Consider the following 72089-nt stretch of genomic DNA (forward strand, 5'->3'; position numbering starts at 1 on the left):
AAAACACAAAGGCTTATTTTTTAAAAAGCACGGTCTAATCAATGCAAAAAAACCCAATCAGAAGTTTTGACTAAAAGTCCACAATGGATCCAGTGTCTAAAAAAGAAAAATTACATAATTTATGCACATTTGTACATACCCTATATATGTATATAGCTAAATACACACACACTGTTTTCCATCACTGGTACAGAGGTCAAGATGGACACTCACTGCAGGCTAATGAACATGGCAGAACAGACGTGTGCTGAGTGTGGTCATCACTTAGGAGGCATGATGAATGTGCTGTGAGCAAAATCATGAAGTTCTATAGATAACAAAGTTCCGGTGAACCAGGTGTCAACAGAACAAGGCCACGGACATCTGTACAAGATTTCATTAACCACAATGTTTTAGAGTGACAGTCTACACCCTAACACAGAAGGACTGACTCAAAGCAACCAAGAGTTAAAGGTCAGAACCCAGGTAGGTGGCTTTGAACCCCGGTCAACGGGAGTGTCACCCACCATTCGTTTTGCTTGGTCTATAAAGGAGGTGACGTGCGGGACATCTTGTTCGAAGCTCTACCACGCTTTCCAACCAACAAGCCCACCAGGGACCAGATGTCAGTGCTTCGCCCTCGCGCTGGCCATGCTGGGGGCTGCACAGCCTCCTGTCTGCCTTGACCTTCCTTTCATCATTAGTGTTCCCACTTCCAGCCATAGCTCCCCACCACTTCACATGTGAATAATCTCCCCTGGACTGCATGGCTGCCACAGTGACAAACAGGACTAACGACCCAATTACACTGCCATCTGTTCAACAAAACGTGCCCTTCGAAGAGAATATCCGCAGTCTTACTGGGTTTAGTACACAGTCACGAAATTAAATGACATGCGGGAATCAATACAAAATATTTATTTTTTTCAAACCACAGAATCCACCCCAGAGCCACACTATAAATTTCCCAGAATTGAAAGCCGTTAACATTTCCCTAAAGAATCCAGTCCAACCAGAAATGAAGATCATTCCCAACCAGCAGGGGTACAGGGTCTTAATGTGCCTCTGATCAGCATTGTCTGTAATTCTCCCACAGCCACATCAACATAAGCAGAAATAGTGTATGCACTTATGCCACTCGATTGTGGAAAGAGATTCAAAACAGGGGCTTGGCCAGTGGAGGAGGGAACATGTCAATGACTTAGTTCATAAACAGTAGAGACAGATGAGGAATCATTTTCCTTAGAAAATAATAGGGGTTCTTTCACAAACAGGGTGGGGCAAAAGCAAGTTTACAGTTGTGAGTATGCAAAACAGAATTTATTTATAATGAATTATTTTAGTATTTACTAATTATTGTAGTACTTTCCAAACAACGGTAAACCTACTTTTGTCCCACCCTATATTCTGGTGGCCAGAAACTGAGGCAAATGTCAACAATGTAATAAAAATAATAAGAAATCCATTTCTCCATGAACTACTATGTTTAACTTCCAATAAACATAAACTTCATCTTATGCGATTATATTGAAAACAGTAACACAACGAAAAAGGTCCTATAAACCTCTTACAGGTGTCAGTCACGGAATTCACATTCTGACCTTCAACTTCAAAGTCCCCTTAAGAGGCCTAGACTTGGAGTAAAGTAAACATATACTCTGAAGCTCAATGAGACACCATGAAAAACCAACTGAAAACATCCTAAGTGACTGGATAGCTAATGTGGGTTATCTTGTGTTGGTTTTTTTAGTTGTAAAGTTTTTAATATCTCAGATTAGTGTATACTCCTAAAACAATGTTCAGTTATTTTTACAATAGCTGCTTACCAAACAATTGACTTTTGGCTTAAGGGCAATAAATCTTGCATGATAATCATGAAAATAATTGTGATAAAACAGAATACAGAAGAAATTACAGCCAGTCTCCATAAGATGACGACCAACTTGGAAGGTTACCCCGGGAGAGTAAAGGGTTTATTAAAGACTATGATACAAGTGCTCCTGCTCACTTCATACCTGTAGAAACCATCGTGTCCCTGGGTTACCATACCTCTGGCTAGCGCGTGTGCACCGATCGCCACTCCCAAGTTCTCTTTGTGCTGAAGGACGTTTGAATCCCTGTGCAGTCAGTACAGAATATTGCAAGGTGATGTATGTGCAAACTCTTCCTGAGGAATTCTGTGTGTGTGCAAATCTGCTACCTGACGAGAAGCATGGAGCAAGGGCACCGGCAGCGTGAGGGGCTGCAGTGCTGGGGACGCACGTGCAGTGGTCACCGCCGTGGGCGTCCATTCTTCTGCAATCTCTCTTACTCACGAATAGGTTTTCATCCCGTACCCCAAAGAAATGGAGGGGAGCTGCCTCAAACTTGTAAGAGGAACAGGAAAAATGTAAAATGTAGTAACGCACGACTCCTGCATCCAGGTTGGTGTTTCTTCTCACAGATTCTACGTAAGAACTATATATGTCAGGGTTTGCTTTCTGCCCCACAAAAAACAAAGTAGTTGCTGGGCTAGGTAGGGTACAGCTGTGACAACAGAGGGCATCGGATGACATGTTACTGAAGATTCAAGCCAACTTTAAAATAAGTACCGTCTCTCAAAACCATTATCATCTGCTCATACTTTTTCATGCCATGACTTCAATGTGATTGGACCGGCTTTCTTGTGGATGGTTTAGATTTAGGCTGCACACACACACTAGTCAATTTAGCCAAATCAACTTGTTGACCATCGACCTGCATGTACAATTTTCTGACTTGGGCCCCACAAAAGTCAACTGGTGGAGAAACGATATACTATCCTGGCAAGAATACAGGTAAACATGAGAAAATACTTTCTGGCCAACAATGCTTCGTCAAAACAAAAATGGAGGACAAATCTTATTTCTTCTCATGTTGCAAACTAAGAATTTAGCTAAGAATTCCAATTAAGTAAGCAAGGTCAACTCTGGCTTGAAATAAGGAAATGGGTTCTTCATACTGCAATGTGCCTCGGGGGTGAGAATGAGAAACCACTGGTCACGTGCACCAGGAGAGCGTGTAGTTCCTCCCACAGTGCCTTCCCTCCGGCTTTGCAGGACCAAGCCCTGATCCGGGGCTGGCTACAATCACTGCCCAAAACTTTAGAGAAACTACGTTTCACAGACTTTGCCCACTTTTTGTTTACACATATATTATAATAAAAAGAAGACAATATAAAATATTTCTCCATTAACTTAATAATGCAAAAACATCCAACGGTTTTAATGCCAATTCACATCATAATACAATGCTTTTATAGGGAAAGTTCTGTTGTTGGCCAAACAATAGTCTCTCCCAGAAAAGCATTTGGGTATATTATTAAATTACTGAAGAACCTATCAACATTTTTCTTAAAAATCCAATTTTATTCCTGCAGAAATATTATTAAAACCACTCAGGAGAAACTTTAGTTGCAAGTGTTATTTATAAGCCTGCAGCAAGCAGTCCATTGAGAAAGTAAAATTTGGCCTTCATGGTAAAATGGAATTTTTCCTTGATACTAGAATGTTACTGGTGCAGCAAATCAAACTATTCAGGGCATAGGGGGAGCCCATATATATTCTTACAGTAATTCAGTGTTCAGCAATACAATCCAAAATACTCACAGAATGAATGAGCCTAACTCAAGTCCTCCACAAAATCTATCAACTCTGGCTGACAAGTACTTAGAAAAATAAAATCTGACCACCTTTACTTTTACTTCTCTGAGTAATAATTTCACAAACAGAGGACTTCTATTAGATGACTTACTTGCTCCTAAGATCACACTTCTAACTCTCCCACCCCCTAAAAAGAAACAAACTGAATCGGCAGAGGCAACTCTTAAAAAATCCTGCAAATCAGAAGTGTGACAGTATCCCTAATGTCTTCTTTTTCTGCTCCAAGTTCTCTGAAGAGGTGACCGTTAGTCTGACATAGCCTAATAGACTCAAGCATAATGCTCAATTTAGAATCAAACAGAATTGAGAAAAAAAAATTTTCCCGTTTGCCACATCTTTCTATTTTCCTTTGCCTTTCAAGAACAGCTAGAAAAAGCTTCAGAGTCTAAACTAAATAGCACTGTGGGTGTAGAAAAACAAAACAGCTTGGCCACAGCTGGAAGGGGGCCTCAAAACCGCAGCAGTGCTACTTCTTTTCAGACTTAGATACAATGTTTACAAGATGCAGACTACAGACTTTTTTAGAAAGTATCTATCCTACCCATTTAAGATGAAATGGATCAGGAATCCCACACCACTGATTATATTGGGATTTAATAACCATATCCGTTTCCTAGAGCATCACCGGAGCCAGCTTTTACTGTTGGATGATTCTCAGCATTGAAAGGGGAGCATTATTGCTGAAGTGCTGGCCACGCCTGGACTAGGGTACAGCTGGTGAAATCATGTTAAGTGGTAGAGGGAATGGAAAAGTTCTATAAGAGTTGGTCCCTGACATTAACATGAATATGCCATGGTGAGGCAGGGGGCAATCTGACCAACAGGTGCCGTTTCATTTTCCCACTCACTCAGCATCCTGCTAGGAAGCCACTCCTGGCATCTTGGAGGGTTACTCCATGATACCATAAGCTTTTTCAGGAAGCATCTGTGAGTTTGACAACATGGTCACAGAGTTGCAAAGTGCACAAAGCTCAAGGCACAGAGTAGAAAAAAGTTGTGAACTAATGGGGAAGAAGGTATAGCAAAAGCAGAACTAGCATTTTCCTTTCACAAGACTTCCTAATCTAAACAAAGACCAACTCTTTTCAAGGAGTTCGTTTTGGTTAGGGGCGAAAAATACTGTATTGTAATGATCCGCTTGGTTTTAAAGCTGAAGGTATCCTGATGTGTGAAACCAGTATGCCGAGCGCCGAGCCCACAAACGAGTAGAACAGCGCTGTAAGAGATTCTTCTGCTCTTGTATTTGTGGAGGAAGCTGCTGATTCCGGCTGTCGGATTTCACTTAGCAACGGTCACTTTTCAAGATGCCTGTTCCTCATGGATTAATAGATTTCATTAAAAGATTGTCCCATTTCAAAAATCCCCAAGTCTAGCAGCAACTGAAAGTTATTTTGTTAGTTAAAATTTTGTTTTGTTTTTTAAAATTACAAATCAAAGTAAGAAGTCCGACATCCTCTTCTGAGAGCAGCCGTGTGAGAGCGCCTGAGTGCAGGACCCGCTGTGCTCGGAAAAGTCTCTGCAGCTCCAGTGTGTCCTTGTGGCAGGAAGGAAAGTACATTCAACACAGTCACTATCTGTACCCTCTGGAACTCGCACATGCTGAGGAGCTGTCTGCAAAAAATCATCGGAACAGGAAAAAGTATGAATAGCAGAGAGCACTTAATAATGGTAGGAACCTGCCTATACACATATTCCTCACCCCTCTCCCAATCGCCCAAAAGGAGGTTTTTAAAAAAGTGACTGTGAGTGGAGTGAAAGGGGGGCTAGATCACCAGGCGCTGAAGCTGGGTCACTCCAGGCCTCAACAGAATCTGGCCGCCCCTTGACAAATGCCTGAGAACCACCACCACCAGCTGGACCTCATCTGGGCACAGCTTGCAGAATAGTTGGTCCTCGGTCACATTCAGAGCCTAATGAGCCCCCTATGGGTATCATTATTCTCACTGCATGGCCACTGCCAGTGGCTATCTACATCACAAAACATCCAAGATGGTAAGGAACACACTACTTACTATAAGCCAGCTCATCCCCAGCTCTCTTCCTGGACTGGTCACCTCTGGGGTTAAAAAAGGAAGAGTGAGTCAGCAGAGCTGAATGACATCTTCACATACCGACAGGAGAAATGGATTGACATAATTGATAATGGAAGTACAGCAGACATTGCAATTCTAAACCAACCACCTATTTTAACACATATCAAACGTACACAGTAACTGAGTCATTTATAAACTGAATATTCTTAGCTAAAGGCTGCTGTCTTTTAAATATAGAAGGCTATTAAATGAGGGAGAGATTATCTACAAAGATGGTTTATACTGGGTTCTAGAAAGTTCAGAGTAAAATGTCTTTGAAGACTAAATGGGTTTATCAACATCCCTCGTAACCTTATACTAGGGCAAATTTCAAATATGAAATACAGAGGATAATTCAAAATCTTACCCTAAAAAGCTCTATTATGAAACTGAAAACTGCTGAAAGCTTTTGAAAAATCTCAGAATCTCATTAATAATGAATAAGAATACCCTTCTAGCAATAGAAGAACATGAACCTTTACACACATTAACCAGTTCATCTTCAAACGCCGAAGAAATTCTAGTTCCACTTTAGAGATTAAAAAACAGAGATTCTCATCAGGTCCTATGCTACCCATTAATGCTATTTTCGTCTCTCTAGTTTCTCAGACAATAATTCAGACAAATGACTAAAATATCAAAGCAATGAGTAATAACGACCAATTCACCAGCTTTTAGCTCTGGCCAATTCTCTGTCCTTGGCCACTTTTCTTTTCCTTGTATATTCTCCTTAGTCTAGAACAGTGGTTAGTCTAATGCCGCGACCCTTTAATACAGTCCCTCATGTTGTGGTGACCCCCAATCTCATTGTTACAAATTGAACATAATGAAAACATTGTGATTAATCACAAAAACAATATGTAATTATATATGTGTTTTCCGATGGTCTTAGGCAACCCCTGTGAAAGGGTTGTTCGACTCCCAAAGGGGTCGCGACCCACAGGTTGAGAACCACTGGTCTAGAACAATCATCATACAGGTGCTGTGACTTGAAATACTATCTATACCCAATGGGTCCCAGATTTCTATCTCCAGGCCTCATCATCACTAATAATTTAGACATACTGCCAATGTACATGGCCAAAACGAACGCTGCTGACTCCACTCCTTCCTCAGTCTTCCTCAATAAATGAACCCAATTCCTCAGGCCAGAGTCCAGCTCATCCTTGATTCCCCTCTTTCCCTTACTTTGGAAACATAATCCAAAACAAACCAACCCTCATCTACTCCACAGCGACAACCCCAATCCAAGACACTATCATCTCTCCCCTACACAACCACAAGTCTTTCTATTAGTCCAGACAAGAGCCAGAGTGATCTTATGTAAAAGCATACATAAAATTATTTCATGCCTCTGATTAAAGCCCTTCAGTAGGTTTCCATTACCATTAAAAATCAATTCACATTCCTTCCCCAGTCCTGTGAGATCTGGCTGCTACCTCTCCATCCTCCTTACCGAGCTCTGGTCACTTGAGCCGCTCTGGTTCTCTTTCTGCCCCATAGACACGTTAGCACTGTTGTACTTACTATTTTCTCTGCCTGCAATACTCTCCCCTAGTCAGCCAATGGCTAGTTCCTGATCACCTCTTCCCTAGCGGGAATGTCTCCTCCCTGGAAGGCATGACATCGCCAGGTTAGCTGGAATGCCCCTCACACATGCCCCGGTCACTCATTCTCTATCCCACACTGTTTCATTTTCTTCATAACACTTATTATTATTTGAAATAAACTGTTTCCATGTTTATTATTTATCTCTTACATTGAAGCACAAACTCTGTAGGAACAGGAACTTTGTTGCCTTGTTCGCCAGTACCCAGAACAATGTCTAGCACACAGCAGAAAATAAGTATCTGCTGAACAAGCTAGTAAATAATTCATAAACAGCCTCTACAGATTATTAAAATGCCAGCTCAAGTTAATTATTTTCTGCTTCTGAACAATCTTAGTCCAGACAAGAGCCAGAGTGATCTTTTGTAAAAGCAAAAATAATTTCCCATTTTCTTTCTCTGGTTTTTGCTCAAGACTAGGAAAAGAAGACCTCCTGCAGGGCTGGGCGAGGAGCCTTCATGGCGGGCAGGAGAGCCATGAAGCCCCCTTGTTCTTCTCCGGGCTGAGCACTGCGAGAAAAATGTGCATACGTTTAGCATGAACTAGCCTCAGGCAGCTTAGGGAACTCTGCATGTTAGAACATGAAAACAGATATTTTAATGCCACTTTCCAAAGATCTCTGTTGTGAACACTATACAAACCAGCTGAGTGTCTTACATCATTACTATTTACACTGGTATTGTCACAGCAGCATTCACCAAATATTCTTGAAACAAACAGTTAATGCTGATCAAAAGGAAAATGTAAAATTTGGATCCGGAACCTCACATTCCCAGCCCCCAAACGCCAAATGAAAACTGAACCTGCAGAAAATAACAGAAGAGAAACACAGATGTGAGAATGACAGGGGAAAAAAGGCAGCGGAAAGGCTGCCAAAGACACCTAATGCGGCAGCAGGGAAAGCTGTAAGCTGCGCTCCAAACCAGACCCTTCTACTGAAGGGAAAAGCTCCATCTAGAGTCACCTCTCAGCTAAGAGACCAGTACCCCTACCTGCCAGGCTCTATTTGGTTTCAGAAATCCAGGTACCAATTACTCAGAAAGAACATTTTATTTGCCCTTAAAAGCTATCGAGTAGCCACTTTGAGGAGGACCACAGGCTGGTTTGAATGAGATACTCCATCTCGGGGCATGCACGTTAGATGTTCCCAAGTGAGCTTATCTTCTATAATGCAATATGACAACAGCAGATACCAATCGGTCTTCCCTGACAATCATCAATGCAATTATGCAGGTAACAGATAAAAAGAAAATGTTGCTATTAGTTTATTTGTTCATTCTAGCTTTGAAATAAGTCCACATTGTATTTCCATGCACCTGAATATTTCACATAACTCCAGCTCAAATGAGAATCTGCCCATCAAATGCAAAAGAGGATATATTTACAACACTCACACATTATTTCGAAATATTTCAAAGACTTACTCTGTGCCATCCACATTAAAGCTGTGTACTGCCTATTCAGGACTCCATACATCATGTAAGTGGAACATAATCTTAAATGAAAAAATAGTTTGCAAAGCTGAACAGGAATTGTGGTTGATAACGCATCCTATCCTATATTATAAAGAGCGAATATGCTAATTAGACCAGAAGGCAGAATGACCTTCCGGAAGGACCAGCGGGTGAGGCAGCCAGGGCTGCGATGGGCCGAGCCCCTTGCACAAATTTTGTGTATCAGGCCTCTAATAAACCATAAAGTGACTGCTCATATCAGAATAGCCAGTAACAGAATTCTTAAGATAGCCTGTACTATATTCTTTGTTTTTTGTTATTGTTTTTTTTGCATTGGTGGGTGCAATTTCTTCTAAAACAATTCTAGCCAAATACTGATCAAGGAAGGCATCACAGCTGGCAAGGCAAAACGTGGAGCAAGAGCTGGAAGTGCAGGCAGACTCCCTCCCAGTGGCTACATGTAGGGTGCTGCACATCCTTTCTGCCAGGCTGGGCCAGCTCAGCAGTGGGGCGGAGTGAGTCCAAGAAGGTCAGCTTGGGCAGGGCCTACTCTGTGCTAGGCGCTCCTCACAATACTTTTTGAGGCAAACCTTAATTCTCACAGTAAATGTGTAACGAGTTGCTAACTTAATTCTAGAAATGGCCCAATTCAGTCTGTGAAATAAAGCATTTTAATTTTGTCACCTCTGGAAAACTAACATTTAAAAATTTCAGGCAGAAGGTATATGAAAGAATTCTACTAAGAGAAACAAAAAATCCAAACTCAACTCCAAGGCACTTCCCTGAATATGATCAACTTGGCCTTGGCAAATAGTGCCATGTTAGTCCATGTACAAGAGCAATGTTCCATGAAGCTGTTTATGGAGTCAGTTACTCATCCCCAGCAAATTTTATAGTCCCGCAACCTATTGTCTTATACCAGTTCCAAAATTAGGGTTAGGAAATGTCTCTGGATGTGTTTAAATAGTTGCCCACACTGCTCGGAAAGGTAAATTCAAGGTGCTCAGAGAAGTCCACGAGAGCTTACTTCCTAAACTGCTTCATAGAGATAAAAGTTTTCAGAAGGCTATTTGTTAAAGACACCAATACGTTCATCTCTAAAATTAAAAGCAAACACTCACAGAAAACATGAATGTAAGCATAAAAGACTTCAAATTTATGGTGATTTCCCCCCACATATTATGGAGGGAGAAGGGGGGACATAAAAGGTATACTCAGATTATTCTGCATTTATTTTTAAATATGTAAGGAAAACTTTAAACTAGAATTCAAAACACATGAGCCAGAAAAAGACAAAACCTGACAAAGTTAGTTACACAAAAATAAATAAAAACTTCTACATAACTTAAAATTTAAAAAAAAAACACCCAACATAAGTAAATCAAAAGACAAACAAAAAAATAAAGTCTTATCTCATGCAAAGAATCAATCTTTTCACTATAGAAAGAGCTTCTAGAAACAAAGAAAAAAACAACTAATCATCAAATAGAAAAATGAAAAAAGGATATGAACAGGCAGTTTACAGAAAAGGAAATACAAACATGAAACTATGCTCAGCCTCACCCTTAACAAGAAATGCAAATTAAACCAACCCTGTGAGGTTGGCAAAAATCCCAAAGTTTAACAACATACTTCACATGCAAGGCCATGAAGAACAAGCACTTTCAAACTCAGCTGGTACATATGCAAAACAGACAATCCCCTATGGAGGGCAATTTGGCAATATTAATCAAAATTACAACTGCTTTTACTCTTGACCCAGCAATCCCACTTATGGAAATTTACTCTCCAGATATACCTGCAACAGGTATAGAATTATACATGGACAAGGCTATTCATTGCAGCATTCTCTGTAATAGCAAAAGGCTGGAAATAATTCAAGTGGCCATCTACTGGGGACTAGTTAAATAAGTTGGAGTACAGTTACATAATCGAACATGTAAGAAATGAATAAAAATCAAAACTATTTTATATTTTTTGTACATTAAGAAAAACACTGGAAGGAATCAAAAGAAATTTTAAAAAATGACTACCTAATGGGATGGGAGTAGATAGGGAGACAGGTGGGGACAAACCGCTCAGTGTGTATTTTTTGTTCTCATTTTGATTTTTGAACCACACAAATATATTAGCTCTTTGAAAATGAATAAGTAAAACTACTATGGCATTAAATGGCCTCATTCTGTGTATGAAAATAATACTGCTGTTAGAAATGCTACAGTCAATGTCAGGAAACCCATAACCACTGAGCATCAGAGAGAGAAAATAGCTGTTTACGTTCTACTAGTATTTCCCACTGGCCTTTCCTTCCCTAACTTGCTCTAAGAAAGTGGTGTTTAGAGGCCTATCTAGCCATACAACTTCACTGAGTCTTTCCAGTGAGAACTGACAGTGGTTACTCAGTGCCCCCACTACCATATGGACATAGATGCCACCAAGACAAAATGGGGGAAAATGCCAATCCCTGGGTCAACAAATTATCTGCTTTATTTCCTAACCTGTGCTGAAACCACAGACTTGGTAACAGTGGTCTTGGTCAAGACCAATATTCTGAGATTTAATTTGGCCTCAATGATCAACTTACTACTACGTGTGGTCACCACTATGCCTAATGAGGGAACCAGCTGTCTTCCTTCCCACAACTTTCTTCCTTTAATGCCATGGATCCAAATAAAAGAAGATAAATAAAAATGTAAGTAAAGAATAAGGATATTGAAAATACAAGGTATTATGCACCCTTCAGTGATGTGGTGACATATAGGGTATTTTCCCATAGGGAATCACAAAGTTTTTATATAATTTATTTTAGTTGAAAAGATGTACTTTGCAAGATTTCCTGGGTTAAAGTCATGATACGGAATTGTAAATTTTAGAGAAATTAGCGAAGTGTATATGTTAAAACCAAGGAAGGCAAACATCCGGCAACATTAAAGAGATACCTTCTTTTTTAAGAAGGAACAACTAGAATTTAGGGCAAAAATGAAAATAAGAAAAAGAGAATCTAAAGCCTCTTTACACTAGTTTAGTCATAAAAGTACCTATAACTGATCATAAAATTTCTATAATGCTTTTCCAAATGTTCAGAACTAATATGAGGAGCAAAGTTTGAAGAGCTCTTGGAGGCTGCCCAGCTAACTGCCCACCCAGTGAGAAATTGCTTCTTCAAAATCCATTTAGTGAAGAGCAGCTTCCATAAAATCAAAACGCAGCCTAAACATTCCACAGACGTAGGTAGCCTACCTCTCCCGGGAACAGCTTGACTCTTAGACAGTTATTTCCATCTAAGAACCTTGGCATCCCTCCCCTGCCAAGCCAAACTGGCCTAAGGAAACTGATGTTATTTTGTCACCAAGGGGAAAAAACTTGCCTCATAAAACCATTCTGCATAAGTTCTCTTTGAAGTTTCTGATCTTGAGCAGCATATTCAGAAAGTTCAGATTCCACCGCCGGAGGGAGAATATTTGGAATAAATTTAGAAAATAGAGTTGGAGCCATCTGAACCCACTCTGTGAGGGAAGGAAACAACAATTCATTAAGAAAATCATAGAGGCAAATTAAGTTAAATATATATTAAACCAAACTTAGGTGCAATCCCATTCTGATAAAGAACATATAAGAGGTTAAATTTCCTTTCTAAAAAGAATTTACAGTGTAAAAAAAGCAGATGTTTTAACACTTTGCCACTATAACAAAATTTAATGAAAATCTCTAGAGAATTTTAAATGATCCTTATCAAAACTTACAACGTGAGGGGAAACATGAACGAGATAACTGAAGAATTCTGAGTGGGGGGCAATTGGAGGGAAGAGAGTTGGTGGGAATTAGCCCTATAAAGCATTTGTTAAGATGGCACACTGGACCAAGAAGAGAATTGTGCGGATAGTAATAAATAGACATAAAAAAGAAGCCCACAAAAATGGATGGGAAATCAACATTTAACAAGTGGGCTGGAGATAACTAGTAAGTACTTTGAAGAAAGACCTACTTGACCCATGCTAAATACAGCAAATTAAATATATGTAAACAGTAAAAGAAAATAATTCTATTGTTATTTAATTATTTAAAAAGATAAATGATCAAGAGAACAATCTAAAGAAAAACATTCAGAATAAATAGACATAGAGAAGTTTAAGGAAATATCTGCATTGATGATTAATTCATATTTTTATTTTTTTTGTTCTTGTTTTTTTTTTTAATTGCTTAAATTATTACAAAGGGTATTACATATGTGTCTTTCTCCCCCCCCCCCCCCCGCCCTTGACTATCCCCTGGCCTCCCCCACCCCCCAGCATCCCATGTCCATTGGTTATGCATATATGCATGCATACAAGTCCTTCGGTTGCTCTCTTATACCCCTCCCTCCTGCCCCCCAACTTTCCCCGGTCATATTTTTATTAAGGAGCATTTTTACAAATCAGTTAAGACCAGATAAATGAAAGACAGGAATGAAAATAATTTACAATAAAAAGAATAGAATAAAAGCCTTGTTAATATTCACAAAAACTCAAGTAAAATAAACACAATCTCTTCCCACTGCTCACTGAACTCTAACTGTAAATAATGAGCACCTGTAGCAGGTGTGATGAAACCAGCGCTCCTTGCTGGTGGCCCTACTGAGCATTGTTACCCTTTTGGGTTCTTTTAATCTGGCCTCTTCAAATGTTCCCTCTTGGAAAACATCTTAGCTGTGTACCTCAAGAACCATAAAATGTCAAAGCTCTATTTATTCCAGTGAGTTCAATTTAAAAATAATAATTTGAGTAAATGTAATTCTAAATTTGAAAAAAAATTACACTAATACTGTGCAATGCTGAGTCACTGATAAGTAAAAAATGCAACAGAAAAACCAAGTTAGAGATGGTAAAAAAACAAAACAAAACAAAAACACACCAAATAAATAAGGACCACAAATTACATGGGTCAATCCACTCATCCCTTGTTCAAACTCATGGCAAAATGTTCTCAATCATTTCCTTCCATCTAGCTCATCTCAAACATGGTTTAGAAAGTCTCAATACAGAGTGCTCAAGGGAACACTAACCAATCAGGGTGAGCTGGCAGGAATCAAACAGACCTGCCCTTTTATGAAACTCCATGTAGTCATTAAAATATATATGAACAACAACAAAAGTGTGTGTATAAATGAAGAAGGGCAGGATGGAACGGCTACAACTATTTTCAAGCTGAGCTTCTAAAGACCAAATGAAAACACACCTAAAATGATAATAGTCATCAGAATCTCCAAGGATTAGGGCCCAGGAATCTAGAGTTTAGAAAACCTTCTTGGTCGATCCAGATACATTCACTATACAAAGATCAGCATGTGAGAACCGCCTTAGTAAAAGAAACTTTTACATTTAAAATTCAACTTTTACTGACAATTCTCAGAGGGAAGGGGAAGAGGGCAGGAAGAGATTAACCAAAGAACTTATATGCATACTAGAGGCCCAGTGCACAAATTCGTGCACCAGTGGGCTCCCTAGGTTTGGCCTGTGGGATCAGGCCGAAACCAGCTCTCTGACATCCCCCAACGGGTCCCAGATTGCAAGAGAGCACAGGCCAGGCCGAAAGACCCCCACCAGTGCATGATCGGGGCTGGGGAGGGACACAGGAGGGCTCCAGGGCATGTATGGCCAGTTTCACTCAGTCCCAATTGGCCGTATCCCAGCAACAAGCTAACCTGCCAGTTGGAGCATCTACCCCCTGGTGGTCAGTGCACGTCATAGTGAGCGGTTGAGCAGCCTTAGCATATCATTAGCATATTAGGCTTTTATTATATAGGATATGCATAACCCATGGGCACAGACAATAGTGCGGTGAGGACCTGGGAAGGGGGTCAATGGGGGCAGGGAACATCTGTAATACTTTAAAAAATAAAGATAAATTAAAAACTCAAAAATGAATAAATAAATAGATAAAATTCCACTTTTAAAATATTTTAACCTTAATCCATCAGGTGAATAAAACTGCTTTAATAAACCAGGAACAAATATTTTCAATAAAGAATTATTTTTTTTAAAATATATTTTATTGATTTTTTACAGAGAGGAAGGGAGAGAGAGTTAGAAACATCGATGAGAGAGAAACATCGATCAGCTGCCTCCTGCACATCTCCCACTGGGGATGTGCCTGCAACCAAGGTACATGCCCTTGACCGGAATCGAACCTGGGACCCTTCAGTCCGCAGGCCGACGCTCTATCCACTGAGCCAAACCGGTTTTGGCAATAAAGAATTATTTTTTAAAAATAATAAAATAAACCATGAACACAATAGGCAAGACATGTAAATGTCAAAATATGTTTAATTGTATCTCAGAAAATGCCTAGGGTTACAAAAGGCTAGTCTGTGATACAATTCACCTTTTGAAAAGGACAATTCTCAAATACAGAATTCTCCTCATAAATAGTATGAATCCTGTAAGAGCTCAAACTTAGATAAAATAGCATTTAGATGAACATGTAGCTATGAGTCTTTCTACCCATAGTGATTACTTTCATTCTGCAACTTGTTACTCATGCTAAAAGCCAGAGCGTTTATGATAAAGCTACCTACTTAAGAAGTAGAATTTAGAAATTTGTCAAACTGCACTTGGATGCCTTCCAAACTAAAATAAAATAAATCATTCATAACCTAGTGCTAAAGGACAAATCCATGAGCCATTTCATCACATTTAGTAAAATGAAATTCAAAATCCTGAGGAACTACAAAAAGAAAAATATCAGTTTCTTGGACACATGAAATAATATATTTTTCCTACTTTATATAAGTACTTTATACACATAATTTGTTTAAAAATTATGGAGAATGGAGCAAGACCTGGTCAAAGTTAAGTAACATTAAATTTGAATACTGTAGAAGTCACTGTTTAAACTAGAAAGAAGTATTTGACATCATACTCTACCTCAAATATAATTTTCACCAAGTTTCCATTTTTAGCAAGCTAAATTCTGACATATCTTTTAAATTAAGCAAACAATCAAACCACCAATTAAAACAACGACTGAATCCAACTGAAAAGTAATAACAGTTCATGTTAGTATGCTTATTATATTATCACGTACTGTGTTAAGCAATTTAGATCAGGTCTTACTTCATTGAATCTTCAAACGATAAAAGAATTTCACAAAAAGATAATTAAAGTAGTCCCTCTTTCCGCAGGGGAATACTTTCTAAAACCCCCAACTGACTGCTTGCAAGTTATATAAGAGGCCAAAGAAGATGGAGTTATGAATTTATATGTCTATGCATAGTATCTGTAGTGTGGGACAGAAGTGAAGGAGACACTCCCTAACAAAAAAGACAAAGATGAATGCCAGACATGAGAGTCAATTTTATCTAAAGTGTCTCCTACAAATATTTCTTGTACTTCCGTTGGCTTTCACTAGAATAGAGATAACTGCAACTGAGTCCTGAGTTTACATTTCACAATGATGAGTATCTACTCAATATTTTTTGCCATAACAATCCAAATACCATTAGGCCTCAGAAAACACAGGGAGAAACAACACTGTCCATGGGCAGGCATGGAGCTACCACAAACAAGTCCAACCCCAAAAGAAATGCTGCAGGAGTTTACCTGGTCGGAGAGTGTACAGGCCTTTCACAATATTTGCCATAGTTGAAGGTGTGACCTGAAATGGTGTTGACTGGGCTTCTAAAAGTAAAGCTGAAATAAAAAGATAAAATGGGACATAAAAATGATGTAACACTTCTTGTCAAGGTTTCTCTTTCTATTACTATTTCTCCCAAAGATGGAAGAGTAAACAAGTGCAAGAAAAGAACAGCCCAAGAGGACAAACCGAGAGTTTATACATTAAAGATTGTTTTTAAATCCAATGCAACAGAGCTCGAACAAGTAAATATGTACAGGTCTGTTGAAATACTAATGGAAATTACTCAACTCATGGAGGTTCTGAAACAAGTAAACCTTTCTAAAAGCACTGGTATTCATGGTACCAAGTGAGTAAGCTGAAAGTGCTTCCTATTATGTTCCTGATTCAAAAAATTTACACTTGGGGGATGAAGTGTTCTGTAATTCTCTCAATCATTTCTCTTTCCCCCAAATTACCATAGTTGAGGCTCTTGGAATTTTCCTGAAAGACATATTATTGGTAATTTCAGTAACTCCAATCACAGAGTCAGACTGACTCTCTGAGTCAGACTGACTTCCCCAAATGCTACAGCTGTATGTACTTTTTTTTTTTTTTTTAACTAAAGGTAACGGCAAGAGAGATCACGCTTGCTCATCCTTCTCACTTCTATAACTCCAGTAACCATGCAACCCTGACTGAACATGACAACAGAATCAGTGTCCTTTCAGGTTATCCACTGCAGGACAAAGATTTTATTAGAACATTTTTAAATGGATAGAAATAATTCTTCTAGGTAACATCATTAACAGACACAAACGAATTCCATTATTTAGTGGATACAAAAGATACTCCTGACACAGAACAGTTCATTTTTAATTTGTCTAAGACCTGCAATTTACTAACCAAAATACTCCATAAAACATGGCATAATTTTACTGTATGCCAGGGTTGTAAAATTGGACAAGCTGTTTCCTTCTGTCTTGCCTTTTTTTAAATGGAAAAGCCATCTCACTTGGCCAACAACGACCTCACAATTTCAAACAGATGTGAGTTACACTGAATTTATAGGAAGGCCAAAGGTGCATTGTTGAAGTTTATCGTTCGAATTTTATCATCAGTAGACAGTTATAATTTTGAACGGCAGAGATAAATTTTAAAGAGACAAATGTTAATTTAAGCACTATAGGAAATGTTTTCAAAATATAATGTTTAAAACTGAAATTCTAGCCTGGCCAGAATGGCTCAGTGGTTGAGCATTGACCTATGAACCAGGAAGTCACGGTTCAATTCCCAGTCAGGGCACATGCCTGGGTTGTGGGCTTGATCCCCAGCTGGGGATGTGCAGGAGTCAGCCAATCAATGATTCTCTCTCATCATTCATGTATCTCTCTCTCTCTCTCTCTCTCTCTCTCTCTCTCTCTCTCTCATCATTCATGTATGTATCTCTCTCTCTCTCTCTCTCTCTCTCTCTCTCTCTCTCTCTCTCTTTTCATCTCTAAAATCAATAAAAATACATATTTTTTAAAAAAAATTACAAAAAATGACAGAGCCAGATGAGGGAAGGGTTTTTGCACTAGAGAGTAAAAATCAGGGAGGATTCTATGCTACACCTCAAAGATATCACACCGAGCTCCTTCTAGAATTACCAGTAACAAAGTCAGGGCTGAACCCCTTGATAATATTTACTCCATTGTCAGAAGGGGGAGAGGTAGCAAGTGTCAGGCCAGATATGAAGGCACTGTCCAGTAACGGGGTCAAGCAGCTCCCAGCTCACTGGGTGATCTTCAACTCACATTTTCAATTCCTCATGCCTCTCTCTAGAGAACTGGGCTTCAACACCTTCTGCTGTGCCAGTGCTCTCTGATCAAAAATTATGTGTATCATTGCTAATGTTATCTCACCCCTATAAGCTAAAGTACTTACGCATTAGGCTGTAAATGTGCTTTTCTGCAACATGTTCCGTAAACAGCTTTATAAGGTCATCTTTTAAGTCTCTGTTAAGTTTTGTTTCGATGTAAAACTTATTCTGAAAGGGAAAATAAATTACTTTTCAGTGCATCATTAGGGGAAATGATCAGTCTAAAACTGAAACACTAAAAATAAATTATTTTAGAAAACAATTCATAAAAGCATCAAGCAAAACATAAAAATGCAACATCAAACAACAGATACAAAGCCCTGCCCTATTTATGTGTCTTTCTGGCATGGGGGTAAAAGCACATAAAGATGAAATGCAATGAACCATACACCTCCAAAAGAACATGGGCGATACCTGACACGACCTAGACAGAGATGAGGTACAGACACATGGAACCACTGTGCGACAAGCACTTAGTGTGCCTTCTGAAAGGTCCCCATTTATTAGTGACCGACGCTGAAAGCAGGTATTGAAGCGTGCACTGTTGACTCCCCAACATACGCTCCATTCAATGCGTAGCCATTCAGCTTATGGCATTCCTTAGAGATGGTCTCTGGTTCAATGATAGACCCATGACCCAAGATAGCCCAATAACTGAGAGAAACCCAGGCTCGAGTGAACAGTATCTTACAGTCATCTTACCACCATGAGGAGAACATGGTGTGTTCCAAGATGTTGTGTACAAAAGAAAGAAAAAAGAACCCGAGTCCTTGGTGACACTTAAACCACAGATTCAGCCAACCCTGGAGACTGCCTTATATCCGGATATCATTACAAAAGCTAATTCTTTCCCTTATTTAAATCACTTTGAATCAGGCCTTCTATTTCTGGCAGCCAGAAGCATCCTGATTAGAATGACTGACAAGTCACAAAAGATTGAATTTGTTCATGTGTAAATGTTAACTCAATGTCTAGGAATGGAAAATGCAAAGAGGAACACTAACAACGTGCTGATGCTCTCATTTCTTAACACAAGTTTTATTTTTCTCTTTAAAAAATTATAAAAATAATATGCACATGGTTAAAAATTAAAACCATGCAAAAGGTTACACAAGAAAAACAACTGTCCCACAGCCAGACCCTCTGTCCCCTTCCCAAAGGTCCCGTCCTACAGTAGGGACGACACTTCGTATAATCTTTCTAAATACGGCTTACGTAATATGGGGATATACTTTTTTCCCTAATAAAGAAGAAAACACTTGCTAATGGAGAAATATTACACACTGCTTTGTATCTTGCTTTGTCACCTAATGTCTCTTAGGGAAGATTTTTCTCTAAAATAAGATGGACATGTCGTTGTTTTTTTTTTTAATGTATTTTATTGATTTTTCACAGAGAGGAAGGGAGAGGGATAGTTAGAAACATCGATGAGAGAGAAACATCAATCAGCTGCCTCCTGCACATTCCCTACTGGGGATGTGCCCGCAACCAAGGTACATGCCCTTCACCGGAATCGAACCTGGGACCCTTGAGTCCGCAGGCTGATGCTCTATCCACTGAGCCAAATCAGTTAGGGCGACATGTCGTTATTTTTAACTGCAGATTTTTCAAATGTAATTATCTTCAATAAATTACTTAAATAATAGTCCCTGCTGATCATAGAAACTCCTCCCACTGTTCTGTTTTGGGGTTTTTTCTAGTTGTTAATTTGTGGTGTTTTGTTTTTGTTTTTGTTCTTTTCAGTAAAGTATATCTTATGGAGAGTAAATAATAATTTTGAAGACTGGTATAAAATATGCAATCTCTATGCTATAGAAAATAAGACCAACCTAAACATCCCATTCCTTAAATCTAATAAACAAAGAGGAAATGGGAAAATGATTTTACTCATTGAGATAAGGAGCCCCTCCATTCAATAGGAACACTAACATTAAGATTCTACAACTTTAAATATTTAAAGAGGGGAAGGACTAATCAACAGAGTCAACAGACTACAAATTATACTCAAGGCATAATTTTCCAAATGAAAGAGATCATCAGAATGGAAGCAAATTTTATTGTTCTATTTTTTTATAGAATGACTTACTTGGCATTCATGATTTTAGATACATGTCTTAATTCTCTTTTTTCTGAGGATAAAAAATCTTTCTTATACATATTTATTTTCCAAGCACAATATCTTCCATTAAGGCAGAAATAAAATAAATGCTAATTGGGTGGTTACTGATATTAATGCCTAATTATCTACATAGCAATGTTTTTTATGTAATTTTAAAACGGAAAATTCTTCTATGCCAACACTATCGAACATTCCTAAAATAGATTATTTTCCATTTCTACCATAATATATAGTAAAAGAAAAATAGAACATGCTTCGCTCTCGATACTCAGACCAGTAAACCAAGCTCTCACTTACCATGTATATGAAAAGAGGCACAATGCTCTGCAGTGCTCCCATATACTGCCCAAGAGCTATGTTAAATCTTTCAATATAGACATCTGGAGGGCTGGCCTGTGAGAAAGAACAGAATGTGACCATCCTGGGGAACAGGTTTACAGACCTTCCGTCACCATCTAAAATGCGAAGGGCTCTTCTTACAAGCTTAGAATATATATAGGGCTCTCTCCTTCTAATTCAGCTTCCATTATGGACTACTTAAACGTCTGGTGCACACTAGTGCTTTTTTAACATTTTCTTTGTCTTCCTGTCTGCAAATTGAATGTTATTTCCACTTTACATATGAAGCAACTGGGGCTCAAAATATTTAGTCCCTTGACTATGGTCCCACAGCTAAGAAGCCCAAGAGCTAAGTCTCAAACTTTGGTCAATCTAAGTCCTTCCATCTACTTACATTCATTCCTACAACCTTTAGAAAAAAGTTCACATTTCCAATTTAGGGCACCCTGTTTACCTCCTTCTGTTCATATTCTGCTCTTCCTCTTGCACAGCCCAGCACAGCAAACATATGGAACTGCTAGCAGTTACCAAGTATCAGTGTGCTGTCAGGCTTCCTTGAGTATTTTCTACTTGAACAAAGTCTTTAACACACCCCCTCAACAGATTCACCTGGCTACTTCTAGTTATCCTTCAAGATTTATCAGTTCCTCATAAATATCTGGGATACATGGCCTCTCAACAAGGCACCATCACACTTATTCACTTCTCCCACTGTCCCTAAACTTCCAAGTCCTAGGAGGGCAGGATTTATGTCTTATCTTTCTATCTTCAGTGCTGACCACAGAGCCTGGAACATAGTAGGTATACATAAAGGCATGTCTTGCAAGAACAGAGCTTTACTTAAATCTAAGTAAAGTTTTACTTAAGTTGTTGAAATCTGACCTAGCCTTTTTAAAATCTAAATTATTTTAGTTTGTAACAAGGCTGTATGACATTACACAATACATTTAGTACTCTGAATTTCAATTTCCATATATATAAAATTAAAAAATACTAATTATGCTACTTCTAAGATGTGCTTAGATTTAAAAAAAATACTGTGTAAATATTACAAGCATATGCTATATTTGCATGTGCAAATATTATATATGCATATGCAACTAATAAGTAAACTTAATGAATTAACTACCCATTTGTCAAGTACTTCATAATAACCCATTAACATTATTAAAAGCATTCCTTATTAACTAAAGAAACTGGGGAAACGGTCCTACATTATGGGAAAACTTTTAACTATAACTAATGAACAGAAACACATGCGGTATCTTTCTCTAAAGTGCTTCAAAGAACTCTAGAAATGGTATTTCAGTATTCGAAGATATAAATTTTAGAAGTATTATTTGAAAAAAATCTGAAGAGTTTTTGCATTAAAATAATTTTCCCTTTCCATGAAAGGACACTATTTCAAAGTTAAAAGCATGAACATTGATCAAAAGCCATACTTAACAGCAGACAGAATAAAGAAAATTGAATTCCTTAGCTATTCTTTTCAAGAATCCCCAAAGGTTATGAGTAATAAAAAGCACTTTTTGTACTGAATCAAATGTCAGAACATTTACTTAGCTTCCACATTTCATGCAGCACTTATTCAAAACCTTTTAAATGACAGGACTATAAATTATAACAATCTCCTAAAATAAATTTAATCTCTTTACTAGGAACCTAGAAAAAAAAACTATTTTTAAAAACTAATCAAATGGTTCGTCCTTAAAACTTAAATTCAGTATACTTTGGGCCCCACTGGGAAAATTGCTACCTATTTGATTTACGTTATTTCAACATGAATATATTTGGCTTGGACATAAAATGAAATTTTTTACCCTTGAAACAAGCAAGCTTCATTTTCTTCTCAAACAAGAAAAAAGCAAGCTGCCAGAAAAATAACTGCTTCTCCAAACTTGCTCCAACTTTTCCTAACAGACCTAGATTCCCAGAAATGTATAACATGGCTGGTAGGAGGGGTGTTTTAAAATTTGTTTTAAGGATTAATATAGTCATCTGGTTTAAAATTCAAATGAGTTCAAAAAGGTTTAGAGAACGTACCTTTCACGCCTTCCTCACTGAGCCAACACTTAATTCCTTTATATCCTTCCAGAAGAATTTTATGTATATACAAAAAAACAAGTATCCCATTTATACCCCTTTTGACACAAATGCTAACATACAATCACACTGACCAGCAATTGTTCTAAAAACGTACCTTGGAAACTGTTTTATCCTAGTGGTTCTCACATATTTTGGGCTCAGGACTCTTACACTCTGAATTGTTACATATGGCTAGAGGCCACCAAATTGGACACCACAAATGTAAAATGCAAATAAGTTCCACAATTTCTTATTTATATCCCTCCTCTACCTACACCCCATCCCCATCCCACCAAAATGAAACAGAAAAAATAAGACTATGTGCTTTTATGTTCACAAAAACATTCTTGTTTTCTTTAAATAATGACTTTTCCATGTTAAAATGAGATAGGGAAGAAAAAGGGTGGGAAGGATCTAACAAACACTACAAGGGCACTAACATCTATCTTTACAGAAGTAATGCACATTCACTAAAATTTTTAAAAGTTAAAAATGCAGTTATAGGAAAATAACCACTACTAACATTGGGTAGATAATTACCATTAACATGTTCTTCTATTCTTGTGTCAGTGCGTGTAACCAATATGGAACTCCATTATTTTGTAATCTGCTTTTATCACTCAGCTACATATCATCATTTACCAGGTCAAGTATATTTCTATAACATAATTTCAGTAACTGTCTGGACACACCATTGTCTATTTCATCAGTCCCTCTTCATTAGATTCTTAAACTGTGATTTGCTGTTTGTGTTGCCCAGGTCTGCCTGGATACCTCTAGCCCAGAACACTTAAGGGGTGCATATATGAGTAGTAGCTTCAGCAACAACACAGTCTTATACTTAAACATAAGATGGCACCACTCCGAGCTTAAGAGCAGACCAGCTTCGGGATCAATGGTTCTTCGATAGCCCAGTGACTCTCAAAGACTGCAGCTCTTAGCTCTCCAAATCGTCTGAAGAACTTGTAAATGACAGATTCCTTTGCCACACTCCAAAGCCCTGACTCAGAAACTTTCCAGAAGGTGTATTTTTAATGAGAACTTCAGGGGATTCTTTAAACAGCTGCTCTGGCAGCTGTTCAGCATTTAGAAGTGTCCACTTCAAAGGAAAGAGGAGCTCTAAGGGAAGGAAGTCTAGAGAATTCAAGAAAAGGTTGAGCAGTAATTACCATGCAACACAAGGCACTGACTGCATGATAATAGTGACAATTTAGCTGCCAATTATACTGAAATCAGTAAAAATACGATACATTAACATTTCAACATTAGTATTAAGACTATAGGTGAATTTTTTCTGTAAATTTAACAATTTCTTGACTTATCAAATTCAGTGATTATAAAGTTATTAAAATAGAACAGTGAAGTGCCTCCTCCACTTAGAATGGGAAAATTCATGAGAGAACATCAGTCCCACACTTCTGATTCTACTAGAGACTCGGTGCAAGAAATCTGGCCTGCACCCTCTCCAATCCAGGACCCCTCAGACATCCCTCTCGCAATCCGGGACCACTGGCTCCTAACTGCTTGCCTGCCTGCCAGCCTGATCGCCCCTAACCGCCTCTGCCTGCCGACCTGATGCCCCTAACTGCTCCCCTACCGGCCTGATCGCCCCTAACCACCTCTGCCTTGGCCCCCGCCACCGTAGCTTTGTCAGGAAGGACGTCCGGAAGATGTCCAGTCTAACTAGCATATTACCCTCTTATTAGTGTAGATTTTTTTTTAAAAAAGTCTTGTTAACCTTCTACAGAATCTATTTTTTGACCTGAAGTCTCTATATTTTCCACACGCCCAACCAAGTGAAATGAATTCTAAAGAGTAACAAGTTCCTCTAAGGAAAGAAAAAATACCCGAACTGATTCTCCTTTGGTGATGGCAGCCATAAAAGCTGGCAAGAAAACCATAGGAGTTGAATGAATCATTAAAGGCCAAGTGTGAGCTAACAGCACAGAATCCCCCAGAGCCTCACACAAGGGCAGTCCCCACCTAGTCGCCAGCTCTTTTCCATGGGTTTCCACTGGGTCTTTGGGAGATGAGTGAAGGCAGTGAAAGAGATGTGAGAGCCACTCTCTGTGGCACAGAGGTGCCAAGGTTTGAGGACGGGGCAGAAGTACCTGAAGAAGCCCATGCCTGCTCTGCACCCTACTGGAGTTGAAAAAGTGGTGATTAGCTGCCAATGGAAGACATAAACAAAAGCTGCAAGTACCCTGGACCCTATTCAGATACAAAGCAAAAGTCATTTGCTGAAGGGAAGAGGTGACCCACCTACACCTGATGACCCGTCTCTGATCTAAGGCAAAAACTGTCTACTGCTAGAGATCCTCCTGCCCTCCTGTCACCAGCAAAGGTCAGTTACCAAAAATTAAAAAACACCAAAAAATCGCCCTAGCCAGTTTGGCTCAATGGATAGAGCGTCAGTCTACAAACTGAAGGGTCCTGGGTTTGATTCAGGTCAAGGGCACATGCCCGGGTTGTGGGTTCAATCCCCAGTAGGGGACATGCAGGAGGCAGCCGATCCATGATTCTCTCTCATCATGGATGCTTCTACCTCTCTCTCTCCTTTCCTCTCTCTGAAATCAATAAAATTATATTTAAAAAAAGAAAAGAAACAACAAAAAAATCAAGAAACTATAACCCAATGTCAAGAATTAAAGTGTCAACAAAGCCCAGATGCAGAGGCCTACATCTGTCTTTAAATTAACTCTGATTAATATACGTAATGACCTGGCAGAAAAGGTGTACAACATGCACAAAAAGGTGGGGAATTTCAGCAAATTGAAGGGTGTTTTTTTTTTTAAGTCAAATGGAAATGCTAAAAATTCTCAAATTTTATTTTAAATCTTTTAACATTAATTCCTATATTACCAAATATAACTTTGGCATTTTGGACACACAAATGAACCTGACTGCTCTCTCAAGGATCCTTAATATTATTTTCTGAGTTAAACTAGAAATTCCTTTTTTAAAAACCTGCCTCTACATGACTAACTTTAGCAAAACAATGTATAATACGCTTTCAGTCTAACTGGCTTATTCCATGACTTTCCAGAACAAGAGCATTCTGCCAATGGACAGATGTGTCAAGGCTCCAGAAGCAACATAAATCACACCTGAGGCTGACAAAGACGCTACATAAAAATGGAATGCCCTCCCAGATACATCTGACATTCCATTCTCATTCCTGCTGCTAAGATAGTGTTTCCATAGCAGACGATCCAAAAAATGGTAAATTCTATACAAGGTAAGTGAGCCACAGGAGCCTTAAGCTATAACATACATATGAGATGCTCCTCAGATAAGTTGTAAGAATGTGTTTCTAATTAAAGGTAACAATAAAGAAGTCAAAGGGCGTCCAGAAGGCACTTCTCTCTTAACTCTCAAAGTTAACTGCTCCTATTGTTACTACTAGTATGATATGGACATTTCTTCCTCATTTATTTCTAAAATACGACTTTCCACAGTTTCCAAATAGCTTAAACAAACTGAATTAAAGTCTAGCCTCTGTAATCCAGTATTCCTTCAGCTTATCCATATAACAATGACATAAATCTAGGTTCTAATCCTAGTTTTTAAACTGACTGGCTAGATGACATAGAGTGGTTACAAAAGGCCCAAGAATTACTTAATACAGAAAATATCCAAAGAAGTCGGGTGGACGAGGATAACTTCTCACTTTCCTATATACTTCACCTCTTAACACTTGGCAAAATCTACCACCTTAACCCTATTTGCTTATTTTTTAAAGAAAACTTTTTCCTTGTATCTTTTCCAATTTAGGAATATAACTGTCTCAAAACAAAAAGTTTTAGAAAGAGCACAACTCATAATTGTATTGTGATCACTGTGACAATAAACAACAGCAAATAACTGTTCTTTAAATGATCTGACTCTCTTGCTCATCCCAAATTTCATTTTCTGAGTTCAGGATGCTGTTTGAACTAACCAAGTAGATGGTTCTAGTAATCTCAGCTGTAAAGCTAACAAATGCCATATATCAATTAGTAAGTACTTTTATAGATTTCTCCTTGGGATCTGGCATTATGTTAAGCCTATGAGGAGAAAACACCGCCCCTTCCTTCAAAAGATAGTAAACTTTATAAGGTGCCTCACTGGCAAATTTTGAGACAAGAATAACTTTGCTGTAACAACTGCTTTTTTTTTAAAATATATTTTATTGATTTTTTACAGAGAGGAAGGGAGAGAGATAGAGAGTTAGAAACATCGATGAGAGAGAAACATCGATCAGCTGCCTCCTGCACATCTCCTACTGGGGATGTGCCCGCAACCCAGGTACATGCCCTTGACCGGAATCGAACCTGGGACCTTTCAGTCCGCAGGCCGACGCTCTATCCACTGAGCCAAACCGGTTTCGGCTAACAACTGCTTTTAATCAAAGGCTAGTTTTGATTAATAAATAGATCTCCAAATAACTTAGAAAAAAATTTCAGCAGAACATGCCTGTGAAGAGTTGGCAACAATGTTTATTTTACTAGAAATCTATGTAAAAAGGGTAACAGGCAACTTTCTTATCTAAAATCTCCCTCACTCTAGCAAGGCATAAATACCGTATGTGGGGGAATGAGCGTTTTTAAAACTACTCTTTAGTTCAACAAGTATAAATATTATAGCCTTTAAAAAATATACAAGTTGCGTTATGCTGCCACCCACCGGACAAAACACAAATAGCAAAGCAACCCTTGCTCTGATTTTAAACACCTAGAGAATCTGGCTCAGTTTGTTGGCAATTTGGAGGTGTCTCTGAAGAGTGAATCAAAGTTAACTAATACTGACTGCTTGTGGTTTATTTTCTATTAATTTCCATTAATATAATAAATAATAAACTGGTTTGAGAGTCAAATTACATTTAATTAAATCAAGATATATTTATCTTTAAACACATAAAAATACTCCTTTTTTATTAAGTGAAAGGTTAACATGTAATTAGTTAACTTCTTTTTCATTAAAATAGTTGACAAATACTCATTTAAACTATTCTAAATTCAGCCCTATTTGAGAATAAATTTGCAACATTTTCCTTTTCCACCTATAATTGTGGTCTATCCCCCTCAGGATCCTGAACTCAGGTTAGTCCTACTGGTGCTATTCCTAACACTTTAATATCCCGACCCGGGAACCAAATCTCTGAACACTGTTTATTGGGGATAAACTATTGACAAAGAAACTGTTGCTAGTGGATTCCTAACTATAAAGCTACTGGATCAAAACATCAGAATATTTTCATTTGGTAAAAGTAAAAATATAGTCTCAATTCAATAAAATGCAGTAACATACACCAGATTTATCAACATTATATGGGGAGAGTATGTCTCACAACTTCTCTAGTGACTTCCAAATTCAGATGTATGCAAAAATAATAAAAATGTGGAACTGTCATTTAAGATAGTTTTAAGAGTGCAGGATGTTATTTATATTCATCAAATTCAATTACCCAAATGGTAGTTGGGTAAAGCAAGATATTCTAAATATTGTAAATTCTAATATTTATTATGTCAATCAAAAACAACCCCCAAAATCTCAGTGACTTAAAATAACATAGCCTGGATAAACAAGATGTAGTATTTATAATAATAAAAGCATAATATGCTAATTAGACCAGACATCCTTCTGGACAACCTTCCGGAACCCGCAGCGGGCGTGGTTGAGGCAGATGGGGCCACCGCAGGGGCAGGGGCTAGGCCCCCTTGCACAAATTTCGTGCATCGGGCCTCTAGTAACTATATAATGGAATGCTATTCAGCCATAAAAAGAAATGAAGTATTAATCTGCCATAAACATGAATGAACCTTGAAAAGTTAATTAAGCCAGACACAAAAAGCTACATATTATCTAATTCCTTTTCTATGAAATGTCCAGAATAGGCAAATCCACAGAGACAGAAAGAAGATTAGTGGTTGTCAGTGGCTATGAGGAGGAAAGAATAGGGAGTGACTGCTAATGAGTACTGGCTGTTAGTCTGGGGTGAAATTAGTGGTGATGGTTGCACAACTTTGTGACCATATTAAAAACTAATACTGATTGATTGTACACTTTAAAAAGGTGAATGTGTCCTGGCTGATGTGGCTCAGCTGGGTGAGTCGTCCCATGCACCAAGAGGCTGAGGTTCAATTCTCAATCAAGGCCTATGCCCAAATTGCAGGCTTGATCCCTGGTAGAGGGTGTGCAGGAGGCAGCCGATCAGTGTTTCTCTCTCATATGAATGTTACTCTCGCTTTCCCTCTCCCTTTCTCTCTCTCTAAAATCAATAAAAACTTACTTTACAAAACAAAAAAGGTGAATGTCAGGACATGTGAATTATACCTCAATTAAAATAAAAATTTTAAATGAACTAAAAATTAAGAGAAAATGTATAGCAAATCTTTTTTTCCCACTCATGTTACATGTCCATCTTGAGGGTCTGCTCCATGTCAGACTTATTACTCAGAGATTCAGGTTAAGGGAGACTCTACCAACTAGAACACTTGGGAGGTTAAGGAAACATGGAAAATTGCACAGCCGAACTCAAAGGCTTCAGATTTTGGGATATATACTTCCCTTTCACTCACAATTCATAGACAAAGTAAGTCACTTGGCCAAGTTTAAATTCAATGGGATAGAGAAGTACTCTTGTCATGTATCCAGAAGGAAGAGAATTAGAAGCATTTGATCAATAGTATTATGACTAGTACATTTATCAGTGAGTTCTTAACTTGGCTCAAAACTACAACAGACCAAGGGAAAACTATAGAGTAAGTCAGGATTCTTACCCTCGAGAAGCTCAGTGTGGCAAAGGTGACATCCTGCTTGATAACTAAATATATGCCAAAGTGCTAAAACTAAGGACTATAGTAGCAATACAAATAAATACAGAAGGAAAAAGGAGAAGGTGATTAATTAAGCCTATCAGGAATAGTGAAGTTAAAAGTTGGGCAAACCCTAACAGACAAGTAGAATGTCCCCTCTTCGGAGAGGGAAGGGAGGAAAAGTAGAGGCAAAAGAAACCACTGTTTCCAATGGCTATTCCATGCAAACAGCCTGTCTTGGCACATGCTTCAGACTTTCCTAAAATTTCTCAAACAAGCAGCACCTGGCCTCAGCAAGCCAAATACCTCTTGTAAATGGGCCCAGTCCCGGCACTAGTGGCAGTTGGCCTCCGTTTGCAGCTTGATCTCTCCTTAGCACCTCAGAGCCAAGCACAAGCAGCAGCCATCTGGAGATCACTTTGTAGCTCATGCCAGGTGGGTCCTACAGATGACCTTGGCCTGAACCTACCAGGAAGCCCCAGAACCAGCACAACTGATGGATAGCTTCAGACCACCTTCCAACCTCCTCCACAAGGGACACACTCAAAGGGTGGACGCAACAGGAAACAGAGCCCCAGTGAAGCTCCATGGGTTTGACCCCTGCACAGCTAATCCTCCATGGTGGTTATAGTCAGTCCTGGTAGCCAATCTAGCCCAAGGGAAAAGCCCTCCCTCTGAGATGCCAACAGCAATCAAGGCTTAACTTCAACAGGACAGTATACATAGCGTACAGGGGGACAGGGGAGGTAGGGGACTTGGAGTGCCCAGCTCAGGTGACTGGGAGGCTGTGCTACTTACTAGACCCTATAGGACAACTACTATATAAAGCCACACTACCAAGCACAGGAGACATAGCAAGTCTACCTAATACATAGAAACAAACCCAGGGAGTCAGCCAAAGTAAGGAAACAAAGCAACATGCTCCAAATGAAAAAATAAAACAAAACTCCAGGGGGGAAAACTAAACAAAATGTAAACAAGCAATCTACTAGATGCAAAGTTCAAAAACACTGGTTATAAGGATGATCAAAGAACTTCGTAAGAACTGCAATAAAGATAAGAAACATAAAAACGGAAATAGAACACATAAGGAACCAGTCAGAAATAAAGAATACACTAACTGAAATAAAAAATACATTACAGAGAATCAACAGTGGATCAAATCAGAGATTTGGAAGGAAACAGAAAACACCCAATAAGGATTAACAAAAAGAAAAAAATAATCCAAAAAAGTAGACAGTATAAGGAGCCTCTGGGACAACTTCAAGCATACCAATATTTGCATAATGGGGATGCAGGAAGGAAAAGAGAGCAAGACACTGAAAACTTATGTGAAAAAATCATGATGAAAAACTCCCCTAACCTGGTGGAGGAAATACACATACAAGTACAGGAAGCACAGAGAATCCCAAACAAGATAAACCAAAGAGGCCCACACCAAGAGACATCATAATTATAATGCCAAAAGTTAACAACAAAGAGAGAATCTTAAAAGCAGCAAGAGAAAAGCAGTTATCTACAAGAGAGCTCCCATAAGACTGACAGCTGATATCTAAACAGAAACTTTGCAGGACAGAAAGGATTGGCACAAAATATTCCAATGGATGAAAAGCAAAGACCTACAACCAAGATTACCCAGCAAAGCTATCCTTTAAAATCGAAGGACGGATAAAGAGCTTCCCAGACAAGAAAAAACTAAAGGAGTTCATCACCACCAAACCAGTATTACAAGAAATTTTAAAGGGTCTTCTTTAAGAAGATGAAGAAAGAATATAAAAAATATGAATAATAAAATGGCAATAAATACATATATATCAACAATTACTTTAAATGCAAATAGGCTAAATGCTCCAATCAAAAAAACCTATGGAGGCTGAATGGATAACAAACAAGACTTTTACATATGCTGTCTACAAGAGACTCACTTCAAAAGAGATGGGAAAAGATATTTCATGAAAATGGAAACAAAAAAAGCTAGGTAGCAATACTTAGGCCAAAATAGATCTAAAAAACAAATTAAATGAACAAGCATAACAGAAACAGAGTCACAGTGAGAGAACATTTTGACAGTTGCCAGAGAGGAGGGGGTTGGGGATGATGGGTGAAAAGGGTGAAGGCATTAAGAAGTACAAATTGGTAATTACAGAATAGTTATGAGGATGTAAAGCACAGCACGGGGAATATAGTCAATAATCTTAAGAGGTAATATGCAAATAGACCATTACGCCCTCACAAGATGGCTGCCTACAACCAGGCCGGCAGGGGGGTTAGTGAGGGACGACCTAACGACTGAACAAGCAGGCTGCGTGGGGCGACCAGGCCAGCAGGGGGGTTAGTGAGGGGGCAACCAGGCCAGCAGGGGGGGGGGGGGCAGTAAGGGGTGACCAGGCCAGCTGGGGGGGGGGGCACTATCAGGCAGGCACACAGAGGCAGTGAGGGGCAATCAGGCCAGCGGGGGGGTGGGGGGGGCAGTTAGGGGCGATCAGGTCGGCATGCAGAGGCAGTGAGGGGCAATCAGACCAGCTGGGGGAGAGGGGGCAGTTAGGGGTGACCAGGCAGGCAGGCAGGCAGGCGAGCGATTAGGAGCCAGCGATCCAGGATTGTGAGAGGAATGTCCGATTGCCGGTTTAAGCCCGATCCCTGGGATCCGGCTTAAACCAGCAGTCGGACATCCCCCAAGGGGTCCAGGATTGGAGAGAGTGAAGGCTGGGCTGAGGGAAACCCCCCTTCCCGTGCACAAATTTCATGCACCGGGCCTCTAGTATTGTAATAACTATGTATGGTGTCAGATCAGTACTAGATTTATAAGGGTGATCACTTCTTAAGTTATATAATGTCTATTCTCTAGGTTGTATGCCTGAAACTAATATAATAGTACTAGGGGCCCGGTGCACGAAATTCGTGCACTGGGGGTGTGTGTGGGGGAGTGTCCCTCAGCCCAGCCCGTCCCCCCTCACATACTGGGAGCCCTCAGGCGTTGACCCCCATCACCCTCCAATCGCAGGATCGGCCCCTTGCCCAGGCCTGAGGCCTCTGGCTGAGGAGTTCGGCCCGGGCAGCGGGGACCCGCAGCTGCAGCGGCCCCACAATCGTGGGCTTCGCTTTAGGCTCAGGCAAGGGACCCCTAGCTCCTGGGACTGCCAGCTTCGACCGTGCCCAGCTCCCATCGCTGGCTCCCCCCCTACTTCCTGCTATCACTGGCCAGGGCGGAAAAGGCGCCTGATTCTCTGATCATGGCTGGGGGGCAGGGCAAAGGCGGCCCCCCAGCTCTTAGCTCCCCCCTGGGTTTCTGATCACTGTCAGTGGCAGGGGGCTTCTTCCTGCTTTCCCTTTCGCCTCCCTGCATTGTGCCTACACATGCAAATTAACCGCCATCTTGTTGGCAGTTAATTTGCATATAGCCCTGATTAGCCAATGAAAAGGGTAGCTCGTACGCCAATTACCATTTTTCTCCTTTATTAGTGTTGATATGTCAACTGTAACTGAAAAATATAAAATTATTTAAAGTAAAAAAAGAATTACAGTGGGGCCTTGACTTACGAGTATCCCAACTAACAAGTTTTTTGAAATACCAGCTGTCTCTCGGCCGATTTTTTGCATTGAGTTGACAGAGTAATTTGAGTTAACGAACTCCTTAACGAGCTCGGTCTCGAAACAAATTAAACTCGTAAGTCAAGGCCCCATTGTAGTAGGTAAACCTTTCAAAGCTATAATGTACAGATCAGGGGTTTCATTTGCAATTTATATACAACTAGGGGCCCGGTGCATGAAATTCGTGCACTGGGTGTGTGTGGGGAGGAGTGTCCCTCAGCCCAGCCTGCCCCCTCTCACATACTGGGAGCCCTCAGGCGTTGACCCCCATCACCCTCCAATCGCCTGATCGGCCCCTTGCCCAGGCCTGACGCCTCCGCCAGAGGTGTCAGGCTTGGACAGGGGACCCCCATTTCCCCCCGATCACTGGCTCTGGCCCCCACCCAGGCCTGAGGCCTCTGGCCCAGGAATCATGCCTGGGCAGGGGACCCCCATCTCCCTCTGATCGCTTGCTCCACCCCCTGCCCAAGCCTGACGCCTCTGACCCAGGCTTCAGGCCTGGGCAAGGGGACCATCATATCCCCCCAATCCCCGGCTCAGCCCCCCGCCCAGACCTGATGCCTCGGCCAGAGGAGTTGACCCTCATCACCCTCCGATCACCAATCACCGGATCGGCCCCTTGACCAGGCCTGAGGCCTCCAGCAGAGGTGTCAGGCCTGGGCAGGGGACCCCCAGCTCCCCGCGGTTGCAGGCTCCGCCCCTGCCCAGGCCTGAGGCCTCTGGCTGAGGCATCCGGCTCGGGCAGCGGGGACCCGCAGCTGCAGCGGCCCCGCGATTGTGGGCTCCACTTTAGGCCCAGGCAAGGGACCCCTAGCTCCCAGGACTGCCAGCTTCGACCGTGTCCAGCTCCCATCGCTGGCTCCACCCCTACTTCCTGCTATCACTGGCCAGGGCGGCAAAGGCGCCTGATTCTCCGATCATGGCTGGGGGGCAGGGCAAAGGCGGCCCTCTCCAGCTCTTAGCTCCCCCCTGGGTTTCCGATCACTGTCAGTGGCAGGGGGCTTCTTCCTGCTTTCCCTTTCGCCTCCCTGCATTGTGCCTACATATGCAAATTAACCGCCATCTTGTTGGCAGTTAACTGCCAGTCTTAGTTGGCAGTTAATTTGCATATAGCCCTGATTAGCCAATGAAAAGGGTATCGTCGTACGCCAATTACCATTTTTCTCTTTTATTAGTTTAGATACCTAGGTACTAAATATATTTGTTAAATGAATAAAGATCTTGTATTTAGTGGCAAAAAGATGAAGAAAACACTTTACACTAACAACAGGAAAAGTATACATTTGGCTATGATAAACAATGCTCTGGCTATAATTTAAAAAAAAGAAAAAAAGAAAGCTACTTAGTATAACAGTTTGGGCTAAATAAGACTAAGATAATTCAGCACACAGGTAAGTAAAGAATAATATCTAAGCCCAGAGCACAGCCCAGCACTTTCTAGAAACTGTGGCTATTTCAGAATTGCTGGAGTACTTCCCAACTGTGGTGTAGACCCATAATTTATTGCTGAGTGACTTTCCTATACATCATGTTACTTCTACTCCAGAACTAAAATGTGATCTGGCCCTGGCATAAAAATAGTACTTGACCTTCAAGCACTGGAAACCTTACTGAGGCAGAGAGGGATGTTGGGGGATCAAGAAGCCAAGTGTTTTCTTAAGCAGAGTATTTTCTACAACTTGCCCCAGATTTTACAGCCAGGATGATGTTTGTCTAAAGAGGGTTTATCAACAAAATTCTGACTTCAGTTGTTCATAATTAGCAAATTTTAGAAACTGGTAGGCAAATCACTCTTCAAAGATAATTTTTTGAAAGTTTCAGAAAAAAATTAACATATACACATTTATATTATAAGTGCCACCAAATACCAAAGTGCACCGGAAAAAAAATAAGGTTTTAAATAAATATTCACATGGTAATAAATGAATCAGTTAAAGTCTGAAATATATTCAATCTAAAAAATTTCCACAATTTATGTCAAAATTTTTAAATAATAATCTATTACAAAATTAGCTGCTTTGGTCAATATCCACCTAGAAAGTGTTTATAAATTTATCTAATACTCAAATTAACAAGCCTCCGGAGGTATATTATACAGGCTAATTGCAACCAGTCAGAAAATCCCAAGGAAGCAGAAAGCAATACAATCAGTTCTTTACCTGCAGCTCCTTTGAGACTCTCTCTAAGTGATTAGTTATCTTCTTAATCAGATCACTATACATCTGTTCTGAGTGCTGCTGGCATACACATTTATACACACAACTGTGGGGGGAAAAAAACAGAAAAACCAGGTTAATGATGAAGCATATAATTCAGCCTAAGGTTAAAGCATACTCTGTATATACAGCCACTGGTCAAATAACCAATTCAGGCCTAAAAACAGTGACCAATCACAACTTTTAAATAAAAAATTTACCCTGCTCCAATCAGTATTCAGATGGGAGAGGTATTACCACCAGCAACAAATAAATCTTTTATGAGTACTCTACTACACATTTTATCAATACTAGATAATCTAATACTTGGTGAGAATCTGAGAGTCTGACTATGGTAACTACTTATAGACCAGCTTCTCTCTCATTTTAATGAATGTCAAAATAAGGAAGAGAGAGTGATAATGGGTAGAAAGTTTCTAACTCACAAAAACATGTGCAATGTAACCTCTTTGTGCCTCACTTGTGTGGAACAACCCAGTTGTCACTTCCTCCTCTTGTGACTGAGTTGATCTCATACCCACCCCAGTTCCTCACTAATTTGCTGCTTCCATTTACCAGGAGCTGGGAAACAAAATAACCAGAGAGTTAGAACTGTGTGTCAATAAACATGGACAGATTAAGCTAAAGTCTCCCTGTGAGACTATACATATATATTTTTGCTGACCTCCATCATTTCTGCATTGTATATGGCACAGATGGCAGGCTGAGATGGAGTTAACTCTATCTTGATTTGAAAACCAAGTCTGAAGCAAAAAGTATAAATCAAACCTTCAATCCACATGTGTGTAACATATAAATAACTTAGAGCCTCATCTTGTATATTATATATATTATATGCATACATACTATCATAATCAAGTTGCCATGAACCTCAATACACCCTCTCAAACCCAGGCGAATTAAATCCCGACTTACCTATATATCTGCTCATAGGATATGGGGATATAGTCACCAGGACTCTGGGTTAAAAGCTGATCTATGGCACCATCCAATTTTGGCCAGTATGTGCTCTTATAATCTTCAATAGTTATAACATTCATTACTAAAAATAAAAAGTAAAATAAATATTACTATTACCACATGTAAAGTAAACAGGAACTATAGCAATTTTGTATCCTCAAATTCCTTTTAGATTTCACACTGACACTTTATCACCTAAATACAACTCAATTACTATCCCATTTCAAAAAAACAAAACAAAACAAAAAACACCAAAACAGCCTGGTCAGGGATTCTAAGCAACCATTAATGATGATTTTAAGAGGAATTACTATGAATTTGTCCATCTTTAAAAATAAAAACAAAACAAGCAAATATCACTGGTTTCCCTTCCTGGTTTCTGTAAGCTTCCGTTATCAGTGGAGCCACTCAAACTTGCACTGACCTTCAAATACCCATTTGTCAATGATGTAAAAAGATATCCTATCCGTGAACCACAATAAGGTTATGGAACACCCCTGGGAAAATCTACCTAAGCATGACTATGAAAATTAAAGTCCAAATTTTACAGTAATGCCCGATCAGCTTGGCTCAGTGGTTGAGTTTTGACCTATGAACCAGGAGGTCCTGGTTCAATTCCCAGTCAGGGTATATGCCTGGGTTGTAAACTCGATCCCCAATGGGGGGCGTGCAGGAGGCAGCTGATGATCAATGATTCTTTCTCATCACTGATGTTCTATCTCTCTCCCTCTCCCTTCCTCTCTGAAATCAATAAAATCATCTTTTAAAATGCTATAGTAACAGAAGCAGTTACTGAAAACCTGCAGAGACTTACTAGTGCCTCCTAGACATTGCTATAACTCTGGTGGGCTCTTGCTACCTTACACTCTGGATAAGCCCCACAGAAAAAAGCATCGATGAACTAGAGCCTTACACTGAGGCTTACCTCATTCCCAATGGCTAGCTTACTCCTTCACTCCACGTTTAATAAAGCATTTATCACAGTGTCCTAACAACTTTGATATCCATGGTGACAGCTATTTCACAACAATGAAATGAAGCTAGTGTTAAAAAGAACTACCCAAAGCCCCTAAGACAGCGGTTCTCAACCTGTGAGTCGTGACCCCTTTGGGGTAGAACGACCCTTTCACAGGGGTCGCCTAAGACCATCAGAAAACACATATATAATTACATATTGTTTTTGTGATTAATCACTATGCTTTAATTATGTTCAATGTGTAACAATGAAGTTGGGGGTCACCACAACATGAGGAACTGTATTAAAGGGCCGCGGCATTAGGAAGGTTGAGAACCACTGCTCTAAGACATAATCTTATGTCTTGTGAACTACCTCAGAAGATCAGAGCTAACAACTACTACATCCAGTATTTTATTGTTTTACCAGAAACTGGGGCGCTCAGGGGTTGACTTCCCCAAGGGTTCATGGCTAATTACTGGCAGAGATACCAGGGAAAACAAAGCCTTTACCTAGCTTCTTTCTATCACATCAATGATTTCTAAATATTAGTCACTGAGGTTCAAGATGCTTCTCATCCATTATTCTCCAACTCCAACGTATCTAAATATTCAAATCAGAAGTATCTGCTCAGTTGAGATGACACAGGTGTAAACCACACTAACTGCAGGCAGGTCTGCCATAGTTTTAAAATTCTGTGATTTCCTGCAAGATTTAAAAACAAGTACTCTTTCCATGGCATTAAGACCAGGAAAGTTTAACTTTGAAACAGCAGCGTAAGGCAGGTGTGCTGAGGTAGAAACACCATTAAGTGCACTAACAGGTGTCCTGCAGGCCTCTGAGCAGTTCAGGACTTGAGGATAGGATACAGTGAGTGTGGATTAAAGGCAGAGAGCTGGTGGGTGAGAGGTAAAGATTGACTGGAAGACTAAACAGTAAAAAAGAGAAGTATTGTTAGTGCAAAAACTGAAAGATAAAAGCTTCAGACTCTAAGACAGATTCATAGTAGGTGTGTGTGTGGGGTGTGTGTGGCGGAGGTGGGGGGGTCTCATAGGGCTTGTGGATTTTAAGTCAACAGTAACATTAGAAATGCTCAAATAGCTAACCCTGCTCTTCTCTCTAATTCTAGAATGCCATCAGCCAGAAGAAATATACTTTTTTTCCTGTTCCACCTACCCACCCCATCCTTCTCCCTTCGAATGGAAGATCCTTCTTTATGGAAACTGAACAATCCCAGAGAAAAGACATTCACATACTATTTGGCACTTCCTGCACAAAATAGCAGTTCTGCAGAGAAGCCCACACTTTTACTTGAAAAGGCCCCCCTCAAACATAGAACTACCAATTAACCTTTTTCACTTTTAAATATGAATAGAGCTAAAGATCATCAAGATTTGCAAAATCTCAGACAGGAGAGATCAAAACAAACAAAAATTGATATGATAAAAACAAAGATAATTAAGAAAATAACTCTCTCTCAGAACAAAGCAAAAACTAATGAACAAACTTAGAGAACCAAAACAGGAAATCAACATTTGACTAACAGTAACAATTCCAGAGAAAAGGGAAAATAGAGAAAATGTAAAGGGAGAAAAATATTGACAAATATAAGAAAATACCCCAGAAATATTCAAGGGAAAAAAAGTCACATGGCATCTGAACTCTCCATTCTAATACTGCAAGCTTAAAGTCAATGAAGCAACACTAAAAAAGTCCAAGGAAGAAAGATTTTCAGTTAAGAATTCTATACACATACTGTCAATCAAGTGTGAAAAGCAGCACTTTATATATACAAACTTATCCACACACATTTTCTCAGAAGATATGTTCTGAATACAACACACACATACAACAGAACACACCAATAAAAAGGAAGACATCGAGTAACTATTTGGGAAGTCCCTGTAGACCCTAAAGAATAAATAGGCACAGGAAGACTAACAGCTTGACAAGCAGACGAGAAAAAATACTGATTAACTGAGCATTGTGGAAACACCAGTGACAGATACACGGTGACTCTGAGGAAGCTGCTGCAACGTTTTTAAGAAGAGTTTCACAAAAATCATGGAAATATAAATAAGGCAACTAATACCCAAATTCTTTCTATGTGAAAGAACGTGTGATCTGAGTATACTCCTGGCCCTTGAGTGGCTATTTACATAGTCATAATGTAAATATGGTCTATTGACCGAACCAAAAATTGTGTTATTAACTGAAGAGACGAGATAGGTGAGAACTAAATCCTCACCTTAATGGGAAGTCAATAGGTAATATAAAAGTGATAAATTAAAGAATAACAATATTAACACATTAAAATGAGTGGATAAATATCAAAAGAAACATCTAAATGCATTGAGTAAAAAGTCCAGGAATGAAAGAGGCAGGGGAGGGAACCACTGATTTTAATTATGTGTCTTTTCACAGTTTGAGTTTTCAAATTACAAACTTTTAATAAGAGCAAAGTTTTGGTTTAAGTCCAAAGAGTTTGCTGAATCTTCAATCCTCAGAAATGGAAAAAATAAATCTAATGAAATTAAATTTTCATCTTAGTATTTCCAATATTCTAAAGCACAGAATGAGAAAGCTCAGGCTGACTGATTGCCTACTATCCTCACTACCTTAATGGTCCACAGACATCTTTTAAAAAGAAACAGACACACACACACACAGACCTACCTATACTCCTCCCACATTCAGGTCAAAGGTAGTGCCAGCTCCCAGTCATCCAAACCCTCAATCTTGAGTCTTCATCCTCCCTCCTTGACCCATAAATTTTGTAGAGTCTAGTCCAGGGGTGGGCAAACTTTTTTTTTTAATTGCTTAAAGTATTACAAAGGGTATGACTCGAGGGCCACAATGGGTTCTTAAACTGGACCGGAGGGCCGGAACAAAAGCATGGATGGAGTGTTTGAGTGAACTAATATAAATTCAAAGTAAACATCATTACATAAAAGGGTACGGTCTTTTTTTCTTTTTTAGTTTTATTCATTTCAAACGGGCCAGATCCGGCCCGCGGGCCGTAGTTTGCCCACGGCTGGTCTAGTCCCCATATATTTCCAAAATCTGAAACAACCTCTTCCAGTGCTGTATGTCAAGCATGTCAAACTGGCAGCCCACAGGCTGCATGCGGCCCACAATGAATATTTTTGCAGCCCAGTCAATATAACGGTATGTAAGAAATGTTTTAATAAAAATCAATTTTTACAATATCCTGTTATACATAACTAGAGGCTCAGTGCACGAAATTCGTGCACAGGGAGTGGGGGGGGGGGGAGATCCCTCAGCCCAGCCTGCACCCTCTCCAATCCAGGGCCCCTCAGGGGATGTCCAACAGCCTCTCACAATCCGGGACCGCTGGCTCCTAACCACTCACCTGTCTGCTTGATCACCCCTAACCACTTCTGCCTGCCTGATCACCCCTAACCATCTCTGCCTGCCTGCCTGACTGCCCCTAACTACTCCCCTGCTGGCCTGATCGCACCTAACCGCCTCTGCCTCACCCCACACCCGGGACTCAGGATTCCCTCCTCCGGCCAGTCGCAAGCAGCCAGGACCCAGGCCGGCTTCACCTGGGCCGGTCACAGCTGCAGGGGACCGTAGGCAGGGGGGGCTTCACCCAGGCCACAGGCACTGGCGCCTGGGACCGCGGGGCATGCGGCTTGTCCCTCTCCCAGGCCGCAGGAACAGGTGCAGCCACTGGCGCCCAGAACCACAGGGAGGGCGGCTTGCCTCTCTCCCAGGCCGCAGCCTAGCTGGTCCCCATTCCCCTCTCGGGAGCTCATTTGTGCCTGGCTGGTCCCCATTCCTCTCTCCCCAGTGTTGAGTGTCTGAGCCGTTAAGGCGTTACGGTGTGAGGGCGTGATGACTATTTGCATATTAGCTCTTTATTATATAGGAGGATTATTAATAACAAACTACAACATTCACTAATGACTGATTACTATAATCGTGTTGCATTCATTTCCCTTATGCGCCTTATGCACAGGCACACTATTTCTCTTGACCAATACTAGCAGCGAATATTTTAGCAGGCAATTGCCACGTCATTAGTTTGTACTGACTTGTTTGGTATGCACAACAGGAAATATTTCACTTTCAGAGAACAAGAAAAATAGGTTTATTTGTGTTATGCTTATTAATTTGTGCAGTTATTCAGTGTCTGGTAAGTTAATGTTCAAGAAAATATATTAATTTTTATTAAAATGTTCTGTTATTTTATGTTAACGATTACTCATTTATTTCAGCCCTTTGTATTCAGCATGTCTCTATCGAAATAAACCTATGTTTCTATGAAAATTGAAGCTCTTGGTTTTTTTGCAGCCCACATAAACTTAAACCTTGTTTATTTGGCCCATGTTAGCCTTTGAGTTTGACATGTTTGCTGTATGTGTTCAAGCCTTCATCTCTTGTCTAGACGATAATAATTACAACCCACTAACTAGTCTTTAGGTCTCCAATCTCTCTCCTTTCTCATCTAAACTAACACACTAAGACAAATTTCACTAGGTTGACTCCCTTGACATCCTTCCGTGGCTCCTACAGAAGAAAATCCTACCTCTAACATGGATCTTAAGCACAGCCTGCTTCCTCTGCAAGAAAGTCTCTTCAAGTCATCCTCAATTCTCCTGACAAACTTCTATTCATTTTTGTAAACGTTCTGTTTCCTCTATGCTACCATATACATACATAACTTTACCATTTAATTATAATTACCTGTCCATCATCTCCTACACTAAACTGTGTCTCCATTCATCACCAGAGGCTATTCTGTTACCTTGGCATACAGAATAAATATTTGTTGAGTAAAATGCCATTCAGATGTCTAGACAGCACACCTGCAACTACAAATTACATATCTCTGTAAGTCTATCTACAGAGGTTAATAGCCAAATGTCCACAAAAGTGTAAGAAAAGTTAAAGTCCAGCTGGCCCTGTCAAGACATATTACAGAAGGCTATCAACAGTATTTTTTTATATAACACTTAACAGTTTAAAATGTGATTACAATGGTCTACAACTTATAGGGTGACAGTTTAAAGGGGAAGTAAACAGCATTCATTCTCTTTAGGGATTTGAGACTGGCACTTACATAAATGTTACAATGTCTTTCTCTTACAGTTTCATCAATGCCACTTTGTGTAATACATATCAAAAAAATGGCAAGACAAGATCCCCAGTAAGATTCCAGAATGCAGCCAGTCGATCAATAGCATCGGGATGCTTGCTGCAGCACAACTCCCACTAACCCGGAAGGCAAGATGCTGAATAACCATCACAGATGCTGCAAACAGTGTGTATTTTAAGACCTGAATATATTAACTGATCCACTGTAAAACAATCTACCAGTGTGAAAACTGGCAGGGCCTGATCAAGTAAAGGGCAAATTTATTTATGATGTAATAAAAATCAGTTAATTTCATTCAATTCAACAGTCAATATTGAACACATTTTTGAACCACAAATTTAAAGAAATAATAATTTCACTGAGTTCAATTTAAAATACTGGAGAATAGAAATTTTTGGTGCACTGAGTTAATAATTTTCAAGAGATCACGGCACGGTATGATCGATCAATCAACGCAAGATCCTTCCTTCCTTCCCGCCCTTGCTCCTTCCATCCATCCATTCTTTGCCTTTTATCCTCAGACCCTAGTCCCCTTGCCCCCACCCCCCAACACATTCAGACGGAACCATTCTATTCTGTTTCATGTTTGGACAATGAGCACATGTGACATTTGCAACATTTGAGAAGCTGTAAAACCCATTGTGTTTCTGGCCACTCTTCTCTTTGCCTCTGCCAAGAATGACAGGACCCAGAAAAGAGCTGCTCTTCAGAATGAGATGACTTGTGAGGAGCCACAGTCAACTGTCAGCCACTAACATAGCATGAGCAAGAAATAAACCTTTGTTGTTCTGTACGCGCCTGAGATTTGGTGATTATCATCATAGAAAACTGACTAACATAGAATGGAAAGTTAAACTAAATAATTACACCTGAGTGGGACTTGGAAGGTCACGGCGAGGAAAGGATGTACTGCAGCTGCTGCTGGTTCTGGAAAGTAAGGTTAGAGGTGTGAGAGTTTGTAGCTGCCAAACCCCAAGTTCCAGGTCTCGTCTCCAACTTCAGGGGTGAGTTAGGGCCATCAGTATAGGAAGGGATAAGTAAACCCCCTTAGATGTGCCCCCTCCTAACCTAAAGTATATCCCTGAGGAAACTGCAGAGGAACCATCTTCCCAAGACTTGAAAGATACAGGGGTGGTGCCTGTATGGCATTCTGATTTCACCAGCCTACTTGGCCAGTGCAGAGACGACAGATCTTGAAGGATGTATAGTGAATCCAATCAGGTGACTACAATTGTAGCTGCCGTTCCAGGTATGATCTCTTTACAGAAACAAAACACAGGAACTGGCATCTAGTAAGCATCGACCAAACTAACATATGATTTTTTAAAAATCTATTCCAAAACAGACCACCAGAAGCTGTTTTCACCTAACAGCCCAAAAGTACACTTTCACCATCATAGCTCACAGCTACACCGACACTCCAGCGCTCTTTCATGACCTAGTCCACAGTGACTCTGGCCAATTTTACAGTTGTTCCTTTCGCATTTAGATCTTTAATTTATCCAGAGTTCATCCTGTTTGTGGTGGTAGGTTTGTTCTTCGTGTAGTGAACCACTCTCCCTAACAACATCACTCCTTTCTCCAGTGACTTACGATGCCACCTTTAAGTTCTGAACATATATATACAGGAAGTCTCCACTGTTCCCCCAGTCCATTTTGTTGTTGTTGTTGTTGTTTTGTTCTTACACTCGTTTTTATTGCTACAGCTTTGAAAGAGTATTTTAAATTCTGCTAGGCAAGTCCAATTAAAGCACACCTTTAAGACTGATTTAGCTATTCACAAGCTTTATCCTGCCTGCCATATAATTTAGATTTGGAGGACTGAATTTGTCAGATAAACCAACTGGAATTTTGACAGCACTTTAAATTTGTATGTTAAAAATGGAGAAAACTGACATTCTTATAAGTAATCTTATCCCAAGAATATGTAAAGTTTTTCTATTTATTTAGGTCCTGTTCTAGTTCCTTATTAAAGTTTCTCCTTAAAAGTTTTATGTATTCTTGGGTTAATTCCTAGAGACTTTATAATTTTGTTCCTAATTTTTTATACAATATTTACCTTTGATTGCTAGTGTAAATGCTATTAACTTTTGTAGACTAATCTTTAATCCATCAACCCTGCTAAACTCCTAATAGTTCCTCTCTTGATTTTAACTCTTCTGGGTGATAGTATCCACAAATAATGAGTTTCATTATTTCCCTTCCTATCCTTATACCTATTTTTCCCTTTATAATAGTGTTAACCAGGACCTTTCTTATCATGTTAAACAGTAATAGTGATGGAGGTATCCTTATTACCCACCTTGAAGTGAATGTATCTAAAATTTCTCTATTAAGTATTATTTGTTGTAGCTTTTTGGTAATGACATTTACACAGTTATCTTGTATTTTGAGCTCGATCTTATTAAATAATTTTATGGTATCAAGATAATCATGATTTTTCTCTTTTGGCCTATTAATGAGATAAATTACATTAATAGATAAATGTTAAACCATGCTTACATTTCTAAAACAAACTCTATAGATCATTATTTTTTTAACACACTGTTGGACCTCAACAGTGTTGAAAGCTAGTATATTGTGTAGGATTTTCATATCTTTGCTAATAAGTGCAACAGATCTCTAATTTTCTCATACTATCCCTACCTAATTTTAGAACCAAGATTTCACTAACCTCATAAAATGAACTTGGCACCTCTCTTTTTTTTTTCTATTTCCCAGAACAACTTGTAAAAATGAATTCAGTATTAGTATCTAAAAGTTCAATGCAACTCACTTATAACATTATCTGGGTCCAGAGTTTTTGAAAGGGGAGGTCTTTACCATTTGTTTGTTAAATATTTATTAAGCAGTTCAAGCTATCTTTTTCTTCTGTTACCAACTTTCAGAGTTTATGGTTTTCTAAGTATTTATACATTTCATCTAGGCTTTCAAATTTATTAACCTATAGAAATTCATAAAATTACGTTTTAAATCTGTAGTTATTTCCACTTTCACTTACTTTATTTGCAATCTATTTTCCTTGATCAATCTTGTTAAACACAGGTCTGTCTAAGCTTATTAATCTTCAAAGAACAATCTTTTGGTTTGGCAAGTCATTTGTTCCTTAATTTCACTAATTTCTGCTTTTTTATGTTGTTTTCTGAACTCTTCATAGAACTGTGTTCGCACTAAAGCAAGCTTCCTCCAGCATTTAGGTAAGTCACCCTGCCACTCTGTCCAAGGTCTACTTTCACCACACAGATTTCAACACACAAACTGTACATAAAAGTATTACTCTCGCGGAAACCGGTTTGGCTCAGTGGATAGAGCGTCGGCCTGCGGACTGAAAGGTCCCAGGTTCGATTCCGGTCAAGGGCATGTACCTGGGTTGTGGGCACATCCCCAGTAGGAGATGTGCAGGAGGCAGCTGATCGATGTTTCTCTCTCATGGATGTTTCTAACTATCTCTCTCCCTTCCTCTCTGTAAAAAATCAATAAAATATATTTAAAAAAAAAAGTATTACTCTCGTGCATGCACAACAGGGAAACATCAAATACAGATCTTACCAACCATACCTACACATGAATGCCTTTATTAAAGCAGTATCTTGAAGAGGTAAGGTTATGAGCTGTTCACACACACACACACACACACACACACACACACACACACACACACAAAGTGTAAGGCAGTGATCATCTAGCTGAATCAAGGCAATCCTTGTCTGCAATGCTACCTGGGCAATTCCTGGTGCAGTTGGATAAAATTAGTAACTAGGAACGCAATCTCCAGTTGTTTTACCAGATGCCATTCAAAAACTGCAGTTATTAATAGAAGAGAAAAACCTGCCTGTGATGGTCAATTTTCACATTGACCCTCTCAAAGCAAAAACACTCCCTCCTCCCCCCCCCCCCCCCCCCCCCCCCGCCCAAACTCTGTGAGCATTCCTCCCGACTTGGGGGCAGTTTCGGATTCCAGACTTTGGTCTTAATGCTCCCTGCCTGCAGCAGCACGTGAAAGCACATCGCTACAATGGAAGTCCAACACGCAACCCAAGTTTGGATCGGGACACACGCTGCGCGGCTTCCTCTTACCAGTGCGGGCTTGGACCATAATGTTACCGATTACCGGCGTCGGGACGGATGCCACCGCGCCCGCTGCCCGGGCTCACTCCACGGGCACCTCCCGCATCTCCTCCTCGGATGCAGAAGGTGCACAGACACCGGAGGAGGGAGGACGGGCGCGGGTCCGGTCCGCTTCCTACCCCCCAACTTGTTTAACGCAGACTGGCTACCAGCACAAGAACACAAGGTGCCAGATTTTCCTCTCTGGCTGCAAAAGTAGTAGTAGTAATTAATAATAATAATAATAATAATAATAATAATAATAATAATACGGAAGGCTCTCCCGACGGAAACTCAAGCTGCCTGATCGTCCTTTCCCGTGTGAGGGTGAAACTTCGAGGGGGTGCGGAGGAGAGAAGCGCTTCCTCGCGCTGACAGCCGGCGGCGGGAGGCTCGCGTCCGTGGAAGTCGGGCTGCGCGCACCGGGCTCCGCTCTAGGCCAGGTAACCCTAGACGCCGGGGCCGCAGGCACCCAACGGGGGCGGGGGCGGGGGGAGGCGGGGACGGGACGGGAGGGGAGGGGAGGCCCGGGCCTGAAACAAAGGAAGCGGGGCTGCTCCGAAGAGGGTGGGCGCGGCGTCCGGGGGTGGGGGGGGCGCGGCGGGACTCACAGAACTTGGAGGTGGAGGTGTTGATGTTGATGGTGGAGCTGGGGGTGGGGGCGGGCACCGCCTTGGCCGCGGCCGCGTCGCAGCTCTTCACCATCATGATCACCCCATTGGCCTCCGGCGGCGGCGGCCCCAACGGGAGCCCCTCCTTGGGGCCTTTCCTGTCCGCCGAGACCGCCGGCACCACCAGCAGCTGTCCCCCCGGCGGCTCGCGGGCCGGGGCCGGGATCGACGAGGGGGGCGGCGGGGGCTGCCGGAAGCCGTCCACCGCAGCCTCCCAGTTGTTGTGGTTCTGGTCGTCCATCATCGCCTCGTAGCTGCCCCCCTCCTCCTCTTCCATGCTTTCCTCCATCCTGCCGGCCCCCAGCACCCGCCCGCCTCACAGGCACCTGCCGCCCGTCTCGACCCCCGGGCCAGGGGGCAGCGCCGCCTCCTCGCGGTCACATCGCCGGGGGCCGGAACGGGCGCGGCGGGGAGGGCGGCGGGGCGCCGAGTCGCTCACTCTCCGCGGGGCTGGCTCTGGGAGACGCGGCTGCCGGCGGTGGGCGCTCCCGGGCTCGCGTCTGGGAGAGGCAGCCGTAAAGCGGAAGCGCCCCTCACGACATTTTGCAGCAGCTTCCAACAGGCAGCTGGGGAGGGGAGCGGGAGGCGCGGCCGGGAGAGCACGTGGTGCGAGAAAGCAAAGCGAAAAGGGGCGGGGGCTGTGAGTCACCCCCCAGCAACAGGGCAGAGGTTCGCCCCGCCCCGGCCTGGCTGCTCTCGGAGGGGCGACCGGTCGGGGAGAGCATTCGTCGGCCCCGCCCCCGCCCGGCCCCTCGTCATAAGCGAGTCTGACTGCGCACGCGCGTTCGCCGTCTGGTTGCCCTGACGACCGAGAGCCGGGCCGCCTCCTACAGCTGAATGCCAACCCCAGCCGGCTGTCTGGTGCCATCCGGCACCCTCTCGGTGGTGTTTTTGGGGGGCTCAGCGGGTCTACCGGGCCTTCGCACGTCCAGGGCCTCGCAGCCCGGCCTTGTTTTGGGGACGGAGCTAGGGGGCCACCACAGTGCTCGAGTCGCACATTGACAACGTTCCTCTATCAGAGAGAGTCTATGGGACTGCTCGCGGCCTTAGCCCATACCACCCAAACCTCAAAACCGAGAATAAAAACTGAAACTTAGCAGGGTGACTAAAAATAATGCATGCGTTTGAAATATTCACGGATTTTTTTTAAGTTTCTAACTCCTCCATACATTGAAGCCAGAAATTTTAGCGAACTTAAAACACTAAGCTTCGTGCACTATTTCACAAATCAGACGACAAGTTTGAGAGTAAGAGTCTTGAGGGTCAGAAAAAAATTATGTAACTCCATTTTTTTTATCCCTCTGCATTCTCAAATTATAGCAATAGAAGTAATATCAAAATATAATTGCTTATTGTGGAATTCTAACTACTGGTGCTAAGAAGGAGTGCCTAGAAAAACCCTTTATTACACTTAAGCTAGCAGATAATCTTTACTTCCACAAATATGTAATTAGTGTGAAGTGAAGAATCACTTCAGCCACTAAGAAACTGTCTAATGTACTTCAGTGTCCACATTTGTTTCAGCTTCTTTCCATATAGTTTCCCATATACTCTGCACAATCCTAATGGAATGTTTTTCTATCAATAACTTAGAATGAATTTCAGACAATGCTCCCCTATATTAAGACATTTTTTTAAATTAGCACATGTTTTTAATTCTCTGGGCCTGGACATTTTGGGACTACAAAATAAGGGGGGACATTTCTAAGTAAAAGACAATTGAATGGAATACTAAGGGGGGAAATGTAAAATTCTATGCCCAGCAACAACAACAAAAATAATAGAGGGAGAATTAGTCTTTTCAGACTGATAGCTGAGTTTGTCACCAATAGACTTTCTAGGTAGGTGGGTGGTTATGTGACTAGAGATGGAGGTCTTCACATAATAAAAGATTCAATACACAAGGAAGATGAAAGGCATAAAGGTGTCTCTGATGACGTTCACAAAAGACATAAAACAAATATTGGCAAGTACAAGAATAAAGAGAAATCTACCATCAGAGCAGATGATTTTTCACACATCTCTCTAATAGATTGCAGTGGGTTAATAGTAACCCTCCATAAGATAAATTCACCTCTTAATCCCTGGAACCTGTGAATGTTACTCCATTTGGAAACAGGTTCTTTGCAGATGTAATTAAAGATCTTGAGAAGATCATTCTGGATTATCCAATGACAGGAGTCCTCAAAAGAGGAAAGTAGAGGGAGATCTGAGACAGAAGGTGAGACAGAGAAGAAGAGGAGGCAATGTGACTACAGAAGCAGAGATTGGAGTGATGAAGCCACATACACACACACAAATGCTGACAGCCACTAAAAGCTGGGAGAAACAAAGAATGGATCTTCTCTAGAGACTCCAGAGAGAATGCAACTATGCTGATACCTTGATTTCGGACTTCTAGCTTCCAGAATTGTCAGAGAATACATTTCTGTTGTTCAAAGCCACCCTTTTGAATTAATACATGGATCAAGAGCACCAAAAAAATCTTTAAGGGATTTAGAAGATTTAAATAACAATACAATTACCAAGCTTGATTTGATGAATACATGTAAAACATTTCACTCAATAACTGCAGATATATACATTCCTTTCAAGAATATGTGAAACATTTACAAAAGTTAAACATAGTGAGTCATAAAGCAAGTCTCTCTACATGACTAAGTATTGGCATCATTATTCTCTGACCACTAGGTAGTTTAGTTAGAGATCAACAACCAAAAGATAACAAGTAAACTCCCATATTTCTACTCTTCCAATCAACTCATGGGTCAAAACATCAAAATGGAAATTAGAAGACATTTAGAACTGAAGGGATTGGTACTACTATAGCAATTCGTGCACAGGTGGGGTCCCTGAGCCTGGCCAGCGATCGAGGCCTATCGGCGGGCTGGCCAGCCAGGGTGAAGGGCCACAGGAGGTTGGCCGGCTGCCCTCCGCATCGGGACTGATGGGGGGGCCGGCCAGGCAGGGGAAGAGCCACAGGAGGTGAGCATTTCCCCCCTGGTGATCAGTGCGCATCATAGCAACTGGTTGACTAGTCGTTCCAGTCCTGATGGTCACTTAGGCTTTAATAGAGAGAGAGAGAGAGAGAGAGAGAGAGAGAGAGAGAGACTGGAGGCCTAGTGCACGAAATTCATACACGGTTAGGGTCCCTAGGCCTGGCCGGCGAATGCTGGCTGGGGCCTTCCTTCAATACGCGCCACCCCCTGGTGGTCAGCGCACGTCATAGCCAGCGATTGAACTCCCAGTCTCTTGGTCAAACTCCTGAGGGAATAATTTGCATATTAGGCTTTTATATATAGAGATAGATAGATAACTTCCATTCTAGTAAGGCCCTACTTCAGCACACTGGTGAATGCTAAACCCTTCACATGTGTACGGCCAAAATGATCAATATAAGACATTCATTTTTACTGTAATTGGTTAGATACACCACTATGGTGTCAGAGTTCAGAACGAGTCACCCTAAGATGTGCTTTTGTGGTAAGTGGATTATTTTGAGCTAAAGCAACTGAAATCCTGTAGGCTCATAAGAAACTTCTGGAAAAAAAAAAAAAAAGAAACTTCCACCCCCTCACCCCCCGCTTTAACCACCTAGAATAATTAAAATTAGGGCCTTGCTCATAATAAGAGTTATTAATCAAAACTAACTTTCTATGAACTATCCATAGGGCAGGGCAAATTACTAATTACTGAACATCTGCTCTTATCATTTTGCATATTACCTCACTCCCCTCTGAAGACACAAAGGCATCTTCATCCTCAGCTCAGGGACTTTCTGTCCCTGAACCTCTCATGTATGTGGTGTCTCTGACTCTCTTGTGTGTACGTATGTAATTAAATTTGATTATTTTCTCTTGTTAACCTGTCTCATGTATATTTCATTATTAGATGAGTGGAAAGAACATTGAAGAATAGAGGAGAGAATCTTTCTCCTGCACAATGAAAAAAAAATCTAATGATGATTGGGTCAAAGCAGTGACTGACAGGGCGCAACCTGCCATAAGTAAGAAGAAACACCATCTACTGAGGGGAAATCAAATGAACATATTAATAACTGGTTGATTTTATGGACATTCTGAGACTTTATTATTTTACACTTAAAAGCATAATATATCTTAATAGTTACTATTTAAAATCTTTGATGATTTTTTCTGGTATGTGGAGATAAGGAATAGCATTACCAGCAGTCATTGACTCAACAACACAGGTAATAACTGTGCATAGTCACAGATATTAATCTGTTTGGCTTTTTGTTTTGTTTCCTATTTCCCACTAGGCTATGAGTTCCTCTAAAGCAGGATAAATGTATATGTAAAATATGTATGTAAGTTTGTTTATGTAAAGAAAAGACTAATTCCAAACATTAATAGCAGGTACTAGGGTAAGGAGATGCTGAGTGGATTTAATGGTTCTTGGTATCTGTCAACATTTTCTATATTCTCTACAATGAGCATGTATGTATTAGTTTTACAACCAGAAAAAATTCCAAACCTTATAGTTTAAAAATACAAACCATAAACAACATTAAGGAAGTATAAATTGGAATCCTATATGGTAAGATGTGGTTTTGTTTGGTTTTTTTTGGCTTCCAGAAATAGAAATCTCAAGTAAGAATTGCTTTTAAATCAAGGCTAGTCGTTGGCTTAGTAGTAAGGTGTAGGAGGGCATAGTTCAGTCAGGGCTCCAGCTCTGTTCTCTGCCATGTTCTCTGTCCCTATCTCCCCTTTTGCAGGCCTTATCCTCAGACTGCCAGCAAAATAGCTGCATAGCCCCAGGCCTCTTATACCTAGTCAACAATGTCAAGATGAAGTTCTTTCCCAAAAACTCTCAGTAAACTTCCTCTCAATGTCTCAGTGGCCCGTTCCTAAACCAATATTTAGACCTGTGTCCCAGAGCCATTTACTGGCAAGAGCTGGGATTTATTCCAATAAGGCCTACCCCTGGAGTCCAGGGTAGGGTCAGCTTCTCCTTGAGGACATTGGCTGAGAAGGGAAGATGCAAGAACAAAAACTGGGGTTAAGTTGGGAGGTTTAAATGAGTGCTGGGTAGGCAACAATGCCCATTATAAGCCCAAGTACCTAATCTGTTGGAGCCTGTCCATTACACAACCCCATGCCAACCTCTCCACTCCCTCCCCTTCAGAAATACCTCCCTAATCAATATACTTATGCAAAATTATGAATCATCAATTGATAATTATGAATTATCAATATATTTATGATTCTAATAATAATTAGGATCAATAAAGACATAACTTGTGGGATTTTTTTAAATATATTTTATTGATTTCAGACAGTAAGGGAGAATGAGAGAGAGATAGAAACATCAATGATGAGAGAGAATCATTGACTGGCTGCCTCCTGCACGCCCCCTACCTACTGGGGATCAAGCCTGCAACCAGGGCATTGCCCTGATGGGGAATGGAACTGTGACCTCCTAGGTCAATGTTCAACTACTGAACCACACCAGCCGGGCAACTTATGTTTATTTAACTACAAAATATATATGGGGTTAATTGCCTAAAAATAGTTAAAACTTGGGGTGAGGTGTGGCACAAAGACTTTGTCACTAAGAATTAGTCTTTGTATGGTTTTAAATGCCTTAATGTCACCTTTCCCACAGAATATTTCATTGCAACTGTTCAATATTTTTAAATGAATAAATGCATAACTAACTCAAATCTACCTTAAATCTTATTTCACATCAACAGTCCTTTTCTCTTTCATCAACTCTTAAAACATAGCCTGTACTATGAGATACATTTTTCCTTAAGGAAAAGCAAAGTTTATTATTGCCATTTTTAAATCTTTTCATCTCTCCAACCCTATCCCACATAATTCTTTTCATCTCTCCTATCCTATCTCACATAATTCTTAGTAAAGTGCAATTGCTCAGAGGAGAGCTAGAAGAGGAAAGAAGAGAAGAAAAATGTTATGAAAAAAAATCCAAAAACTGTACATGCCTCTTCTAAGTAGTCAAGTAAAAACTAATTAAATCAGAGAAGATTATGATAGACAACGTTCAGACCTATAGGTGATTTATTTTCATTTCTATTTCATTTTAAATTTACTATTAATTGCATGAAGGCATTAGCATGGAAAACTTAAAAACATAGCTCTGATAGAGCTGAACTATATTGGACATAAGAAGAATGAATACTTGTTTAATCCCTAGGAGATTATAATGGTACCAATACAGCACCTGACAACGACATGCCTGTGAATGCATCACGCAATTGAAAGTCTAAATGAAAAGCTATTGGAATGATCTTGATTAGAAGGTAAGAGGATTAGAAACATGTAAATAACTCTAGTCTCAATAGCTGAACACAGAGATTACTGCGTACAGTGAAGATGTGTAGCCACTCGGGGAGTATTCTCTATTTGGTATTTCTTTACATTTTGGATTTTGTTCCTTCCTTTTATAGCTTATCGTTCGCATCCTAAATTCCATCCTAGCTGGGGAACAGAGATAATGATGCAGATTTTCTCCAAAACTAATGAAGTTAGGTGCTGAAGGAAATGATTTTAGGCTGGAGGAGGCTATAGAACAAAAGTTTTTCCCATCAGCACCCTGTTGCAGGCCTGTCCCTTTCACTTTGTCATTCACAAATATTTGTGCAGGTACTGTGCTGGGGCTGCAGGAGTAAACAGACAAAAGGGCTTCTGCCTCTCATGGAGTTTCCATTCCACTGAAGTGCCAAGTATTAAGCAACTAGAGGCCCGGTGCACAAAATTCATGCACGGAGGGGGAAGTCCCTCAGCCCGGCCTGCACTCTCTCCAATCCAGGACCCCTGGGGGGATATCCGACTGCCTATCACAATCTGAGACCACTGGCTCCTAACCGCTCGCCTGCCTTCCTGCCTGATTGCCCCTAACCCCTCTGCCTGCCTGCCTGATCACCCCTAATTGCTCCCCTGCTGGCCTGATCTCCCCTAACTGCCTCTGCCTCGCCCTGTACCCAGGAACCAGGATTCCCTTCTCCAGCTGGTCACAGGCACCTGTGACCTGGGCTTCCCTCCCTCTGGCCAGCTGCAGGAATCTAGGACCCAGGCTGGTTTCACCCAGATTGGCCGCAGGCGCTGGCACCCAGGACCACGGGGCAGGCGGCTTGTCCCTCTCCTGGATCGCAGCCTGGCTGGTCCCCAATCCTCTCTCGCGAGCTCATTTGTGCCTGGCTGGTCCCCATTCTTCTCTCGCAAGCTCATTTGTGCCTGGCTGGTCCCTATTCCTCTCTCCTCAGTGTTGAGTGTCTGAGCCATTAAGATGTGATGACCATTTACATATTAGCTCTTTATTATATGGGATTAACCACATTAGGCAAACCCATGACAAGCATTATGAAGGAAATTACTACAAGAGGGCATAACAGAGAAAATTATTTTACTTTGAGTGACCAAGGAGAAACTTTCTAAAAAGTATATTTCTGCTAAGATGAAAGGATGGTTGTAAGTTAGCCAGTCAGCAAGTTAGAGAACTTTCCATGCAGAAGAAACATGACAGAAGGCATGTGGCATCCCCTAGCAACTGCAAGAAAGATAATGAGACTGGAATGGAGTGAAGGAGAGGGGAAGGGGTATGGCATATGAAGGAAAGGCAGGTAACAGCCAGGTCATGCATGTCCTTGTAAGTCCAGTTGAGGATTCAATGTTTCTGTTTGAATGGAAAAGAGGTCAGGAAGATGTGACTTACAATTTATAAGGGCAACCAACTGCCCTAAGGGAAGTGATCTGCAGGAAAGAAAAAGTGAAAAGAAAGACCAATGTGAGAGTTAAGGCAATACTTCAGTCAAGAGATGATGGTGGTGTGGACTAGTGGGATGGTAGTGGGGACAGAAAGAAGTAGTAGAATGCAACTTCATTTGGGGGTTAGGGTGGACAGGAGTTGATGCCCTAAATATTGAAGCTAAGGGAAAGAAAGGTTTAAAGGATGACTCAGCTGCTCTGCTATAGACTGGAATAGATGATCATGTTCACACAAGCTGGAGTTTTATCAGATGGCGCAATGGAAGGAGAGGTGGACGAGTGATGGAAATGATGAATCCGCCATGAACTCCAAGCTGGATAAGAAAGTAAAGGCATATGCGGCAGAAGGCTAGAGAAAAGGTAGGGTTGTTTATGGGTGAGAAGCCTCCATGAGGTTGAAGAGCTATTGCAAGGATGGCTGTCCTTAATCAAGAAACCAACAGGATAGGTCCACCCCAAAAGGTAGAATGTTTGAGTTAGCGACCAAGATTGCTTCTCTACACCCCAGGTCCTCACAGCAACCATGTTTCTGGGTGGCATCTACCACCCACACACAAGACAGTGGCATATCAGAGTGCAGGGAGGATTTGAGCACAAAAGCACTTAACTGAAAGAGAAAACAAATTACCTTCTGAGATCCTTTCTACTTGGCATTAATGCAATAGATCCTTGCATAACAAAGTGTCACTTCCCAGTTGTGCCAAGTGTCCGTTTGCACGTTCTAATTCATGGTCTTGGAGCTATTCTCTGTGTTAAAGCAATTTGATTTCATTTAAACAAGATAGATGGAATGCACTTGAAGAGTTAAGTGAAACATTAGAAGATCCTCAGATACAGTGAGTTATAGTCTTCCGTGGAAAATGGAATTACTTTTATATTTGCACTATCCACAGCTAGTTATGTATGAACTGTTGCTTCCAAAAGAAAACCATATAGAATTAAGTTTGTCTGTTTCATTTTTTAAAGCATAATTTTTTAATATTAAAGAAAATTTTAAAGGGAACAAAAATGTTTGCATAACTATGAAGAAGACTCATACAAAATTTCTCAAAATTAATTTCTATAGAGACTATTTTTGGCCGGTATAGATCAAAACCATGATGCTGTTGTCAATTTTCTTATTGTATCCCCTCATTGAAGGATTTGAAAGGAAAATAATTTAAAATACTGTATGGATCTTGATATTGCTTTAAAGAGACAATGAAACTCCTGATATTGGTGATAGCAATTTATATAATAAAATAAAAATATTTTATACTATTTTCTGTGACAATACTTGATTATTACAACCTAACCCCATCAAAATGTGATATATTAAACATGATATATTAAACTCATGATGTATCATGATCATATGAGCATGATATATTAAATTCATGGTTCATTTCCAATGTAAGAATTTAATTGGCAATTTCAGTTGTCGCAACCTCAGCCAAACACAGTTTCTCCTTTTTTTAAAAATCCTCACCTGAGGATATGTTGAGAGAGAGAGACCTTACCGAGAGAGAAACACCAAGGTTGCCTCCTGTATGTGCCCAGACTGGGGGTCAAACCCGCAACCGAGGCATGTGCCATGACTGGGAATCGAACCCGAAACCCTTTGGTGTACGGGATGACGCTTCAAACAACTGAGCCACCCAGCCAAGGCAGTTTCTCCATTTTGAAATGAAGGCAAAACGCCTAGGGACCACAATATCCCCAGAAGTTTCTCTAATTCATCATTACTCTCAAAAGAACAGAAATGACGTGCAAGTCTTGACTGTAACAACATAATTAGTAACTTACTTAAATGAATCTTTAAAAATTAACTTTTATGGAGTAAGTATAATTTATTAATTATGCATGACCACCCGACCCCGACCCCGACCCCGACCCCGCCGCCATGTGCTGGCTCCGCGCGCTGCTGAAGAACGCGTCCCTGCCGGGGCGCCCAAGTACATCGAGCACTTCAGCAAGTTCTCCCCGTCCCCGCTGTCCATGAAGCAGTTCCTGGACTTCGGGTCCAGTAATGCCTGTGAGAAAACCTCCTTCACCTTCCTCAGGCAGGAGCTGCCCGTGCGCCTGGCCAACATCATGAAAGAGATCAACCTGCTTCCTGACCGGGTGCTGGGCACACCCTCGGTGCAGCTGGTACAGAGCTGGTATGTCCAGAGCCTCCTGGACATTATGGTGTTCCTGGACAAGGACCCAGAGGACCAACGCACCCTGAGCCAGTTCACCGAGGCCCTGGTCACCATCCGGAACCGCCACAACGACGCGGTGCCCACCATGGCACAGGGCGTGCTCGAGTACAAGGACGCCTACGGCGACGACCCCGTGTCCCACCAGAACATCCAGTACTTCCTGGACCGCTTCGACCTCAGCCGCATCTCCATCCGCATGCTCATCAACCAGCACACCCTGATCTTTGACGGCAGCACCAACCCGGCCCACCCCAAACACATCGGCAGCATCGACCCCAACTGTTGCATCTCTGAGGTGGTGAAAGATGCCTATGACATGGCCAAGCTCCTGTGTGACAAGTACTACATGGCATCACTGGATCTGGAGATCCAGGAGATCAACGCGTCCGACTCTAAACAGCCAATTCACATGGTTTATGTCCCCTCCCATCTCTACCACATGCTTTTTGAACTCTTCAAGAATGCCATGCGAGCCACCGTGGAAAGCCATGAATCCAGCCTCGTTCTCCCTCCTGTCAAGGTCATGGTGGCCTTGGGAGAGGAAGACCTGTCCATCAAAATGAGTGACCGAGGTGGGGGTGTCCCCTTGAGGAAGATCGAACAACTCTTCAGCTACATGTACTCCACAGCACCCACCCCCCAGCCTGGCACGGGGGACACCCCATTGGCTGGCTTCGGGTACGGGCTCCCCATTTCCCGCCTCTATGCCAAGTACTTCCAGGGGGACCTGCAGCTCTTCTCCATGGAGGGCTTTGGGACGGACGCCGTCATCTATCTCAAGGCCCTGTCCACGGACTCGGTGGAGCGCCTGCCCGTCTACAACAAGTCAGCCTGGCGCCACTACCAGACCATCCAGGAGGCCGGCGACTGGTGCGTCCCCAGCACGGAGCCCAAGAACACGTCCACGTACCGTGTCACTTAGGGGCCAGGGCACCTCTGCACCTGAGAGGATGGACTGCTTGCTGCCTCTGGGACCGGCCACCACGGCTGCCCTCCCCGTCCCCTGCCCCCAGGTGGAGAGACTCCCCAATGACCAGCTCCTGTCTCTATGGAAGTCACGGCGGTGACCAGGCTGTGGTGACCCCTAAGTGCCAATCTGTCTGTCTGTCTGGCGATTCTGAGGTGGTCTCCCCAGTGTCCAATCTCTGTGGGAGATCCCTGAGGATTGGGGGATGTCTCCACCTGCTGGGGTGTCCCCATGGCAGTCCTGCCATTTTTCTGCCAGGGTCCCCCTCACCGCCCTCCACAGCCTGGCCTTCCAAACAGATGCCCCTGCTTGCCTTTTCCCCTTAGTCTGCCCAGGCACCCCAGCCCTGGTCCGTGTCAGCAGGAGGAAAGGGTCCCCCAGATCTGGGTGAAAATTTAAAAAAAAAATTATGCATGACTTTATTTTATTACTTATCCTAATAATAAACTCATGGAAAGAGCACCCAGACACACAAGAACAATTAAATTCAGTCATCTTTGACATTTTACCCTAACTTTACATATATTTTGTCATCATATAAAGGTATATTTAGCAAGAAAGTGGAAGAGGATACGTGCTATTTAATAGTTTGTTAGCTGGATGTATAACATTCAAATAGTCAGACGTACAGATGGACCTCCCTTTGTATCCTGCTGCAAATATGAGAACTGGGCCTGGTGAGGAGGCCAGGGACACGGAGTTCAGAGGACTGAAGGGCCACCCACGGGGATGTTGAAGTTTCCCTCGTGGCAGGAGTGGACGTGAAGATAACGGTTATCCAGAAGTGAGCGTGAGGAGGTAGCAGCACCCAGGAGATGGTCACCGTGAGGAGGTGTCGCGGGAAAATCCAACAGTGTGAGCCTCAGTGGGTCCCTCAGGGGGGAGGGGGGAGGAAGGAATGGAATGGAACAAGGACAGCAAGACCCCTCCCCATTGAAGGCGTCCAGGGTATGAGGAGTAAGCGGCCCCTCCAGAGGCCGCAGGGAAGCTGTGCTCAGGGGAAGAGCTAAGTTTGGAATTAAGGCAAAGACCTGGAGAGAGTATTTGAGGAAACAATACAAAGAATGTGCTGGCCACAGAGCAAGAGTTCTAGAAGGTGCAGCGAAACGGATTATAAAGGGAAAAAGGGGCTACAGGATTGTGCCAGGGGAGACTACAGAGAAGTTTGGAAATGAGAATTCAGGTTATTAAAAGTAATTGTTTGCACTTTGGGTGATAAACAGCATTGGATGGTCCAGTGCATCCAATCCCAATGGAGTTCTAGGGGAAGCGAACACCTGGGCCTCACACAGCTGTGGTCTGAAAGTGAAGCCCTCCCTGGGATTGGAATTCAGGACTGGCCTCTGCCATCAGCCGGCACTGCCAGGTGCTATGGGCATGTCCGCGGTTGGCACCAGTGAGCACAAAACACCTGGTTTTTCATGGCCAGTCAATCCAGGAAATTCTCATTGGCATTCCAGGAGCTTGGACCAAGATGCTTCCTGATCTTGGGGCCAACACTCTCAACGGATTAGCCCTGGGCAGAGGCCAGGAGTGTTTAGAGGCCACACCAATCACTGACGGGCGTTAGTCTCTATCTTGTCATATTTAAGAAGGGGCAGAAACCAGCTCCCTGTTTCACACACAATCACATTTCCTTAAATTTTTTTTTTGAAGATCTAATTGGTTTCATTGAATGATTCATAAATCAGGCAGCAGCCCATCCAGCAAATAGAAGGGAGTTCCCACAATCGACATTTTCATACATTATACCCAAAACTGCCTTTCATACTCTAAACCCAAACATTTTGGCTTTGGCACAGGGGTGCCTCTTGCCAGCCAACAGGCCAATTTGGGCAGCTCCCTCTGATTATCTGGAAAACACTGTATGTTTATGAAAATTGCATGTTTTTGCCTTATTGTTTTGTAAAAATGAGTAGAAAATGGAAAACTGGATGCACTGATACCAGTGATTTTAAAAAGCAATAAAGTGAATCCCATTAAGACACAGATGGAAACCATGAAAAGTGCTGCAAGCAGACTCTAATCGCTATCGGCCACGCACTGGACTTGGTTACTCGTGTGTCTAATTGCAAAGTGCAAGAACAAAATTAAGTTCAAAGGGCAACAAGATACTATCAAGACCTGTCGATAAAAACGGTTGTGATCGAGGATTTTATCATATGGTTAGCTCTCTGAGAATGGAACGGCCTTTTACTAGTATAACCAGGTGGCCCCATTGTTCACCTGCAGGCGTTCAGTTGTCCCAACGTTCTGAGGAATGTGTTTTATAAGGAAGCAGAGGCTGCCTGTGCAGAGATTCAAAATGGAAACCTCTCCTCTGAAAGACAATGACCCCAAGGGGACGGGAGAGGAAAGGGGAAGACCACCGAGCTGGTTAACAATCCTTGGGCAGGAAGGCAGCTGGCAGTGGCCATGCATTTAGTAGGCGTGAGGCCCATACCAGGAGCTGCCCTTCCTCTGGCCTCAGAGCTACCCTCAAAACCAATCGTGAAAAGGAAGCTGGCCGTCATGACAGCCACAGCCTTAGCCAGCTTGTCCATGTGGCCCAGAGCACCATGAATAACAATAATAATATTAGTAATAATAAGGTTACCAATAACAGTGATGAAAATAACAAATACTCATGGCTTGTTAACTATCGGGTAGGCACTGTGCTAAGCATTTTCTATGGATGACCTCATTTCATCCTCACTAGAACCCAATGAGTTAGAGTTTGACAGATGAGGAAGCTGAGGAAACTCCCAAGGTCAGGTGTGAGAAGCACTGGCTTGTGAGCACAGGAAGTCTGACCCCAGGTCCACCCAACCCCATTGTCCGGAAGTGGGTCACACATGGCAGCAGAGAAGCAGGAGCCTCAGGTGGCTGGCCAGCAAGAGGATGGTCACTCCTAGACACAGCCTGGTATAGCAGTAGAGTTTGGGTCAGATAATGCCCACTTCAGGGCACTGTTGGGAGTAGTCCTGAGATGCTGAGGGCCCATCCCCTTCTCTCTTTCTTTCCAAGACAAATCTCTCAATATTTTCCAGAGGCAACTAGGACAGTTTGGCCACAGCCATATGCACTTCTCTCACCTTCCAATCAGCTTGCCTCTTGATCATATTCTAAAAGACCCTCTCTTGCCTGGCTGGTGTGGCTCAGAGTTGAGCATCCGTCTATGAACCAGGAGGTCATGGTTCGATTCCCAGTCAGGGAACATGCCCAGGGTTGCAGGCTCGATCCCCAGTGGGGGGTATGCAGGAAGCAGCCGATCAATGATTCTCGCTCATCATTGATATTTCTCTCTCTCTCTCTCCCTCTCCCTTCCCTTCTGAAATCAATAAAATTTTTAAAAAATAAATAAAAGGCCCTCTCGTTTCCATTCTTTCCCCCTCCTTAACTATGCCTTATATTGCCAACAGCACCTACAGACAACGCTCAAGCTTAGTCCACAGGAATACGGAGATGGCATTTATCTGGTGGCGAGTCAAGAATCAATTATTTGCAGTTGGAGTCCTTTGGTCATGATATTGCAGACCGGGCTGGGTTCAGCCAGATCTGCCGAGAGCGTGTCCACACTGGCCCCAGGCATTGGCCATTGGGAGCCTAACTAACAGTCACTCCTTGTCCCCATAGCCTCTACTAATTTGCTGGCAGGCATCCGGCACCCATGGATTCGAGGAGAGACTCTGCAGAATGAATCTAGATTTTTCCCAAGCCAATGGAGATTCCTTAGGAGCAGGAGTTGACTTGGGAACGGGCTGCAAGCCTGGCCAAGGAGTCATGAGAAGCCAACTAGAGGCTCCGTGGATGCAAGGAAGGAATGTTCTCTTCTGAGGACATGGGGAAGCTTGGGGCTGCAGCAACCATCCCACATCCACTTAGCCAAAAGCAGGAGGTCAGGAGCCAACATGCTCACGTTGGTAGAGCAGGAAGATGAAATGAGCCTGGGTCCTCAAGGAAGTTTTGGAAGTAAGTTAACTTCCCCTGGAACTGCCTTACCTCCATATTTCTTATTGCGTAGGACTTGAAGTCGCTTTGAGGTGCCAGCCTTTTTCAGTTGTGGCCCCTGTTCCAGGCTGAAAGTACCCTAATACGACATCTCAGTAGCATCTGGTGGTCCTTGCCGCCAATGGGATGGTTTGAGGTTCAAATCTGCACCAGACTGGGGGTGCCCTGAGAACTTCAGTTACTAACACCCCAGACCTAAGGGGGAAATGCAAGTGAATAAGTGGAAAGTTATATAATGAAGCTTCCTTGAGGCAAGCAAAAGTGCCAAAGCCCTCTACAATCAAGCCTAATTGAAAACAACAGCTATTTAATCTAAATTTACAACATAATCAGCCTTCTGGTTACCTAATCATAATTAAATTACATTGGCAGCATATTTCATATATGCTAATTAAAAGCATCAAATGAAGAGGCTGCATTCGGAAACTGCTGTGTCTGTTCACTCCCTGTGAGAGCCACGTGTGAAAGGCAGCTCCCTGGGCTCTAAATTCGGAGACCAGCGGGCTGTGTGACTTTAGGCAAGTCACCTAACCCCTCTGAGTCTCTGTCTTCTTATCTGTAGGAATCCAATGAAACACAGTGTCATCACTGACTCATTTGGCCTGTTCTTGAACATCCTATTATTAAAACTGTACACAATGCATTTTCTTGTGTGCCTACCAAGAAGCCTACTACGATTTTAGGGCGTTTTATTGCCAAAGAAACGGTGAGCCCAAATTAGCAAAGATTTTCACTGTTCAGGGATTAAACAAACCCCAAGATAAGGGGCCCCAAGACTACACAGGCAGGAAGTCGGCTTGTGCAAGACATACAGCCTCTAAGTAGGGCAAACTTCCCAACATTCACTTTAGATGCAACCCAAGAGGTGATGGTCAGGGAGAAATCCCCCAGAGGGTGGAGTCAGGGCCATCACGAACAAGGGGCCAGGGGCCTCCTTCCAGAAATGAGAATGGGGTCTAATGAGGAACTCTCCACCCAGGGCCCAGCCTCCTCAGTGCTCGTCCAGCAGGAGCTCGCAATTGTCAGGGGCCAGTTCGGTCTGTCCTTCCTGTTTCTGAATACAAGTATGTATTGTACTCATGCTGTTTCTGCTCGGCCTCTGTGTGTTGCGTTTGGAGGTGGGGGGATTCAGATAACTTGTCCTTCTAGTTTATAGGTCACCAAGGCAAGAGAAGCCACATCCAAACTCAAGAGAAGACCGCACCTCCTCAGCTTTGAGCTTTGTGGCTGAGCACAGGGGACTCTAGAGTTGTATGGGAGGGAGGAGCCACAAGATGGAGGGATCTGGGCCTCTGGATGAAGGCTGCCTGACCAGGAACACCCACAGGCCACGGGGTAAATGAGAAATAAGCTTCTATCGTGTTAAGCCGCTAAGGTTTCAGGGTGTGTCTGGTGCTATCTTAACTAATACCTCGCTCAAGTTCCATCTTTGCATTCCCAGCTTCCTAGTAGAGTTCAGCCTGTCTGATGCACCCCCACATCTCAACTGGCCTATATCAGGAACCAGGTTCATCATGTCTCTTCTAGACAAGGATACGTTGACTGCAGGGATCAGAAACCACTCAACCTATTATAAGGCTACCGAGAGCTCATGGACTTTGGAGACAGAAAACAAAGTACATCCAAGCTCATGCAAAAGATCAGAGGCAGAGCAAGGGGGTGGGGGGCAGAGGGGACACAGGTCCCTGAGTGCCAGTCTATGGGGGCATTGACTGGCACAAAGATGCAGGTGGGGAACTTTTTCAGTTTTGCACTGAGTTACTATTGGTAAGTATGTTGAATACCTCTAGTCTTGCTGTGTCTGGTATTTGTTTTCAGGCAAACTCCGACCCCCATGCTCCGTTTAGCTCCCTCTGTGCTGGGATGAGGGTCCAGCTCACCACGGCAAGTACCATCACCACCTCCCCAACCAGGGCCCACGTGGTCGCTGGCCTCTGCTTCTCTCTGGACGACTGTGCCCTGCTCTGCACCGCAGACCGCTGTCTTTTGCAGGCTTCTCCCCTTGCAGGCTTGGCTCCCCCCTGGAGACGGTCCAGCCCTTATTTCTGAATATCCAGACCTCACTGGCTTCTTTGGGGCCTTCAAAGTCTAAGATTGCACATGGTCTACCCCCACCTGCCACCGGAATTACTGCCTCGTGTGGCTGGTTCCCTTGTTCGTAAGTGTTGATCTCATCTCTGCCGGGAGAAAGTAGGGCCATAGTTTCATGCCCCGGACAGAACCTGCCTTCCCACATGTCATTTTGTGACCTCAAGCAAGTGATTTAATATCTCTGAGCCTCAGTTTCCTCATCTACAAAAGGGGCAGAATAATAGTACCTATCTCAGTGTTCTTGAAAATAACATATATATATATTCTTAAAAATATATGCAAGCAAAGCTCTTAGTAGGGTTCCTAGTATACGGTGAGAACTCTCAATTCTTTGATTTTTTTTTCTTGTTGAGAGAGTGGGAGAGGAAAAGACAGAGAGAAATGTCAATATGAAAGAAACACATCGATTGGCTGCCTCCTGCACACCACCGACAAGTACCCAGGCCAGGGAGGAGCCTGCAACTGAGGTACATGCCCTGCACTGGGACCCTTTGGTCTGCAGGCCAAGGACGCTCTATCCACTGAGCCAAATGGTTAGGGCATAACTCTCAATTCTTCTGGGTCTAAAAACCCTCCCTCCCCCAGCTTGTCAGGGGCTGGGAGCCAGCAATTCCGGGGAGAGGGCAGAGGACTCCCAGGGTAGCTGGTGCATGACGGTCCTCTCTGTGTTGGCAGGTGCTGCTTGACTCGGGGAGGCTTCCAGAAGCTAGTGCCTTGCGGGTGCAGGCGTGAATTCTCTGGATCTGTGCACCGGGCCTCTAGTAAATATATATTTTTAAAAAAGAATTTCAAGTCATAATGCAAGAGTCATTTCCTTTCCACTCATCTTTCAATCCTGATTATCTTAAGAAAAGACTTTTTCCAGAAAAGAGCCGGCCTCAAGCTAAGCGCTCGGCTCTCAGCAAGTGAGGTTTGGCTCTGAGAGGCAGAAGGCTTGACAAGAGTGGTTGAACAAGGTAAGGCATGTTTCTCTCTCATGTCGTGAACCAGAGGCAAACACCCCGAGGTTGGAAAGGCAGTTCTGTGATTGTCAGGAACCCAGATTCCTTCTAATTTGTTGCTCTGGTGCCAATATCACGTAGAGGCTACTTTATAGGCCAAGATAGTTACTGCAGCTTCGGCCGCCACATCCATCATGTTCACCTTCTAGCCACCGGGAGGCAGGGTCCTGCTACTTCCTGGAAGTCCTTTTATATTCCTTCAGCCATGGAAGAAGTCAAGAAGGAAGGTGGGGATGGAGGAACGAATGACTTTACTGTTATTGTTCTGATACGCACCTGGCTTTCTCAAGGCCCATGGGCTCATTGCCCTTGGCAGAGCCTGCAGGCCTGGAAGCTTTGATCAGAAGATCAAGAAGTGCTTGGTTGTTGGACAGGCTGCAAAGTGGGACTTGCCCTCTGGCCCGAGGCTGATGAGGACAAGGAGTCGCTCTGTACTGGGTGAGGGAGGGCTGGGAGGGCAATTCCTCTCTCACGCAAGGTGTGTATGTGGGAAAGAGGGGCAGCTCCTTGGTGCTGCTCCTCTCACGGTGCCAGGAAGCCCAATGACGAGGAAGATTGCAGAAGACTGTAGGGAGGGATTGGGTGGCCACAGGAGGGGAGCCTGGCTCTCGCCCCATCAGATAGTGCTGATCTCCAGATGAGCCTTGCCCAGCCACGGAGAAGAGGGCCGGAGAGAAGTGGCCAGGCCAGGCAGGCACCTGTCTACCCACGTGTGCCCTCAACATCCATGTGTGTGACTTTCTCAGGCCTCCAGCGGACATGGTGGGAGGTGGCTCCCTCCAGGCACAAGGACCTGTGAGGGTCACTGCCAGAGGGGGCAGCTCAGGTGTGCAGTGGAGGGGAAGCAGATTGCTCACGCAGAGGACTGGCCAGCGGAGATCCCCGCGGATCCAGAGAATTCACGCCTGCACCCACAAGGCACTAGCTTCAAGGAGCCTCCCCCAGTAAAGACTGGCCAGGCAAGCGGCAGCTGCCAACACAGAGATGTTAACGGCACACAAAGAGCCTTCACATTACTCACTTAGAAAAAAAAAAAAAAAAGCAGCCCCAGCTAGTTCGGCTCAGTGGATAGAGCACTGGCCTGTGGAATGAAGGGCCCTGGGTTTGATTCTGATCAAGGGCACGTACCTCAGTTGCAGGCCCACCCTGATCAGGGCACCTGCAGGAGGCAACCGATCGATGTGAGGATGCATCTCTCTCTCACATGGATGTTTCTCTCTCTCTGTCTCTTCCCCTCCCTTCCACTCTCTCTAAAAATCAATGGAAAAATATCCTTGGATGAGGATTAACCAGAAAAAAAAAGAAGAAGAAGAAGAAGCACCAGCAGCAGCAGGTTTCCTGTTAACCTTTCTGAAGAGGAAGTTGCCTGTAACTTCTCGAATCTTTCAGGCCCCAGTGCTGGCTCTTCCCTCCCCTAGGAACCTGCAGCCCAAGTGAAAGTGTTGACACCAACCACATCCAACATTTTAATAGCTGGTTCCAGCCAACCTTCTCCCCTCCGTCTCCATCCCGAGAGGGCGGCAGGGATGAATGAGAGAGAAGCGGCCTGGGAGACGGCAACCGCATTACGCGTGTCCTGAGAGCAGGGCCCCTGTCTAGTTCAGCCTCTCGTTCCACTGATCCTTACGGCATGTGCCAGGCAATCTCCCAGGTGCTATGCAGAGTGGTTATGGCACGGGCTCTGGAGCAAGACTGCCTGGGTTCCTCTCTCACTCCACCTCTTACAAGTCGTGTGGCCTTGGGCAAGTTAATTGGCCTCTCTGAGCCTTAGGGATAATATTACCTACCTCACAGGTTTTGAGGATTAAGTGATAGATATATAAATTTCTGAGAACATACATCCACATAACACTTGCACACCAGTGTTCATAACAGCCAAAAAGTGGAAACAACCCAAATGTCCATCAGCTGACGAATGGATAAATAAAAGGTGGTACATCTATACAACAGATGATCCCGCAACCAAAAGGAATGAAGTGCCGACAAACGCTACAATAAGGATGAGCCTTGAGAACATTATGCTCAGCAGCCAGTCACGCAAGACCACATATTGTACCATTCCATTTATATGAAACTAGAGGCCTGGTGCACAAATTTGTGCATGGTGGGGTAGCTGCAACCCCTGCCCCCCACCACCACCTGATCAGGGCCAATGGGGGGCTGGCCAGGGGGAGGGGCCGTGGGAGGTTGGCTGTGGGAGTGCACTGACCACCAGGGGGCAGCCCCTGCGTTGAGCATCTGCCCCCTGGTGGTCAGTGCACATCATAGCGACTGGTCAACTGGTTGTTCCGGGCATTCGGTCCTAACTGTTGCTTAAGCTTTTATATATATATAGATAGGTATCCAGAACTGGGAAATCTATAGAGAAAGTGAGTAGATTAGCAGTTGTTTGGGGATCCGGGGGGTTGGGGGTGTAAGGATAGGGGTGACTGCTAATAGGCCCAGGGTTTCTAGGGGAGTAATGAAAATATTCTAAAATTGATTGTGATGATGGCTACACAACTCTGTGAATATATTAAAAATCATTGAATTGTACACTTTGGATCAGCAAATTATATGGTGCATGAGTTCTATCTCAATAAATCTGTTTTTACAGTGTCCTAGGACAATGCCTGGTGTTCTTTATTCAGTGCTAGGACAATGGGGATAAAGAAGATGAGACGATTCCCTGCATCACGGAGATCACGGAGCCTGTATTCACAGAATTCCCTCTGCATCCCACTCACCGTCTAGCACAGCGCTGACACACAGCTGACGTTCACTGTCATCTGTTAGGCTGCGCACATTCTGTAAAGTCCAGCCATGACTCCATGTGACAGTGTGACTCCTGCGTCTGCCTGTCCATTTCTGCCTCTAACAAAGCTTGCCCTCCCGTGGCCCCCATGGCCAGATCACCAGCTTTGCTTCTGAATTTCCCAACTGCTGAGTGGCTTTGTGTCACGCTCTCAGAAGCCCTGACCTCCTCACGTGTCACCCTCACCCTTGGACTTGATGGTGCATCTGCTTCTCTGGTTTGGACCTTCAGTGCTCAGGGACAGGCTCTGGGCCCCACCTGGGGATGAGCCGGTGCCCGTGAAATGGGGCCATCTTGTTCTCAGGGCATTGCCAAGGTTCCAAGGGCACCAGTTCTTGGAACACAGAATTCACAGAGGAACTCGGGTGCGGAGTAAATGAAGAGGAGACCTATCCCCCAGGGGCCACCCCGGGTTCACATGACAGGGTGACCACAAAGCCGCGTTTCCAGAAAGGCTCAGGGGAGCTGGGAGGCAGGCACTGACTCTGGCCCCAGCCAACCCCAGCTTTCCACATAGGGGACCAACCGTCCCCGCTTGCCAAGAACTCCCTCAGTTTTCAAACTCAAAGTCCCAGCCCCCTTGGTCCCAGGCAAACTGAAACAGTTGGTCACTCTAGTTCCCACAGAAATGAATGACCCCTCTTCCCCCTTCTCCCCCTCCTCCTCCCCCTACCATTTCCCCCTCCCCTTCCTCCCCGGAGCCAGGCCCTGTGCTAGCCCCTTGATATACCAAACCTCACTCTATCCACCCAGCAGCCCAAAAAAGGAAGAGGTGCTGGTTGACCCAACACAACTATAGCCCAGCCTCAGTCCCTGGCCCTGGGGGGTTCCAAGAATTTGATGGAGGGACCTGCAAGGCCCAGAAGGCAACCTCGACCAGGATTGGCATGCGGTGACACTTAAACACAAGGACCCCGGCGCAACAGCATGGAGAGTAATCGCCCTTTTCTAAGGCTCAGGGGTTGTGGACGTCTCACGAACACTGCACTCGTCCTCCACGACAGAGCGGCGAAGGGACGCTGTTTCCAGGTACGAAGCAGGACCACGGGTTGGTGCCCCTCAAAGGGGAGGCCAAACACGGAGCTCAGATTCGGGTTGGAGCCTCAGCATCTTCATCTTCAACATGCAGCCCATTCACTGTGCCGGGTCACAGGGTAACGGGCGGGGTGGGGCTCTGCAGGGATCAGCGTGGCTCTCCACAGATGGCTCTTTGCCATGGCAACAGGCACTTCCGAGCCTCAGCCTGCTCAGATGGGAATCTGCTCCCCGGGGGAGACATCTCAGGCTCCGTTCCCCTCATTGTGGGAGGGCAGGCTACTCACAGAATGCATGGTGGGCGGAGGGGGGAGCCCAGAGCGCCCCGGTTCCCCTTCTTAGTGGGAGCCCGAGGTAATATACACACATTCACTTCCCCTCTCGGTGGGAAGCATACCACGCGCTCCCCAGGAAGGAGGCACCCTAGAGTCGGCTGGGATTTTTTTATCACAGTATTTTCCCCTTTATGTGGAGCCTCATACACCTGCTCCTCTGGCCACACGGGCTGAGGCCCTGAGCGGCCCAGGAGGGGACTGGGTTTGTTTGTGAACTGCACGATGCTTGAAACCATCAGGGGACGGTCGTCACAGCCCTGACAAGTTAGGTCAACTGTTTCACCTGAACAGCCCAGCCTGTGGCCCAGGGGCACCGGATGAACCGCAGAGCTCCTAGACGTGTGACATCCCGATCCTTCACCCCAGGCACAAGGCAGAGCGGGGTCTGCTGGGACATCTGCCAGTCCAGTAAGAGACCGCAGAGCAGGTGCCCTCCTGGATCACCCTGGCCCAGGCCTGTGGACGGCGCATCCCCACCAACATCTTGCCTTTGTCCTTTGCAACGGATAGGCATCCAGCTGGCAAGTCCCTGGGGACAGCAACAAGGAGAGGAAAGGAAGGGTGGCTGGCAAGGAGTCAGGAATAAAAGCCGATTGGCCCAAGCAAAGATAGGGCACACCTGGAGCCCTCCCCACGGCCGTGGTCAGGGTGCCTTGTTGTTGGCTGGCCACCCCCCACTGCTCCATGCCCGGGCCTTCCCGGGAGCTTTTCACCCTCCGCTAGCCACCATCTGGCGGTGTCGCTGAGAGCCTGGAGGGTGGCCAGGAGCTGGCACAGGCTAAGCAGAGATTTGCTGGCCTGTGTGCTGGCCTTGGCTCCAGGGACCTTGGCTCGCTCCTGACTCAATGATGGGGGAGGGTTCCGGTGGCCTCCCAGGGCCCACAGATGGGCAGCCCCAGGAGGAAGCCTCATGGCAGGGCCCTGCTGTGGTTAAATGTAGCTCATTAGTTTTTATCAGTAAGATGCTGCTTGGTTGGCAGGAACACACCTGCTCCCGGCAGGAGCGGCCACCAGAAGCGCCGATGGCCCCGGGAAGACATTGGTGGGGGAGGGGTCTCGCTCTTGGAGCTTGACATCCTCTCTCAGATGTCAGAGGGCCACTCTGCGCCTGAGGGGCCTCAGGCAAAACCCAGAGGGTTTGTCAGCATACTGAACTCAAAGCCAGTAAGCCCAGCATCTCATGCTCCCCAGGGCCAAGGTCAAAGCCAGGCCTCTCCACTGGCAGCCAGATGCCCCCATGGCTGAACTCTGAAAACAGACCGCACCAGGGGCCAGCCAACTTTATAAAAACCTAGAGAGCAAATAGTTCAGGCTTTGCAGGCAAGATTGAGGGATATTGTGCAGGTACTTATACAAGTAATTTTTTAGATGTAACCACTTAAAATGTAAAACAAATAAAACAAAGCAAAAACACATTCTTAGTTCACAGGCCATAAGAAGAAACAGGTGGTGGGCCAGACTTGTGGACCCCTGGGCTGCAGTCCCCTGGGCCAGGAGGCCAGGAGGCCAGTGGGAGAGACCGCCTGCAGCCCGCCTCCAAGGCAGAGCCCTCAGCTGTGGAACCCACGCAGGTCTGGGCTAACTGAGCCCACGCAGCCCAGTGCACACCCACCCCTGCCTTGACACCATACGTGGGGCCCAGACCTCCCCACGTGCGTCAGGCTCTGCCTAGCACTGGCCTTCTACCCATGACACCTGAGACTCCTCTCCTCACTAGGGCCCCACTGGGTCCCATGGGCCCCGAGCTGCAGTGTGGCCTGGCACATGTGTGGTTCTCAGTGGCTGCTTAGTGAATCCACAGGTGATACTGAACCCCAGAAATAGGATGAGCTGTGAGGATGGGGGTGGGTAGTGGGGGGTGGGGGGAGGCGGAAACCGCTGTGGGAAGGCAGAGTGCAGCTGCCCTGAGCTGATGAGGAGGGAGCACAGTGAGGCTGGCATGAAAATGACCGACCCCCCTGGTCTGTCACCCAAAAGTGCAGGCGGGTGCGGGGACCATCTCACCACCCATCACAAGGTGAGACATCAAGACTGAGGGCTGTATCCAGTGTCCTTACAACCCCCACCATCCCTGAGCGGGAACACGCTGTCTCTTAGCTGCATTCCCTTGGCTGTGGCCAAGGTCTTCCCCCCACCCCATAGCCTAGCTTCCGTTGGGATGGCTTTGGCTGCAAGTAACACCTGAGTAATCGTGGCTTAAACAATATAGGTTCACATCTCACGTAATGAGGCCTGGAGGTAGGAGGTTCCAGGGTGGATTCTCAGCTCTTTGATGTCCAGGCTCCAGGTCACATCCTTTGAGAACCTATTGTGTTGTCCTTGCCTTCTTGGCTGCAGGCATCACTGCCCCAAACAATGGAATCTGGAAGTTGCGGGGAGGGGTCTTCTCATCTAAATCAAGGCCCCTGGAGACGTTCCTCAAGTCCCATTGGCCAGAACTGGGTCACGTGCTCGTCCCTAAAGTAGTCATTGGCAAAGGGGAGAGAGCTGGGTTCCAGGCAGACCTGCTACTGAGCAGGCTGCACCCCATACCTGAGCACCTCTGGGGTTCTGTCGGAAGGAAGATGGTGGGAGTGAATGTTCAGTTAGAAACACACTGAGTTGCCAGGCTTGTTGGGATTTGGGTTTTTTAGCTTCTGCATTATTTTTAACTAGAAAGATTACACTGTCAAAACGAGTGAGTCACCATGCCCTTCTGACGGAAGCCTGGTGGATTGCGAGGACTTCCATCCAAAA

At 43.1% G+C, this 72089-nt stretch overlaps 2 protein-coding genes across 5 annotated transcripts; one reads left to right on the forward strand and one right to left on the reverse strand.

Moving 5' to 3' along the window:
- Window positions 1–881: 881 nt before the first annotated feature.
- Window positions 882–47755, reverse strand: CACUL1 (CDK2 associated cullin domain 1). Of its 4 annotated transcripts, XM_059661567.1 has the most exons (10): window positions 47150–47753; window positions 36307–36433; window positions 35335–35437; window positions 20661–20756; window positions 18310–18412; window positions 16371–16460; window positions 12161–12299; window positions 8764–8834; window positions 5672–5715; window positions 882–5270 (listed from the first exon to the last, which is right to left on the reverse strand). In XM_059661567.1, the coding sequence occupies exons 1-10, from the start codon at window positions 47496–47498 to the stop codon at window positions 5091–5093; spliced, it is 1302 nt and encodes a 433-aa protein (XP_059517550.1). In that variant the 5' UTR covers window positions 47499–47753; the 3' UTR covers window positions 882–5090. The 4 variants fall into 4 exon arrangements, with proteins under 4 accessions (XP_059517550.1, XP_059517551.1, XP_059517553.1 ...); XM_059661568.1 differs by lacking the exon at window positions 20661–20756 and having other exon boundaries at window positions 47150–47755; XM_059661569.1 differs by lacking the exon at window positions 8764–8834 and having other exon boundaries at window positions 5030–5270; window positions 47150–47752.
- Window positions 47756–56810: 9055 nt separating this feature from the next.
- On the forward strand, window positions 56811–58491 carry LOC132214390 (pyruvate dehydrogenase (acetyl-transferring) kinase isozyme 2, mitochondrial-like). The gene is given in 2 exon segments (XM_059661571.1): window positions 56811–56873; window positions 56876–58491. Coding segments are annotated over 2 exon segments (1221 nt in total). The 5' UTR covers window positions 56811–56839; the 3' UTR covers window positions 58063–58491.
- Window positions 58492–72089: the final 13598 nt, after the last annotated feature.

This window comes from Myotis daubentonii, chromosome 13 (genome assembly GCF_963259705.1).
Source record: "Myotis daubentonii chromosome 13, mMyoDau2.1, whole genome shotgun sequence".
NCBI classification, from domain to species: Eukaryota; Metazoa; Chordata; class Mammalia; order Chiroptera; family Vespertilionidae; genus Myotis; species Myotis daubentonii.

Excerpts from the sequence above, each read along its gene's own strand:
- CACUL1 (XM_059661567.1), bottom strand. The coding sequence starts at position 47,498 with ATGGAGGAAAGCATGGAAGAGGAGGAGGGGGGCAGCTACGAGGCGATG. Across the intron at positions 36,434-47,149 it reads CACCTCCACCTCCAAGTTCT|TAATGAATGTTATAACTATT; the intron begins GTGAGTCCCGCC and ends TTTTATTTTTAG. Across the intron at positions 35,438-36,306 it reads TCCTATGAGCAGATATATAG|TTGTGTGTATAAATGTGTAT; the intron begins GTAAGTCGGGAT and ends TTCCCCCCACAG.